Source organism: Natrix helvetica, assembly GCF_964273705.1.
Source record: "Natrix helvetica genome assembly, chromosome: 5".
In the NCBI taxonomy this organism is placed as follows: Eukaryota; Metazoa; Chordata; class Lepidosauria; order Squamata; family Natricidae; genus Natrix; species Natrix helvetica.
In genome coordinates this window covers 142,277,664-142,330,497 of record NC_138551.1, presented here as the reverse complement: position 1 = coordinate 142,330,497, position 52,834 = coordinate 142,277,664, and the positions used below count along the sequence as shown (strand labels likewise).

General features: G+C 47.6%; 3 protein-coding genes across 3 annotated transcripts in view; 1 reads left to right on the top strand and 2 right to left on the bottom strand.

Annotated features, from left to right (window-relative positions):
* HTR6 (5-hydroxytryptamine receptor 6) overlaps nucleotides 1-1,170 on the top strand; it is a 16,112-nt gene extending 14,942 nt beyond the window's left edge. The window contains exon 3 of the mRNA XM_081954678.1: nucleotides 591-1,170. Coding sequence (XP_081810804.1) covers nucleotides 591-998 — 408 coding nt within the window. The 3' untranslated portion in view covers nucleotides 999-1,170. The remainder of the gene's footprint in view (nucleotides 1-590) is intronic.
* Nucleotides 1,171-8,468: 7,298 nt separating this feature from the next.
* TMCO4 (transmembrane and coiled-coil domains 4) lies at nucleotides 8,469-48,876 on the bottom strand. Its single transcript, XM_081954644.1, has 15 exons — nucleotides 48,712-48,876; nucleotides 45,856-45,942; nucleotides 43,648-43,833; nucleotides 41,261-41,435; nucleotides 40,536-40,563; nucleotides 38,486-38,618; nucleotides 32,274-32,371; nucleotides 29,191-29,334; nucleotides 25,533-25,652; nucleotides 21,603-21,767; nucleotides 20,392-20,528; nucleotides 18,975-19,059; nucleotides 15,098-15,215; nucleotides 12,903-13,020; nucleotides 8,469-9,185 (listed from the first exon to the last, which is right to left on the bottom strand). The coding sequence occupies exons 3-15, from the start codon at nucleotides 43,818-43,820 to the stop codon at nucleotides 8,835-8,837; spliced, it is 1,845 nt and encodes a 614-aa protein (XP_081810770.1). The 5' UTR covers nucleotides 43,821-43,833; nucleotides 45,856-45,942; nucleotides 48,712-48,876; the 3' UTR covers nucleotides 8,469-8,834.
* Nucleotides 48,877-50,331: 1,455 nt separating this feature from the next.
* Nucleotides 50,332-52,495, bottom strand: RNF186 (ring finger protein 186). The gene has a single exon (XM_081954693.1). It carries the CDS (start codon nucleotides 52,381-52,383, stop codon nucleotides 51,598-51,600), a length of 786 nt encoding a protein of 261 aa, XP_081810819.1. The 5' UTR covers nucleotides 52,384-52,495; the 3' UTR covers nucleotides 50,332-51,597.
* Between the last annotated feature and the right edge of the window lie 339 nt (nucleotides 52,496-52,834).

Sequence of the window (52,834 nt, the reverse complement as noted above, 5' to 3'; positions counted from 1 at the left end):
ACATCATATACAACATATGTACATATACATATACATATACATATACATATACATATACATATACATATATATATATATATATATATATATATATATATATATATAAAATCTATATTTCTATATATCTATATCTATATATCAATCATCTATATCTATATCTAATCTATCTATCTATCTATCTATCTACCTATCTCTCTCTCTCTCTCTCTCTCTCTATCTATCTATCATCTATCTATCTATCTATCTATCTATCTATCTATCTACCTATCTCTATCTCTCTCTCTCTCTCTCTCTCTCTATCATCTATCTATCTATCTATCTATCTATCTATCTATCTATCTATCTATCTATCTATCTATCTATCTATCTCTAAGTGCTATTGCTAACAACTGAAGCAAGGAAGGTCCTAAAATGGAGCAAGCCTCACTTAACAACTGTCTCGATTAGCAGCATAAATTTTGGGCTCGGTTGTGATTGTATGTCGAGGACTACCTATATTTGCAAAAAAAAGCGAGCTTCGGCAGCTTCTCTTATTCCGTCTCTTCTTTCGCTTCTCCTTAAATGGCCGTCATCTTCTCACTTTCTTCCAGGCGGTCTGCAACTGCATTTCGGAAGATTTTTTCGACCTCCTGACCTGGCTGGGCTACTGCAACAGTACCATGAATCCCATCATCTACCCGCTCTTCATGCGGGACTTCAAGAGAGCCATGGCCAAGTACCTGCCCTGCTGCCCCCGCGGGTGGGAACGCAGGCCCAGCCGGGTCTCCCTCTCCCTCAGGAATTCCAACAGCGGCCCCCGGCCGGGGGTTTCCCTCAGGAACGCCCTGACTCTGCCAGGGGAAACGGACTCGGGCGATTCCATCGTCCATGGCAACGACCACAGCAGCCAGACGCTCAGCTTCCTCCCAGCTACCCGGGCCAACTCGCTTCACCTTTCCGACGCCGAGCGGACAGAGCCAAAGTTGAACCTCATCTATCTGAACACGCCCTCGGACTAAGCGCTGCCCCTGCTCAGCTCCAGGTTGACCGGTTGTTTCTGACCTGCGCTGGGGATGGGGGAGACAATGCCACCGGTAAAGAGTCCACCTCTAGACCCACAAATGTCCTTCCTTTCACCCGGGTTCATCTTCTCCCTCCTCAGAACTTCCTGCATTTTTTTCAGAGTATAAGATGCACTGGAGTATAAGGCGCACCAAGATTTTGAAGAGGCAAATTTAAAAACAAAACCTGTTTTGCGCTCTGCAGAACTCCCCAAAATGGCCCATTTTTCATGCAAACAGGCCCGTTTTTTTAAAAAGGGCATGCATAGCCTTTAGAGTGCTTTAAGAGTGATCTTGGGGGCGGGGGGGGGGGGCAAAATTGAGCAAAAATTGGCCATTTTTTCGCTCATTTCTGCCTTCCCCAGCCCCCAGGAGCACTCTGGAAGCCTCCTAAAGGCTATGCATGGCCATTTTGGTGAAGGGGGTTTCAGGAGGCAAACAAATGCTGCATTCAGTGTATAAGACGCACCCAGATTTTCAGCCTCTTCCTGGAGGGAAAAGGGTGCGTCTTATACGCTGAAAAATACGGTATTTTTTTTTCTCTGCCTGCCAGCCTCTCAGCTTGGTTGGCTTCTAGCGTGTTCCCCCCCCGCCCCGCCAGCAGAGTCGGACAGTGAGGAGGTTGGAGAGGATCATGGGCCACTCCTGGGAGCTGGGGAAAGCTCAGACAAGGGCTCTGCATCGGAGGTAGAGAGGGAGCTAGACAGCAGCGAGGCAGAGGAACAGCTGGAGCCTGTTCCCAGTGTGCGCATGCGCAGAGCTGCCAGAAGACAAGAACAACTAAGAAAGCAGGGTCGACTTGGGGGTAAAGCCACACCTTGGGAGGTGATTGGCCCCTCCCAGAGGAAACGAAAGGGGAACGAACGGGGAGGGGGCTTTTGCAGGAAACAATTGGTTCCTTCGGTTGTTTCAAGAGAGGAAAGTTCTGTTTGCGACTATAAGAGACACTGCGCCAAATTTTGCCTTGCCCTGCGTTTGGTAACTAGTTATCTGGCAGCTCGCCAAGCGAGATAAGGTTCGTGTGGATAAATATTCCTTTGAAAGCCTTGCGGACTGCGAATGAAAGGAATTCACAATCGTGTAAATAAAAGGGGTTTTGCCGGGACCAAGACTCCGCTTCTTGCTTGTTAAGGAAGCCTTAAGGGTCAGAACACACGGCCAAGTAAACGTGTGTGAATGTCCACGAGGGTTTAAGAGGGAAGCACAGTGGGGGCCTGCCCTGGCCGGAGTTACACCCGCTGCAATGTTCTCGTCCCCTCTCCGACCTACAGACTGGCTGCTCGTTGCCCCAGGCTTCCCCCAAATCAGAACCCCATTTTCCACCTTGCGCGCAGCACCAAACAGGAAATTTTCCCTGTTTTTTTCCCCCCAAACAGGGGTTAGCGACAAAACGAGCCAGGATAATCCGTGATTGCACCACCTGGCATTATACATCTGAAATTCTGGCATTATACATCTGAATCCCGGCATTATACATCTGAAATTCCAACAAGGTGCAATATTTCCCCTTCCCAGATTTGAATGTTTTATTACACGCCGTTTCTAACACGAAAAGACCACTGGTCCTCTACCACCCCCTCATCCTTTGCAGCTCTTGGCCAGCTTTCTGCATTTTATTACAACCGACGGCAGCCTATTGATTTATACATTTATTTATTGATTGAGTTTATATTGCCGCACGCTCGCCCTCAAGGCGGCTTACAGATTATCCCCAGCCTGCCTGCCTCTCTGAGCTGCATCTGACGGCAGCGCGGAAGGAATCGTGGTGGCATTGCTAAGACCTTGTTATTATAGGCCAGTTCATGTACAGATTAATAAGAGTCGGAAGGGACCTTGTGGGTCATCTAGTCCAACCCCCCCCCCCAAGCAGGAGACCCCATTTCTGACAGATGGCAGTCCAGTCTCTTCTTGAAAGCCTCCAGGGATGAAGCTCCCACAACTTCCGAAGGCAACTTTGGTTCCATCGATTGATTGCTCTGTCAGAAAGTTCCTCCTTATTTCCAGGTTGAATCTCTCCTTGGTCAGTTTCCATCCATTATTCCTTCTCTGGCCTTTGGGTGCTTTGGAGAATAGCTTGACCCCTTTCCTCCTTTCTGTGATAGCCTCTCAAATATTGGAAGATACTATCTTGTCTCCCCTGGTCCTTCTCTAGACTACACATACCCAATTCCTGTAACCGTTCTTCTTATGTTTTAGCCTCCAATCCCCTAATTCTTTGTTGATCTTCTCTGCACTTTTTCTGGAGTGTCAACCAGGAGTGAAATGCAGAACCGGTAGTAAAAAATACTTTTGAAAAAGTTTTTTTAAAAAAACCTTCCAACGATCGCATGTCACACAGCTGAACTTTGGAACTTTTTTCTTTTCTTTTTCTACAGGTTCTCTGGAAACGGTGTGGTGGGTTTGTCCGTTTTTTGCTCCCAGCAGGCTTCCTTTATTTATATATATATAATTTTTTTTAAAAAAAAAATTAAACGTAAGAAACAACGTATAAAATTCTCATCCATTATGTACAGGCTTCCTTGAGGCCTGCTAGGCCAAAACGAGAGCGGGGGTCGGGGTGCTGAGAGGAAGAGAAAGAGAGAGTGAGTGAGTGAGAGAGAGAGAAATGAAAGAAAAAGAAAGAAGGGAGGGAGGGAAAAAGGAGAGGAAGGGAAGGACTACAAACCTGAAGCAGCTTCAGAGGATAATCCAGGAAGGGACCTGGAGGTCATCTAGTCCAACCCTGCTCCAGCAGAAGAGTTTCTGTCTTTTGGAAACCCCCCCCCCCGTTACGTGACTGCATAGCCACACCCACCCAGTCACATGACCCTCACCAAGCCACGCCTACAGACCCAGTAGTAAATATATATATATATATTTCACCTCTGATCTCATTATTTTTTATAGCGTGGTGACCAAAACTGGATGCAGTACTTTAGGTGTGGCCTTACTAAGGCTTTAGAGAGTGGTGGGTGGAAATTTAAGTCCTGTTCACTACTGAACGCCAAGCAGGTTTGAGTTCAGCTTGTGACCTCGACACAACTCCCAAGTGTGTTTGTTCACATGGACGTAGCTGGAAAACCATTGGGGTTTATATCGGGCGAAGTGGGGTCTCCCTCAATTTCTCCCCTTTTAGCCTGGCTGCCTTTTGTACCGGAGGAAGTTAGCAACCACCCCTCTCCCTAGAAAAAAATGAAATATCCTGGGAAATGTTAAAAAGGCAGAATATGATATTTCCCTGGATCAGAAATGGAGAAACGTGTTTTTAGGCAGGTAACGACGACTCACTTTTCATAGCCCCCCCTTTTTTTCAATGGTCCGTTAGGGGCCCACGGCTGGTTTACTCTACATAGCAAAGATAGGATTAGCCTTCCACAGAAACTCACCACATGGCATCTAGGAACTCAGCCAAACTTGGGACTCAAAACACAGCCTAGAGTTGGCCCCATGGGAGTCCGACAACCAATCAGAATACATTTCTTACCCAGGAACAGGAAACAGAGGGGTGGGGCTGAACGGAGAGTATAAAAAAACCAGCAAGCCTTTTCTTTTCTCTCTTTTCTTCTTCATCTTGGAAGCATGTGATCATCTTTTTTCCCTCAGGACCTCAAGCCATGTGGTCCTGTCCACCATTAAAACCATCTTTCCAAGCAGCCTCCGTGTTTCCAGTGTCTTTTTCCCCCCACTTGGAACTGAACCCAGGAGGACATTTCTCCCACCCGTACTGATTGCAAATGTCAAAAGTAAAGAGATTTGTCTCTGTTGATGCCCGCCTGTTGTCTCTTCGGAAGTCTTTGCTCCGTCTCTCTCGGGCTCCCCGAAAATAGCCAGGGCCGCCAAATGCTGCTGAATTGCAAGAAAAATGCTCTATTTGCGTTAGGATTATTGCTCCTGTAAGGGACCCCTCTATTCTGAGCAGCACCCAAGGGACCTAATAAAATGTTTGTTTTTTACAATACAATAGTAGAGTTGGAAGGGACCTTGGAGGTCTTCTAGTCCAACCCCCTGCCTAGGCAGGAAACCCTATACCAGTGATGGCGAACCTTTTTTTGCTCACGTGCCATAAGTGGGGGGAGCGCAGGGGGGTCGAGTGCGGGTGTGCCGCATCCATAATGCAACGCGCGACCCCCCCCATTTTTACATGTTTTTTTTGCCCTTCCCAGGCTCCAGGGGCTTTATAGGAGCCTGGGGAGGGCGAAAAGAGCCTCCCCGACCCCCCCGGAGGCCCTCCGGAGGCTGACAAGCTAGGACACAAATACACACAGGCACGAAGTCTATAATATGCATAATTCAGAATCCCCGGACGTTTACATTTCCACGACAGTAGTTCTTGAACCACCCAGCTGAGCAGACACGCATACATAAAACGAGCGTGAAAGTCGCTGGGCAAAACCTGGTGAGATTCTCTCAGTTTGGGATCTCCGCTCTCATCTCTTTCCCCTCCCCACGCCGCTCTGTCGTCTGCGTTTCCCTCTCGTTTTACATCCCTTCCCAACGCCACTCGCGTTTCAATGCGCGCCCCAATTCCACCCGCGGGCGCGAATGTGAACCAGCGCACACGCACACACCGAGTCAGACACAGGCTGAGCAGGCAAACCTGCGGCCGCCAGCCGGGCTGTCGGTCCCTTTAAGAGTGGTGCCTCTGACATCACGGCCAGCTGCAGTGAGCCGGGCTGGGTGCTGCTAAACTGGGGATGATTGTGAATTCTCCTCGCGCCCCTCGTCAGTTCCCAGCCAAGCGGATCCCGTGATCCAGCGGGATCCGGTAGAGGGGGCGCCTTGTGCTTTCCATCCTGGGTGTGTGGGTCTGTGTGTGTATGTCTGTATGTAGGTCCGTGAGCAGGCGCGTGTGTGTGTGCGCCTACGTGTGCGCGAAAAAGCGGGGGAACCGAGTCACAGACAACCCAGCTGCCTCTCGGCAGCCAACTGCGGCACCAGTGTCCGATCAAAGCCCCCAGGACAAGCTCGGTAGCGGCAGCAGCTGCCATCCTGTCCCTCCCCATTGCGGCTCAGCTTCATCTCTCACCGCCACGGCAACTGGCTGAGCCGAGCCGAGCCTTCCCCTTGCCCCCTCCGCCAGTGGGATCCTTTGAAGAAACAGGGCGCTCTGGGATTCGTAGCGGCCTGGGCATTTCCACCCCTTGTCTTTTTGTCTTTCTTTGCGGTGCTTTTTCTTTCTTGTTTTCTTCTCTCTCTCTCTCTCTCTCTCCCTCTGAGCACTTAAAACCACGCTCCAAGCAACCCGGACCTCCGGGTTGCTCGGAGCGTGGTTTTAAGTGCTCCGAAGGCGTCAGGGAAGCCTCGGACGGTCCCTGAAGCCTTCGGAACGCTTAAAACGACCCGCCGAGCAACCCAGAAGTGACTTCCGTGACTTCCGGGGAGGGCGGGGGGGGGCTCTTTTCGCCCTCCCCAGGTTCCAATAAAGCCTCTGGAGCCTGGGGAAGGCGAAAAATAGCTTTTAAAAATGGTGAACTCAGCTGGCCAGTGCGCGCATGCACGCTGGCCAGCTGACAGGGCAGCGCCTTGCGTGCCCTGACAAATGGCTCCGCGTGCCACTTGTGGCACGCGTGCCATAGGTTCGCCATCACGGCCCTATACCGTTTCAGACAAATAGCTATCCAACATCTTCTTAAAGACTTCCAGTGTTGGGGCATTCACAACTTCTGGAGGCAACTTCAGTTCCACTGATTAATTGTTCTAACTGTCAGGAAATTTCTCCTTGTTTCTAAGTTGCTTCTCTCCTGGATTAGTTTCCACCCATTGCTTCTTGTTCTACCCTCGTGTGCCTTGGAGAATAGTTTGACTCCCTCTTCTTTGTGGCAACCTCTGAGATATTGGAAGACTGCTATCATGTCTCCCCTAGTCCTTCTTTCTATTAAACTAGACATACCCAGTTCCTGCAACCGTTCTTCATATGTTTTAGTCTCCAGTCCCCTAATCATCTTTGTTGCTCTTCTCTGCACTCTTTCTAGAGTCTCCACATCTTTTCTACATCGTGGCGACCAGAACTGAATGCAGTATTCCAAGTGTGGCCTTACCAAGGCATTCTAAAGTGGTATTAACACTTCATGTGATCTTGATTCTATCCCTCTGTTGATGCAGCCTAGGACTGTGTTGGCTTTTTTGGCAGCTGCTGCACACGGCTGGCTCATATTTAAATGGTTGTCCACTAGGACTCCAAGATCCCTTTCACAGTTACTACTACTGAGCAAGGTACCATCTATACTGTACCTGTGCATTCCATTTTTTTAAGGGAAAAGGATATAGAAAGTACAAAATTGAATTTAACCTGACAGCGAAGGCCAGCTGAGTCTGCCCTTTTTAACAGGCCACTTATTTTTTCCTCTCTGCTTGGATGAAGATGCTGAGCATCCAAGCACTAAGAAATGAAATCATAGGAAAGATAAAAAATTTACAAATGAATATTGTCTCCCAAGAGCAGGGTGGCTGGTGAAGGCTAGGGAGCCTGCCCTCTTGTGGTCACTAACAGCCATGGCAACTGGCAAAAGAGATCCGAGGTGCGTTATTAAATATTACTTACATATAATAGTCTTAAAACAACAGATCTTTCAAATGTGTCACATAGCCGGCCATTCAGATCCGTGGTGGGATACGACGGGAGGGCATCTAAATTTTTATGTGGGGCGGGTGGTGAATTCTGAAAGAGACTTTTTCCTGCATCTGTGTTTGTGCAATAGAGCCTCCCCTTTCAGAAGCAGGCTACCTTTCCTTTGCTCGGCTTCCCAGGGCTTAGGAGGGGATTGAAAGACTCCTAAATCCAGAGAGATCCCCCCACTTCCTTGCCACCTGGCTCAGGGGGTGATCAAAACAGCTCTTAACATGATTTTAACTTGCTAACCTTTTTTTTTTTTAAGGGAAGGAAAAAAGCACGCTCTGTGCTGTAGGAGGGAGGGAAGGGGGCATTCCGAGGTTCACTCCCCCCCCAGACACGATTGGACTACAAAGCCACCCCTGCTGCCAGTGGAGAATGGGAGCTGTAGTCAGGGACTTGCAGAGCAGCAGATTTGGACAGTGAGGAGGTTGGGGAGGAACCTGGGCTGGTCCTGGAGACTGGGGAAGGCTCTGATGAGGGCTCTGTGTCGGAGGCAGAGAGAGGGCCAGAGCCGTATGCCAGTTATCAGCTGCCTTCAGAGTCGGAGATCAGTGAGGCAGAAGAACAGCTGGAGCCTGTTCCCAGTGTGCGCATGCGCAGAGCTGCCAGACAAAGGGAACAGCTAAAGGAACAAGGGTCGACTTGGGAGTAAGGCCACAAATGGACGGTGAATGGCCCCTCCCATCGGGAATAAAGAGGAGAGAAAGGGGAGGGGAGTTTGCAGGAGACAATGAGTTCAATTCATTAGGGGGAAGATCCATCCCTGACTTCTTGCCAAGTAATTGCTGCTACAGCATGGAGTTTAGAAGATATCATTCTTGGCAGCTCTCCAAGCCTGGTAAAAGGTCTGCAGTTGTGAAATCTCATGAAAGACTGTTGGCCGGGACTTTTGCTGGAGAGGAATTCCCTTTAACCTAAATAAAAGGGGTTTTATCGGGACGAGGAGTCGGCTTCGTGCTTTTGGGACACCTAGGTTACGCACTTCCGTGTTCAGGGGCAGGATGCCAGGCGTCAGAGAAAAAGAGCGGAGAGAGAGGGGCTTACTGACTCTGTGACGTCAGCGTTTTTGAGGTTCCCCGCTTGTCTGAGACCAAGCACGGCCAAAAAAAGACACAGTCCTTCGGAACCGCTCCGTCCGTGCAAAATGCATCTCCTCCGGGTGTCCGGGCACCCCGAGGTCCGCAGAGAAGATTTTGGGGATATCAAGAGGGAGAGGAGGAGGATGGGGAGAGGATTGCAGGAGGCTGTTCCTCTTTAGAAACCCTTGCTGGAGAAACCTCACATTCCTGCCCAGGAGCGGAGACTGGATCCCAGCACCAGGAGTCTTCATCGCCGTTGAGGCCTTCCCCTTCCTCGGCTCCATCCACGTCAGGTCTGCCCAGCCCACTGGGCCCCTCGGAGGCTGCGGCGTCGGGAGGCATCCCCTGTTTCTCCTCCCCGCTGGGGAGAGGAATCCCTGCCAGGAGGCCCCCTTGTTCTTGCTGCCTCGTTTTGAGCCCCACAGCCTTCAGGATGGCGTCCATTTGCTTCATGTAGTCCAGGTGTCCATTGACCTGCAAGGGAAGCCAAAGCCGAGGGTCAGACCCACTCTCACAGGCTGAAGCAGACTGTTCTGATCCAGATCCCCAACCACGACAAACCCTCTGAAGTGAACACAAAGATTCCTTTGTGAGGAGTGCCGGCAGCCCCGCCAAAATGTTTCTCTCTCACCGCAGGCTAACAAGTCCGTCCGGCAGGGAGAGGAATAGTTGTCTTCCACATCTATTCATCTCCGCCCCCTGCCTTTTATCCCCAGAGCTAGGGTGGGGCTTCGCTAGCACCGGTGGCTGTTCCGTCCCAAGGACCGGCCCATAGATTCCCACTGCTCTCCTCTCCTCTGTCTTTTATCCCCAGAGCTAGAGTGGGGCCTGTTGTGAAACGCGTGCAAAAAATTATAAAAAGAATGTCTTGGGAAGAGTTCAGGGCCACTGGCCGTAGCTATTGTATTTTTCGGAGTATAAGACGCATCTTTTTCCTTCAAAAAAGTGGGTGAAAATCTGGGTGCGTCTGATACACTGAATACAGCATTTTTGGCCTCCTAAAACCCCGTCCCCTTTGTCAAAATGGCCGTGCATAGCCTTTAGGAGGCTTCCAGAGTGCTCCTGGGGGCTGGGGAGGGCAGAAATGAGCGAAAAATGGGCCGGTTTTTGCTCAATTTTGCTCCCCCCCCTCCAGCCCCCAGGAGCACCCTAAAAGCCTCCTAAAGGCTCTGCACGGCCATTTTTATGACAAAAAAACAGGCCGTTTTTGCAAAAAAACACTCCGGTTTTTTGCTCCTTTTTGCCCACCCCCATTCCCCAGGAGCACTCTATAAGCCTCCTAAAGGCTATTCATGGCCTTTTTTTTGACAAAAAACAGGCCCATTTTCACAAAAATCGGGATATTTGTACGACATTATCCTGAAACGGCAAAAGGTCTGCAGAGTGCAAAACCTTTTTTTTAAAAAAAATTGCTTCTTCAAAACCTTGGTGCGTCTTATACTCCGGTGCGTCTTATACTCCGGTGTGTCTTATAGTCTGAAAAATACGGTAACCCCTGCTGGATTCAGCTATGTCAGTGGACCTCATTGCAATAAGTTGTTAATGTAGGGAATGCCATGTTGGCTATTCATGTTCTAAATTGCGCATGAAACAATAAACCTCTGATCTTAAAGTAAGATTTATTGCTTGTGGTTTCCCTTTTTTAAAAAAAAACAAAATCGGGATATTTTTACGACATGACCCTGAAACGGCAAAAGGTTTTGGGCTTCCCGATTTCCTGATCCTCGTCCTCGGTTTTTGCCAGGCAATCTGCCTCTAGCGACGATTCTCCCACCCTCTGCTCTTTTAATTTTTTTTAGCAAGGCTGGAGCGTTAATTAAAAAAATAATAATCTGTCAAAAGCCCCCAAATGAGCCTCTGATCTTCCGATGCCAGCCGGGAGCTCGCAGGGCGGCAAGGAAAGCAGATGGCCAGGAAATCAATCAAGGTTTAGCAGCAGAATCACAATCCTCAGAATTAATGGAGTGGGCGGGGGGCAGAGAGAATAAAGGAGCCATTTGGCCCTAGACTCTGTTTGGGGAACAAGAGGCCAACAACTCACATAATCTGCAATGCAAGACACCCCACCACCACCACCTCCTGTCATTTCCGCTGCCGAGCCACCTGCTTGGACACTCCTCTTGTGATGCGGTAAATCAGGGGTGCCTACGGGGCCAGCCTGGAAACACCGAAGGACCAGCCTGCGGTGCCCCTGGGAGCAGAAACGGAGCTGGGGAGGGCCACGCGCCCTTCCGCCCCGCCCAGCCCCGTTTTTTGCTAGTGGATGGCTATCAAAGCAAACTAAAAACAAAACAAAAGGAAAAATGTTTCTCCTTTTTGCCTTTGAGCCTCCGAGAAGGGACAGGACAGAAAGGGAAAATGGAAAGATGGGAAGAGGGCAAGGCAGGAGAAAAGAAGGAAAGAGGGGAAGGAAGAATAATAGAGAATGAAGAGGGAAGGAAAAAGAAGGAAAAAGGAAGGAAAAAGAAGGAAGGAGAGGGAGGAAGGAAGAACAACAGAGAATGAAGAGGGAAAGAAAAAGAAAGGAAAAAGAAGGAAGGAAAAAGAGGGAAAGAGGGGAAGGAAGAAGAACAGAGAATGAAGAGGGAAGGAAGAAGAAGGAAAGGAAAAAAAGGAAGGAAGGAAAAAGAAGGAAGGGAGGAAGGAAGATTATAATGAGAGGAAGGGAGGGTCTGAGGGAAGTCCTGTCTTAGCACTTGGGCACCACAGGTCACTGACACGAGGGATGTCGAGCTGGCCATGCCCCTCTTCCCCCCCCCCCCAAGCTCAAACAGAACCCTGATGTGGCCCACAATAAAATCGAGTTTGACATCCTTGCAGTAAATGTTTAGAAAGACATTTCCAATTCTTGTCGGGTTCAGAGAGAACAGATTTTTTAAAAAATCTTAAAACAGCTTCAGGGAATCCCAAAGGTGCTCCCCCCACCCCCCCAAGAGGCAACTGGACTTTTTGGTTTTTCTCTGAAGACGTTTTGCTTCTCCTCCAAAAAGCTTCTTCCGCTCTGACTGGATGGTGGGGAATGGGAGGATTTATACTCCTTGCAGACAGGTGGTTGTTTGCATCCTTTTTAGAGAGCCGTTGAGGCCACTTGGAGGTTCCTCTGTGTCCTCAGAATCACCCGAGTGATGCAAATGCGTGTGCAGCCTTCTACAACAGCCCTTTCAACAGTTCCAAGGCTCCACTACCTATTAGCCCCACTAAGGTGACCCTGAGCACAGAGACAAACCTCCAAGGGGCCTCAACGGCCCTCGAAAAAGATGCAAACCACCAGCTGTCTGCAAGGAGTATCAATCCTTCCCTTCCCCACCCTCATCCGGTCAGAACTGAAGAAGCGTTTTGGAGGAGAAGCAAAACGTCTTCAAAAAGAAAAACCAAAAAGTCCAGTTGCCTCCCGAAGTAAAAAGGCACCTCTGGGACAACCGTAACCTGGATGACGGAGAAGCTCAAGAGGCATTTAGCTTCTGGGAACCATATTCTGGGTGAACTGACCCAGGGGAAAAGAAATGTTATCCTGCCGCGAGAAATGTTTTCTCGCTGCTGTAAAATGTGCGGACTTCAACTCCCAGATTACTGTATTTTTCGGACTATGAGAAGCGCCAGAGTATAAGACGCACCATGATTTTGAAGAGGTTTTAAAAAAAAATTTAAAGAATGTTTTTACACTCTGCAGGCCTCCTAAACCTTCTTCACTCCTCATTTTTTGCACAAATGCAAAAAAAGGAGGGGCATGCAGAGCTTTGGGAGGCTTGTAGAGTGCGCCTGGGGACCCAAAACCGAGCAAAATTGGCCCGTTTTTTCGCTCATTTCTGCCCTCCCCAGCCCCCAGGAGAACTCTGGAAGCCTCCTAAAGGCTATGCACGTCTATTTTTGCAAAGGGGGCAGTGTTTCGGGAGGCCAAAAATGCTGTATTCAGTGTATAAGATGCACCCAGATTTTCAGCCTCTTTTTAAAGGGAAAAAGGTGTGTCTTGCTGAAAAATACGGTAAGCCTTGTTGAGGAATTATGGGAGTTGAAGTCCACACGTTTTATAGCTGCTAAGGCTGAGAAACATGCCTTCGTGGCTGCATTCAGACCCTCTAAAAATATATATATATCCTCCCATTTCTTCCACGCCCCCCTCGAACCACCAATGGCCCCTTTTTCGACCACTGAACCTTGCCAGGTCTCCACAATTGCTTCCCGCCGACTTACGACGGAAGACAGATCCACGTTCACCATCCGGCGGTCATCTAGGCTGACGGGCTGAAGTCCTGCGACGCTCAGCTGAATGGAGGCAGTGCGGTAGACGAATCTCAATAGCCAGTCCCCCCTGGTGGAGGAAGAACGAGACAGAGGGAGGAATGAGGCTGGATTCACATGTTAACTGGAGCCTGGAGAACATGTGTGGGACATGGGGCTTGTTGTGGCCTGCCAGCGGATCTGGCAGCAGATTCGGACAGTGAGGAGGTTGGGGAGGAAGATGGGACAGTCCTGGAGTCTGGGGAAGGCTCTGATGAGGGCTCTGCGTTGCAGGCAGAGAGGGGGCCAGAGCCGTATGTCAATTATCAGCTGCCTTCGGAGTCAGACGTCAGTCAGGCAGACGAACAGCCGGAGCAAGGGTCAACTTGGGAGTAAGGCCACAAGTGGACAGTGAATGGCCCCTCCCATAGGAAATAAAAGAGGAGCGACCGGGGAGTGGAGTTTGCAGGAGACCATTAGTTCATTCCTGCATTCTTGCCTAGTATTGCGGCATCTGAAAGATATCGGCTTGGCCACTCTCCAAGCCTGATCAAGGTCGGTAATTGTGAACTATCTTGAAAGACAGTGGAGCGGGACTTTGCTAGAGAGGAACTCATTATAAATTAAATAAAAGGGTTTTATCAGCACGAGGACTTGGCTTCCTGCTGCTGGAGAAGGCTAAGTCAGAACAGGGCTGACGTCTTTAGCATCAGAAAGGTTGTGAGGCAGAAGCCAGAGCCCAGGACGAGTCAAGATTCAATCCGCAGAAATGGCAATAGGCCACAGTTCTCTAACAATTCACCCAAAACTGGTCACAAAGGACATTTTAAATCCCAGAGCCTTCCCGATTCTACCTTGCCAGTTGTCTGCACACAGGTTAATTGTCTTTGTGCAGGCAGCTCCTATATTTTGGGACCCGTCGGCCGTGGCCCAGAACCGGGATGAAGCCCATTCAGAACAGGACCACGCAAGCAGCTGGCCAGCGCATGAACGCACACATACAACTTGACTTGTGTTGAGTGGCAGGTGGGCAGGCACGCACAAAGCTCGAATTGCACAAACCTTGAGAGTCATCTAGTCCAACCCTCCCCTCCCAAGCAGGAGACCCTACACCAGCGATGGCGAACCTTTTTTTGGCTCGCGGGCCATAAGTGGGGGGAGCGCAGGGGGGTCGTGTGTGGGCGTGCCACACCCATAATGCAATGCCCGACCCCCAGTGCGCATGCGCGCACTACAGACGCTCCCCCTCCCATTTTTACATGCTTTTTTCGCCCTCCCCAGGCTCCAGAGGCTTAATAGGAGCCTGGGGAGGGTGAAAACAGCCTCCCCCCACCCCCCGGACGCCCTCCGGAGGCGTCAGCAAAGCCTCCGGACGGTCCCTGAAGCCTTCGGAGCGCTCAAAACGATCCTCTGAGGTTAGCTCGGAGGGTCTTTTTGAGCGCTCCGAAGGCTTCAGGGACCGTCCAGAGGCTTCGCTGACGCTTTTGGAGCGCTCAAAACGATCCTCCAAGCAAACCGGAAGTCACTTCCGGTTTGCTCGGAGGATCGTTTTGAGCGCTCCGAAGGCTTCAGGGACTGTCCGGAGGCCTCCCTGACCCCTCCGGAGGGCTTCCGGGGGGGCGGGGGAGGCTGTTTTCACCCTCCCCAGGCTCCTATAAAGCCTCTGGAGCCTAGGGAGGGCGAAAAATGGCTTTAAAAAAGGGTGAACTTGATTTTAGGTTGCCCCTCTCCTGGATTAGTTTCCATCCGTTGCTTTTTGTCTGGATTTCGGGGGCTTTGGAAAATAGCTTGACCCCTTCCTCTCTGTGGCAGCCCCTCAAATATTGGAAGACTGATATCCTGTCTCCCCTGGTGCTTCTCTTCCCTAGACTAGCCATGCCCAGCTGTAAAGATTAGGGACCACTGCTTTGGGATCTCGAATAGCGGGGGAGAGTGGGGGAGAAGCCAAATGTAACCTTCCCAAGATTAAATCCCAGCAAAGGGATCTCTTTTCAGAATCTCAGCTTAAAGCCTGCGGCTATGTCCTAGGAGAGAGTCGAAGTAGCACGGTGGAGGGTCAAAATTTGAAAAGCCAATTTTGAAGGAAATTAGGAAACATAAAAAGGAAAAAAAGAAAAGAAAAAAAGAGTGCGCTTGTGTGTACGCACCAGAGTTAGGACCAACAATACCTGCAAAAGCCATTGATGATCCTGCCTGAAACGACTTTGGTGATCAGCTTCCAGGATTTGGGATCGCCTTCGATGGGGGCCCCTAACAGCACCACATCTTCAATCATCCCTTCGCAATCTGAAAAGAGGTCAAGGTCAAGGTTCCCCTTGCACATATGTGCTAGTCGTTCCCGACTCTCGGGAGCGGCGCTCATCTCCGTTTCAAAGCCGAAGAGCCAGCGCTGTCCGAAGACGTCTCCGTGGTCATGTGGCCGGCATGACTCAACTCCCGAAGGCGCACGGAACGCTGTTCCCTTCCCACCAAAGGGGGTTCCTAATTGTCTACTTGCATTTTTTACGTGCTTTTGAATTGCTAGGTGGGCAGAAGCTGGGACAAGTCACGGGAGCTCTCTCCGTTACGCGGCGCTAGGGATTCGAACTGCCAAACTGCCGACTTTTCTGATCGACAAGCTCAGCGTCTTAGCCACCGAGCCCCTGAAAAGAGGCCCACCCCCCCAAAACCAGCCCCGTGGGATCCCTGAAAGAACCCGCTGAGCTTCAGATTCCCTGCAGGGATCCAGCCCTGCCCCTTTGGAGAAAAGCCAGAGGTCTAATCCACTAGATTCGAAAGCTGGGATCCCTTTCTCCCTCTTTCTATTCCCCAGATCGATCTCATTGAGCCAAGATCGGAATCGGCCGTGTTAAATGGGATCAGTTGCTTTCTTTTCATGCCCCTGCAAGTCGTCCTCGACTTACAGCCTAACAATTGAGCCCAACGTTTCTGTTCTTAAGCGAGACGCGGGTGGGGTGAATTTCGCCCCATTTGACGACCGTTCCTGCCGCCGGTTGTTAAGCGGTGCTTCAAAGTTAGTGCCCCAATGGTGAAATGAATCTGAGTTCACCGCTTGTCAGAAGGTCGCAGTCCCCGGGACGCGGCAACGGTCATAAATAGAAACCGGTGGACAAGTGACGGATGCTGGGACCGTCGCACGTGTGAAAAATGGCCCTCAAGTCCATTTTTTTCAATGCTGTTGAAAAAAAGGTCACTAAATGAACTGAACAGCTACACAGCAGAACAAGACTAAAAAGAGGAAACTAAAAAGGAAGTCCCCAAGGACCAAATAAAATACCATATTTTCCAGAGTATAAGATGCACTGGAATATAAGATGAACCAAGGTTTTGAAGAGGCAAATTAAAAAAAAAAGTTTTTGCACTCTGCAGACCTCCCAAACCGCCTCATTTTCACGAAAACTGACCATTTTTTGTCCAAAAAAATGGGGGGAGGGGGGGGAAATTGATCTGTTTTGTGCTCATTTTTGCTCTCCCCAGCCTCCAGGAGCACTCTGGAAGCCTCCTAAAGGCTATGCATGGCCATTTTGGTGAAGGGGCCGGGGTTTCAGGCCAAAAATGCTGTATTTCGTGTACAAGACGCACCCAGATTTTCACCCTCTTTTTCTGAGGGAAAAAGGTGCGTCTTATACGCTGAAAAATATGGTAATTTATTGCCAGATGCCATAAGAAAGAATGCTAATCTTTGCTGCGTGGAAACTTAAAAACAACTGGACTTCCCCTGTTTATTTCGGGTGGCTGTTTTGTTTTTATGTTTTCTGTTTCGTTATTATTTTTCACTCGCTGTTATGCTCTGCTTCCTTCCTGGAAGATTCTGTCTTGAAGAACCCAAGAGATTCAGCTCAGAATTGGTAGGCCACACAATGATCCCGGAATCACCACACATCATTTCCTTTGAACGACCCCATAATCCCTTGAGGGGTGGAATCTGGGCAACTGAATGGAGTTAGCAGTGTTTCCTGGCCAGATGCCTTTCCTGTCACCAGTACGGAGTTTCTCATGGTGCCCAGAGAGAGAAATATCTGCCTCTAACCTAGGATCGAACTCACAGCCTCCTGATTCTGAGGCGAGAGCTCCACCTCTAGGCCACCGCACCACTCTTTCCTGGAATCACTACCCGCTGCAAATTAATTATCCTGGAACCATGGCGGTAACTGTCAGGATAGGAAAGACACTCCCCCCCTTCTCCGACAGAGAGAAGAGAACTGGCTACCAAGGCAACAATCCAGGGTTAGAAGCCCGAGTCAAATATTGACTCTCTCTCCCTCTCTCTCTCCCTCCCTCCCTCCCCTTGTTCATCTCTCTCTCTCCCTCTCCCTCTCCCTTCTCACCTTCTCCCTCTCTCTTCCTCTCTCCCTCTCACCCTCCCCCGTTCATCTCTCTCCCTCCTCAGCCTCTCCCTCCCTCTTCCTCTCCCTCCCTCCCTCTCTCACCCTCCCCCCATTCATCTCTCTCTCCCTCCTCACCTTCTCCCTCCCTCTTCCTCTCCCTCCCTCCCTCTCTCTCTTCCCCCATTCATCTCTCTCTCCTCAGCCTCTCCCTCCCTCTTCCTCTCTCCCTCCCTCCCTCTCCCCCTCCCCCCGTTCATCTCTCTCTCTCCCTCTCTCTCCCCCTCCTCAGCCTCTCCCTCCCTCTTCCTCTCTCTCCCTCCCTCCCTCTCACCCTCCCCCCGTTCATCTCTCTCTCTCCCTCTCTTTCTCCCTCCTCACTCTCTTCCTCTCTCTCCCTCCCTCAGTCTCTCATCCTCCCTCCCTTCATCTCTCTCTCCCTCTCCCACCCCCACCCTCCCTCTCTCTGAAATCTGCTGAGGGAAAACTGCCTCCTGCAGATTTGACCTACAAACTTCCCTTCCTCGGTAGGAGAAAAATGAGGCTGGCCATTGCAACAGTGACAGATTTTTAGTTAGGCAAGGGAGATGGAGAATGTTATGTTTGCAAGAAGCCAGAAGGCTAAACCATCTCCGACATCACCATGGCACACGACATCTCTCAAGCAATTGTAAGGACTTAATTCCTTCCCTTTCTTTGCCAGCCATGGAAGTGTGTGTGTGTGCGTGTGCGTGCGTGTATGGGGGTGGGGAGGCATCGTTAATATCCGGATCCCAGTCTATAAGGATGACAGATGGTTGATCAAGAATGGGGATATTTTAAGGAAAATAGAACAGGCTGAATGTCATGCTCCCGTTGGAGCCTGAATCTGTGGGGAAAGAGAAGCTGGAACCGGAGTCGAGAGAGATTGAGGGGGCGGCTTCTTGGCCTTGGAGGAAAATGTGGACGGGCAGGGCCAGTCAGGCCAGGGCCTTTCAGGATTAGGATGGCTTGTAGACAGGGAGGAACAGGGGCAGGATGAACGTGAGAGATAGAGGTCAGGCGAGGAGCAAGGACCACCTGCTCCTGATCCAAGAGCACGGAGAGCGGAGAGAAGGCGAGAACAGCGCAGACTGAGCAGGAGAAGAGTGCCCCGCCCATCTTCACAAGGCACACCTGGGGAATGAGGCTTAAGGAGACGCTGAGGGGAGGGGCATTTGTCAGGAACAAACACCGAGTCCCTGAAGTGTTGAGTGCCGACGTTTGAACTTCCCAAGAGTCCTTGCATTCTTTCTGGCTTTCTGGACTAATTACCCGGCTCTTTTGCTTCCTGAACTCCTTGATTTGCTCTGCTGGATTTATTGCCGTGCAGCTCTGGTGTACACAGTATTGGGATGGACTATTTGCAGCCAGAGTCTGCTTGAGGTGTGTGTGTGTGTGTGTGTGTGTCATCCCTTTGTCATCCCTTTGCTCTGTGACCGACCAGAAACGTGAGAGGGTTTGGGTGAAATCTGGAGCCATAAAGGGGCGGTTTGAACTGCCATCGGTTTGTGTTATCTCTGTGCGGTGCCCCGGGTCATCACACTGGAAAGGAAATTCGTAGGATGATCAAAAGGGTTCCGGGGGGAGATCTAAGCTCAGCAAACTGAAATCGGTTTGGTCGTCCGCAACGAGAGGCTGTAGAGAGAGAGCTTCAGAGACGGAACCCCCAAAAAAGAAGAAGGGAGGGGACCTGTCCTACCTTTCTCCTTGGCCATCTCCTTCAGGCAGAAGTAGATCACTCTAGCGCCAAGACTGAACCCAACCAGGGTCACTGGCCGCTTGCCCTACAAGACGAGGGGGGACAGAACGCAAATGAGAAGAGACCTCTTGTTTTGTTTTTAGAAATAGGTATCCGACACAAATAAACAAACAAATAGGTATCACAGGGGTGTCAAACTCAAGGCACGTGGGGCGGGCCAAATCCAGCCTGCGAGGTGCTTAGATCTGGCCCGCGTGGCAGCACCGGAAACAGCAAAGGACTGGCGCGCGGTGCTTTTGCCAGTGAAAATGGAGTTTGGGAGAGCCGTGTGGCCCTCCCAATAAATAATAAGGGGAGGGGAAGACACCCCTGGTGTGTGTGTGTGTGTGTGTGTGTTCCAGCATTAACTCTGGAACGCCTGGCCCGTTAAGGAGAGTAAGCGCGGCATCGTAGAGTGGCAATTGTTTGTGATTGTAGACAGGGCGGGAAAGAGAAGCGCATGGGAGGGGGAAGGGAGAGGGCAGGGATGATGGGCATGGGAAAAGGTCCCTCTCAATGGCTCCCTGTCAGACAAACATTTCAACATCTATACATACCTGGGCAACGCCGGATTATCAGCTAGTATATGTGTATATACATATAAATATACGTGTTGCATTTGTGCTGATAAATAAATAAAGGGAGACTAGTATAGATCTATTTCAAGCTATTTAGCTCTCATCAGCTAGCCATACCCTTACTGGGAATTGAACCTGGGCTGTATTACATATTAGGCAGTTGTGTTAGCCACTAAGCCACAAGCCAGGGAAATAGGTATGTATTGTGTCACAACCTCTGGTATGCCCAAATATGGGAGGGAGCATACTGCTTCCCTTTTCTATCTATGTATGTATATGCATATATATGTGTTGTATTTGTGCTGATAAATAAATAAAGGGAGACTAGTATAGATCTATTTCAAGCTATTTAGCTCTCATCAGCTAGCCATACCCTTACTGGGATTCGAACCAGGGCTGTATTACATATTAGGCAGTTGTATTAGCCACTAAGCCACAGGCTCTCCTCCTTATCAGCTGAGCCAGGGAAATAGGGATGTATTTGTGTTACAAGCTCTCTTGTACAAGTTATGAGCTCCCTCCCATATTTGGGCATACCAGGGGTTGTAATACAAATACATACATATATATACATACATACCTACATATATATACACATGTGTGTGTGTGTATAAAGAGAAGTTAATGAATACTGCTGAATCAGTTAGCTGTGTGTGCTTTCTGGATGTGATTGCCGCTGCAAACTCTGACATTCTCAACCTCGGCTACTTTAAGATGGGTGGACTTCAACTCCTAGAATTCCCCAGCTTATAAGGTTTACGCCAGTGTTGGAGGGGTGGGGCAGATTTTCTTCGGCCTACCTGCTGCCGGCTGAGAAGTATCTGCGCCAAATGTTTCCCGATCTCAGTGGAGCGATGGAGACACACACCCCAGGGGTTGTCAATCACACCAGCCACCGCCAGCAGAGAAGCAGGCCAGGTGAGGGCTGTCACAATCCCTGGGAGGAAGCAGAGCGGGATGGGTGAAAAATCAGAAAAACGCCTGGGGGATCCGATGTAGCCTTGTGGAGCCGGGGGACTTCAGCCGCCATCATCCCAAAGGGATTAAGCCCATGTTTGAGGGGAAGGGCCAGTGTGCCCTCTTCGCAACAGAAATGTGAAGGTAGAACCAGGTTCATCCTTGGACAGGAGAAGGAAAAGATGGTCCTTCTATATCTAATTTCATGAAAGGAAGGCAAACATGAACATCCAATATCTCAGGGGCTGCCCCAAAGAAGAGGGAGTCCAGCTCTTCTCCAAAGCCCCTCAGGGCAGGACAAGAAGCAATGGGTGGAAACTAATCAAGGAGAGAAGCAACCTAGAACTAAGGAGGAATTTCCTAACAGAACAATTAAACAGTGAAACAACTTGCCTCCAGAAGTTGTGAATGCCCCAACACTGGAAGAATTTAAGAAGATGTTGGATATCCATTTGTCTGAAGTGGTGTAGGGTTTCCTGCCTAAGCAGGGGGTTGGACTAGAAGATCTCCAAGGTCCCTTCCAATTCTGTTATTCTATTCTATTCTTCATTCCATATTTTCTATTCTATTCTATTTTTCTATTTTATTCTTCTATTCTATATTCTCTTCTATTCTACTTTTCTCTTCTCTTCTATTCCTATTCTATATTCCAAGAGGCAAGAATGAGGTTTGGGGAAAAAAAGAGGAAGAAAAAAATAATCAAAAGTCTCCTTTGCTGGATTTTGCCAACCCCCCCCCCCCGCAAAAAAAAAATACTTTGCAACTTGTGGCTGGAGAGGGGAGGGGGTGCCAGCCTTATTGAGGCCTCCAAGGTCCCATCCGACTGTTTTATTCTATTCTGTTTTCGGGAGATGCCAAGAAAACTACCGGGATAGGCTGGTGAAGATATAGAACATAGGTTTAGGGTCGGAAGGAACTTTGGAGGTCTTCTAGTCCAACCCCCTGCTTGGGCAGGAGACCTTATGCCGTTTCGGACAAGCCCCCCAAGCTGACCTCAGCTAGAAAGAGCCACGTTGTTTCTCCACCCCGAAACAAGACCCCCTCACTCACTCACCCGCCAAAACTGTGTACTTCAGGGCCTCCTGAGCGACCATATTGACCAAGCCATTCCATAAGGCATCCAGGGCGCTCCCCAGCTCCAACAGATACTTGGACTCCCAGGCTAAGCAGTATTGCTCCTTGGACTGCAACAGGCTGCTCCAGGGAGCCGTAAAACTGCCTGCCGAGGGACAAAGGACGGAGACAAAGGTGTGAGGACAGGTTGCGAAGAGGGCCTCTCATCACTGAGCCTCAGGTGTGAGTCCTGGTCCTCTTAAGGGCTGTGCGGTGCCTTGAGTGGGCCATGCTGAGCCTTCAAAAGGAGTCAAAAGGAGCAATCTTAACATAAGCAGAAAGACTGTGTGTGTGAGGGGGGGGGGGGGGGAGAGAAAGAGAGAGAAAGGGAGGGAGAAAAAGAGAGAGAGAGAAAGAAAGTAAGTCTCTGAGGAAAGGAACAAATTCTTGCCACAGGATGTCAACTATCCTGTTATACTTTGGCCATTTTTCTACGCAAAAGTATAACTTTATTGAATACACTCATTTGGCACAGAGGCAGCAAAACCAGCTCTGGAGTTTCCCCGCACAAACGTCCACCTAGTTTTCCCCTCTAGCCATTCCCTCCGGATGTTCATTGCATTGTCAAATTAAATACGCTTCTTTTGTTATAGGAATGGACCGCATCATTCGAACACCTGCGCAGCAGGTCCTTGGAAGGTTGACAAAGGGTCTCACCATCTGCAGATGGGGTCATGGCAGTCCATTTCTCTCCCCCCCCAGACATTCTAGCCATCCCCCTCCCTCTGATTGTTGTAAAGCTAAGAGTGAAGAAGCAACTATGCGAACGAGCGACTCGTCCTTGACGCAGGAGTTATAAATCCAGAAGGATCCAGTTGTCGACTTGCAAGCAGAACCGAGCCCAAACTTTCTGTGGCTAAGTGAGAAATTTGTTCATTGAATCCCCCCCCCTTTTGCCACTGTCGTTAAATGAATCTCTGCAGTTGTTAAATGGGTTATTAAGGCGATCCGGCTTCCTCGTGGACGTTTGCTCACCAGAAGATCGCATCCTGCAACCGTCATAAATATGAACCGGGTGTCTGAACTTTGATCATGTGACCACGGGGATGCTGCAGCGGTCGTAAGTGTGAGAAACAATCCTTTTGGGGGGCCGTTGTAACTTCCAACGGTCACTAAATGAACTGTTGGAAGTTGAGGACTTGCCCGTGTCTCTGGAACAGCCAGATGTTCACTAAAGAGTTTAAATCTCTCTACTGGGAGAAGCCTCCCATTTGGTGGGAAGGACCATTTTTCAGAGAATGAGAACTATCCTTCTCTGCCCTGTTGTTCTACCCAGCTCCCCAAACACGACAAACCCTCCGAATTTAAATCAATGATTCCTTTATTAGGAGTCAGTTTCTGTCAAAAAGTTTCACTCTCTGTTAGGAATGTAACCTAACAGTTGGGTCAGCAATATATAAGCCACGATAGTAGTACTGTTTTTTTAAGTACTGCTGTAAATGTGATTGGCTGCTGTTACCTCAAGCGGCCATAAGATGGAGCCAGAATGACTGTTAGCTCTCTTGTTTGTTAGATGCAGATCGGTGGATACTGCTTGTAGATGTGTCGTATATTGCTTAGCGTGAATTACTGTGAGTTTTGCTTCCGTTAGCGACTTTGTGTGATGAACTGATTATATGATACTGGACTGTGTTCGGTGGATCACATCTTCACTGAAACAATTGATAACTGACTGTCTTAACCGTGTATGAAGTGGACTCCGAATACCTCTATTTTCCACAGAAGTAAAATACTATCAGTTTTACTATTCGGTGTCCCCGTATGCTGGTTTGTGCGTTTCTTCCACACCGCTCCCATTACGCTTCTCTGCGCACACTTGTTCTCCTAACGGGGAGCTTACCTAACACTCTCAACGCAGGCGAACAAGTCCGTCCGGCAGGGAGATGAATAGTTGTCTGCCACATCTATTCATCTCCGCCGACTGCCTTTTATCCCCAGAGCTAGGGTGCGGCTTCACTAGCAGTGGTGGCTCTTCTGTCCCAAGGACCAGCCCATAGATTTCCACTGCTCTCCTCTCCTCTGCCTTCTGTGCATCCGCACGTCAGGCAATGGACCCAGCTGTTTCTCCTCTTCCTCATCAGCCACCTCCAGACCTGGGGGTTGTTGACTCTCCATCTCAGGGCTGACGGATGGCCCAGGCTCTGCCTCCGTCTCTCTCTCTCTCTCTCTTTGACAGCTCCATTCCCTCTTTCCCCTCGGAGCTCTCAGGTTGCCTCTAGGCTGACCTTGACTCCCATGCCTCCTCCTCAGAGGAGGAGGAGCTGCCAGAGGAACAGACACCTGGCTGCCGGAGGGGCCAGCGGCTGACAGGCCACAACACCTGTCTTTAAAAGAATTCCCTCTACTGCCAGACACCGAGGGCATTCACACTCTCCTGTCTCACCCAAGAGAGAATTCCCTACACCTCAAGAGGCACTAACCTCGGAGCAGAAAAGCAAAGCAGTGCAAAAGTTAAACCAGAAAGCTTGTAAAACAAAACAAAGGCGAATTGTTTTATAGCCAAGTGTGTTAGAGAGCAGAGGCTGAGGTCAAGTGAGGAAAATGGATCCGCAGCAAAACAGAGGAAAATCAAATTTGCTACCAGGGTTTTTGTTGTTGTTGTTATATTTTAATGATAATATGCCTAATAGGAATATCCAATATTTAATGTTACACGTAATAACGGCTGCCAGAATAGTATAGGCTCAAAACTGGAAAAATGGAAATATACCCACAGAGGAAATGGTAATAGAGAAAATATTAGACTGCGCAGAGATGGATAGGTTGACCATGGAAATCAAAGACAAAGGAGAAACAGAATACTATTTAATTTGGGGCGTGTGGTATAATTGGCTTGATAGTAGATGCAAAGAATGGAAAACTAATAATGAAAGACGATTAATGAATTAGAAGTTAGAAATAAGTGCAAATATAATGAAAGACGAAGTATATTTATTATACATAATAGTATATAACAATAAGTTGTTACAAAAATGTAAAAATCTAGAATGCTAGAATGATAACTATATAATCTCTCTCTCTCTCTCTCTCTCTCTCTCTCTCTATATATATATATATATATATATATATATATATATACACACACACACACACATACACACACACACACGTGTTGTATTTGTGCTGATAAATAAATAAAGGGAGACTAGTATAGATCTATTTCAACCTATTTAGGTCTCATCAGCTACCCATACCCTTACTGGGAATCGAACCAGGGCTGTATTGCATATTAGGCAGTTGCATTAGCCACTAAGCCACAGGCTCTCCTCCTTTATCAGCTAAGCCAGGGAAATAGGTATGTATTGTGTCACAACCCCTGGTATGCCCAAATATGGGAGGGAGAATACTGCTTCCCTTTTCTGTCTATCGGCTTAGGAGCCATCCAGGCAAAAAGCCATTTTTTATGTTGCCTTGTTGCATTTGTGCTGATAAATAAAGGGAGACTAGTATAGATCTATTTCAACCTATTTAGGTCTCATCAGCTAGCCATACCCTTAATGGGAATCGAACCAGGGCTGTATTGCATATTAGGCCGATGTAATTGCCACTAAGCCACAGGCTCTCTTCCTTATCAGCTAGGCCAGGGAAATAGGTATGTATTTGTGTTACAACCCCTGGTACGCCCAAATATGGGCTGGTTTATATCCATAGTTTTTGTAGTATAGAGCTGTTGCAAACATGAAATTGTGATACATATAAATGAAGAAAACAGTATAATAAAAATATTTTTAAAAAAGCAGAAAACTTTTCTGGATGTAAAACAGCCCCATAGTCACCAACAGTAAAAACAGGATCACCAGATAATTTTTTTTTAAAAAATGGCCGCGTTTTGGTATCCACTGTATTTTGGGCTGCGGATGGGAGCCCTTACCGTATTTCCCCGGAGAAAGCCAGCCGGTGATGGCGATGGTGATATGGAGCTGCTTCGCTTCGGTTAAGGGAAGGAATTCAAATTCTTCGATGGCCCCCACGCGCTTTTTCATCTTGTACCCTAACGGAGCACAAATATAGAGTCAATATGGTATGTTTTTGGGACGCTTCAAAATACAGGCCGTGGTTCACCACAACTTTTTCCAAACCAGACCACATCAGAGGTGGTATTCAGCAAGTTCGGACCAGTTCTGGAGAACCGGTAGCGGAAACTTTGAGTAGTTCGAAGAACCAGTAAATACCACCTCTGGCTGGCCCTGCCCCACCCCCATCTATTCTCTGCCTCCCGAATCCCAGCTGATTGGGAGGGAATGGGGATTTTGCACTAACCTTCCCCTGCCACACCCAAGCCACACCCAAGCCACGCCCACCGAACCGTAGTAAAAAAAAATTGAATCCCACCACTGGACGACACCCTGGAGGATAAGACACACCAGAGTATAAGAGTATTAAAAAAAAAAGTTTTTGCATTCTGCAGACCTCCCCAAAACGGGCTGTTTTTCTTCCCCAAAAAGGGCATGAATAGCCTTTAGGAGGCTTGTAGAGTGCTCCTGGAGGGCGCCCCCCCCCCAAATTGAACAAAAAACGGCCTGTTTTTCGTGAAAATGGGCCCGTTTTTTGTCAAAAAAGGCCATGCATAGCCTTTAGGAGGTTTCCAGAGTGCTCCTGGGGGCGGGGAGAAAGCAAAAAACGCCCTGTTTTTCACTCATTTCTGCCCTCCCCAGCCCCCAGGAGCACTCTGGAAGCCTCCTAAAGGCTCTGCACGGCCATTTTTTTAAAAAAATAAAATTTTAATGAGTTTTACAATTGTTTTCTCCCTCCCCTCCCTCTCCCCCCAACCCTACCCTGTCTCCATCCCTCCCTCCCCCTGACCTCCCAGAGCAAATTACAGGGTAACATCATTTGACAAACATATGCTAACCTAAGCTAACTAATTTTAACATTCGACCATTCTTGGGCTTTAACTCCCGCTTTCTCCTGCTAACTTTGAATAATTTGTAGTATTTCTTATGCCTTCATTCATAAGCTAATTGAAGCTTTTTAGTCTGGTATTTCTTTTGAATATAATCCATTTTTTCCAGTCCAGCTTATATTTTTCATCTGCGCGGTCCTTCAAAATACGCTGATATTTTAGCCATCTCGGCTAGGTTTACTACTTTTAGTGTCCATTCTTGTATGGTAGGCAACTCTTCCTTCTTCCAGCATTGCGCCACCAACAATCTTGCTGCCGTCGTTAGATTCAAAATCAAGTTGGTTTCTACAACAGTAAGATCTGAAACTATACCTAACAAAAACAACTGGGGCAGGAATTTTATCCTCTTTTTCAAGATATTTTGAACGATCCACCATATTTTGATCCAGAATGCTTTAACTTTTTTACAGGTCCACCAGATGTGGTAGTACGTGGCATCAGCACTATCACATCTCCAACACTTGGATTGTAAGTTTGGGTACATACACGCTAGTTCTTTTGGATCAAGGTGCCATCTGCACGGCCATTTTGGTGAAGGGGGCAGGGTTTCGGGAGGCCAAAATGCTATATTCAGTGTATAAGACGCACCCAGATTTTCAGCCTCTTTTTTTGAAGGAAAAAGGTGTGCCTTATACTCCGAAAAATACGCAGCCTCCTGATTGTGAGGCAACAGCTCTACCTCTAGGCCACCGCGTCACCCACGCTGAGAGAAAAGACAGGCTTGGCTTTTCACCAGCCATCTATCTCCAATTGCTAGATGAAAGCGCGGCTCAATCCTGATTTAGCAAAGCAGAACCAGAGCAGTATCAGTGGGGGAAATCTTAGTTAAAAAGGAAAAGGTGCTTTTCAATCTTTCCTATACACTGGAGGGGTGGGAAGCTTTCTCCTTCCAAACTGTCAATCGTGGTTGACATCTAACCCGGATGCTGTCTGGGAGAAACGAGATCGCGGAGGTGTGTTGCCAACTTCAAACCAGCCACTGACGGGAGGGGTTTGGGGGGCAGGCAGCTTCCCCTCACTTGCAGATAGCAATAGACTTATATACCGCTTCACAGCCCTTTCTAAGCGGTTGACAGAGTCAGCCTCTCGCCCGCCAACAATCTGGGACTTCGTTTTACCCACCTTGGAAGGATGGAAGGCTGAGACAATCCTGAGCCAGCCAGGCAGGATCGAACTGTTGACAGTGGGCAGAGTTAGCTTGCAATACTGCATTCTAACTAGTGGGAGGGACGGAAGGAAGGAAGGAAGGAAGGAAGGGAGGGAGGGAGGGAGGGCAGTCAGCCAGGCAGGATCGAACTGTTGACAGTGGGCAGAGTTAGCTTGCAATACTGCATTCTAACTAGTGGGAGGGATGGAAGGAAGGAAGGGAGGGAGGGCAGTCAGCCAGGCAGGATCGAACTGTTGACAGTGGGCAGAGTTAGCTTGCAATACTGCATTCTAACTAGCGGGACAGACGGATGGACGGAAAGGAAGGAAGGAGGGAAGGAAGGGCACTTAAGACATATATACCGCTTCACGTTGCTTTTACAGCTGCTCTCTAAGTGGTTTACAGAGTCAGAATCTCTTGCCCCCCAACAATCTGAGTCCTCATTGGGTGACGCAGTGGCCCAGAGGTGGAGCTCTTGCCTCACAAGCAGGAGCCTGGTGAGATTTGAACTGCTGGCAGTGGGCAGTTAGCCTGCAATACTGCATTCTAACCACAAGGAAAGAAGGAAGGACGGAAGGAAGGAAGGAAGGAAGGAAGGAAGGAAGGAAGGAAGGAAGGAAGGAAGGAAGGAAGGAAGGTAGCAATAGTAATACTTATATACCGCTTCACAGCCCTCTCTAGGTGGTTTACCAAGCCAGCCTCTTGCCCCCCAACAATCTGGGTCCTCATTTTACCTTTGGAAGGATGGAAGGCTGAGTGAACCTGGAGCCTGGTGAGATTTGAACTGCTGGCAGTGGGCAGTTAGCTTGCAATACTGTATTCTAACCATTGGGAAAGAAGGAAGGAAGGAAGGAAGGAAGGAAGGAAGGAAGGAAGGAAGGAAGGAAGGAAGGAAGGAAGGAAGATAGCAATAGCAATACTTATATACCGCTTCACAGCCCTCTCTAGGTGGTTTACCGAGCCAGCCTCTTGCCCCCCAACAATCTGGGTCCTCATTTTACCCACCTCGGAAGGATGGAAGGCTGAGTCAACCTGGAGCCTGGTGAGATTTGAACTGCTGGCAGTGGGCAGTTAGCCTGCAATACTGCATTCTAACCACAAGGAAGGAAGGGAGGGAGGGAGGGAGGGAGGGAGGGAGGGAGGGAGGAAGGAAGGAAGGAAGGAAGGAAGATAGCAATAGCAATACTTATATACTGCTTCACAACCCTCTCTAAGTGGTTTACAGAGTCAGCCTCTTGCCCCTGACAATCTGGGTCCTCATTTTACCCACCTCGGAAGGACGGAAGGCTGAGTCCACCTTGAGCCTGGTGAGATTCACTCTGCCAAATTGCAGGCAGCCGGCAGTCAGCAGAAGGAGCCTGCAGAACTGCACTCTAACCACTGTGCCAGCACGGCTCTTATGCCGAAAATCAAAGGGGCCGGAGAGACTTCTGCACCGTAACACCGGGCTTGTTTTCCTCCTCATCCCGAGAGCCTTACCTACGAGTCCTGCTCCAGCGGCTCCGAAGAGAGAACCGATAATGGCCACGCCGGCTACCGACCCCAAGGCCGTGGCCCCAGCGGTCCCGATGATGGCCGCTGCTCCGGTAGCCACCAGGGGGGCTGCCAACCCCCCGGTCAGGCCTAAACAGAAAACAGCAGGATTTTCAGTTCCAAAAGGCGAAACAAACCAGGTTAGAGTTAGGCAGCATTCGGAACTCCTTGCCAATGGAGATTCTCCATCATTCAGGTCACCGTTGTCCCAAAGGTGCTTTTTTTTTAATTTCAAGAGGCAACTGGACTTTCTTGGTTTTTCTTTAAAGAGGTTTCGCTTCTCATTCGAGAAGCTTCTTCAGCTCTGACTGGATCATGGTGGAGAAAGGAAGGATTTATATTCCTTGCAGACAGCTGGGCATTTGCATTCTTTTAGTGCAGGCGTGTCAAACACAAGGCCCGCGGGCCAGATCCGGCCCACAATGTGTTGTAATCCGGCCTGCAGGGCTGCCTTGGAAAATGTAAGGAGCTGGCCCACGTCGCTTCAGCCCAGTCTACGCAATGCGAAGAGGAAACAGGCCAGTAGTTTGGGGAGCGGCATCAAGCTGGCCACACCCACTCAGTCAGCCACACCGAATGACTGATGTCAAGCTGGCCATGCCCACGCAGTCAGCCACACCCAGTAACTGGCATGAAGCTAGCCATGCCCACCCAATCAGCCACCCCCAGTGACTGGCGTCAAGCTGGCCACACACCCCCAGTCAGCCAGGCCCAGTGACCGGTGTGAAGCTGGCCATGCCCACCCAATCAGCCACCCCCAGTGACCAGCGTCAAGCTGGCCACACCCATCCAGTCAACCACACCCAATGACTGGCGTCAAGCTGGCCACACACACCCAGTCAGCCATGCCCAGTGACTGGCGTCAAGCTGGCCACACACACACACTCAGTCAGCCATGCCCAGTGACCGACGTCAAGCTGGCCATGCCCACCCAGTCAGCCACACCCAGTGACTGGGGTCAAGCTGGCCACGCCCACCCAGTCAGCTACACTCAGTGAGTGGTGTCAAGCTGGCCATGCCCACCCAGTCAGCCACAGTGACTGGTGTCAAGCTGACCATGCCTACCCAGTGAGTGGTGTCAAGCTGACCATGCTCACCCAGCTACACTCAGTGACTGGCGTCAAGCTGGCCACACCCATCCAGTCAGCCACACCCAGTGACCGGCATCAAGCTGGCAAACATACCCAGTCAGCCATGCCCAGTGACTGGCGTCAAGCTGGCCATGCCTGCCCGGCCCCCCGAGTCAACCACAGAGACCCTGATGCGGCCCTTGATGAAATTGAGTTTGATACCCGTTATAGTGGGTCGTTAGAAGCCTGTCCACCCCAAGGATAAAACGCCCAGACACAAACTGAACAATTGGGTATATGCGGTACAATGCAGGGAGCCATGTGCAGAACTATACAAAGAAAGAGAAACAAAACAGCCACTTCACAAACGCATGGCACAACATAGGAGAACGAACACATCGGGACTAGATTCATCAGTCCATCCGCATTTAAAAGACAAAGGCCACTCTTTTGAAGACGCAAAGTCCATATTTTGGTCACAGAGGACCGCTGGTTTGAAAGAGGGGTCAAAGAGGCCATCTATGTCCAAATTGAACAGCCCTCTCTCAACAGAGGGGGAGGGATACGACATCCTTTATCTCCAGTTTACAACACAGTCCTTTCAGCAGTTCCAAGAAGGCTCCACACCCATTTGCACCGCTCAGGTGACTCTGAGGACAGAGACAAGCCTCCAAGTGGCCTCAATAACCCTCAAAAAAGATGCAAATGACCAGCTGTCTGCAAGGAGTCTAAATTAGTGATGGCGAACCTGTGGCACGCGGAGCCATTTGTCAGGGCACGCGAGGCGCTGCCCTGTCAACTGGCCAGCGCCCATGCGTGCGCTGGCCAGCTGAGTTCACCCTTTTTCAAAGCCATTTTTCGCCCTCCCGAGGCTCCAGAGGCTTTATAGGAGCCTGGGGAGGGCAAAAAGAGCCTCCCCCACCCCCCCTGGAGGCCCTCCGGAGGCTTCATGACCTTCCCTGAAGCCTCCGGACCGCAAAAAAATGGCCCTATGGGCAAACCGGAAGTTCGGGAAGGGACTTCCGGTTTGCTCGGAGGGTCGTTTTGACTGTTCCGGAGGCTTCAGGGAAGCCTCCTGACGGTCCCTGAAGCCTTCGGAGTGCTCAAAACGACCCTCCAAGCACACCGGAAGTCGGTTTGCCCGTAGGGTCGTTTTGAGCGCTCCGAAGGCGTCAGGGAAGCCTCCTGACGGTCCCTGAAGCCTCCAGAGGGCATCCGGGGGGGGCGGGGGAGGCTGTTTTCGCCCTCCCCAGGCTCCTATAAAGCCTCTGGAGCCTGGGGAGGGCGAAAAAAGCATGTAAAAATGGGGGGTCGCACCTGTAGTGCACGCATGTGCACTGGGGGGGGTCACGCATTGCATTATGCGAACTTCGGAGGCTTCAGGGAAGGCTCCTGACGGTCCCTGAAGCCTTCGGAGCGCTCAAAACGACCCTCCAAGCAAACCGGAAGTCACTCCCTAAATCCTAAATCTTTTCCCGCCATCCAGTCAGAGCTGAAGCAGCTCCTTGGATGAGAAGCGAAACGTCCCAAAGAAAAACCAGAAAGTAAAAGTTGCCTCTTGAAAAAAAATAAAACCACCTTTGGGACATTCAGGACTCTTTGCTCGCTCTCCCCGGAGGTGGCTTTTCCTTTGACGAGGGGGCAGAGTCTGTTGCTCTCTATTTACAGGTGGTCCTTGACTTACAACGATCAACGCTAAATCAATAGGGAGTCAGTCACTTAACAAGCGCGCGACTAACTTAACAACCGCAGGGGTTCACTTAACTACTGTGGCAAGAAAGGTGGTAAAATGGGGCCAGACTCCCCACTTAATAACTGTCTCGCTTAGCGACATCAATGTTGGGCTCAATTGTGGTCGTAAGTCGAGGACTGCCTGTCCAAATCTCCTCATCCTGATTGCTGGGGAACGATGAGGCCACAAGCTGCCATTCGGGGAAGGAGACGAAAAATTTCACTTACCGATGACCGTCCCTCCGCCTACGGTTGCTAAGCCAATCAGCAGGTACCGCTTCAGCCTCTTCCTTCTCTCCTTCTTCTTCCGCTTGCCTTCATCGGTTCTTGGGGGTGAGAGGAAGAAGGAAGAAAAAAAATGGCTTTCTTTCCTAATAGCAAACAGATCACAACTGCACTGATGACGTTACCTAGTATGGCAATGAAACGTCTGCCAGAAAACAAGCTAGCTCAGAGACCACCAAGGAGCCCACAGTCGTCCTCCCTCCTCTTCCTCCTCCTCTCTGCATACTCCACTCCCTTCAACCATGTTTCCCCGAAAATAGGACAGGGTCTTATTTTCTTTTGACCCCTGAAATAAGCGCTTGTTCTTATTTTTGGGGAGGTCTCTGTGAAGGAGGGAGTTCCCCCCTTAATTAATGAGGTATGGATCGTCGGCTTTCCAAGCAGCATATTTCCGAATAAGCAGAAAATAAAACCCGAAAACATATTCTAATGAACAAGTTTAATATGAAAGAAATAAAATACAAATCTGTTGTGGCCCAGCAGTTGTTCACCACTGCTCCATGCCTCAGGCGCCTCCTGGTGGCCAACCAGCCTCTCTGCGCCCTGCTCAGAGTCGGAACCCTGTCCAGGGTCCTCCACATCCTCCTGAGCCGACTCAGAGGGACCCTCGCTGTCAGAGTCTGGTGGCAATTCCAATGGCTCGACTCTGAGCAGGGCGCAGAGAGGCTGGTTGGCCACCAGGAGGCGCCTGAGGCATGGAGCAGTGGTGAAAGCCAAAGGAAGGGGGCTCCTGATGTCATGCCTTGGAGCAGTGGGGAGGAGTCACGGGACAGTGAGTCAGACATCAGCAGTGAGCTATTAGATGCTCGTTACCGGCGTGCTACCGGGTAAGGAGCAATTGAGCAATTACAGGAGGTAATTGCTCTCAGCTGCTGATCATTAGACTCCTCTCCAGGCTATAAAGGGACTGCTTGTGGACACACCCTTTGCAGGAATCAACTGATCATTGGAGTTGGAGAAGCTCTCAGATCTGTGTCGTACTTTGGCAGGCTGGATTGCTGCCAAAGGGTTTACCAGGATTGCTGCCCAGAGTGCTATCTTGACCTTGGCAGGCTGGATTGCTGCCAAGGTTGAACCTGTATGTCAATAAACATCTGGAAGAGACTTTGTGTCGGAGTGACTTGGTATACCAGAGCGAGGGGGGGGGGTGTCAGAACACAAATCTTACTATCTAAATCTTACATTTTGGCAAGAGCTATGTTGCCCCACCTCCTTCGGCAGGCGAACGGAAGATCGGAAGGAAAAAGTAAAGTTGGAACGTGTGTGAGCTGGCGCACTAAATCACTTGCAGATAAGAACCGAAGCATGCGTAGTAAATCTTCAGCATAGCTAGCAAACCAATTAACGCAGTGACAGTCTCATTATTTTTGAGGGGCTGGAGGCGGGCGAGCATGGTGTGTTGCTGCTGCTGCTGTGTTGCAATATTTTCAGGAAGGGCTTATTTTGGGGGGAGGGCCTACTTTGGAGCATGCGCGCAAAAGATTGGGCTTATTATCTGGGGAGGTCTTATTTTCGGGGAAACAGGGTAGCCCTGATGTTTGGTAATGAAACATCTGCAAAAAATCAAGCAAGCTCAGGGAGCACCAAGGACTTAAGAGTCCTTCTCCTCTTCTTTCTCCCTGCGCACCCCAAACCTCCTAGCATGATGATGTTACCTAGTTAGGGTCATGAAATGTCCCCAAGAAAACCACTCAGCTTAAGAGACCACCAAAGATCCCTCATGTTGACCCTGAAATGCAAATATTTCTTTCCTCCCTTCAACTGTTCTTCCAATTCATTTTCCCCTCTTTCCTTCCTTCCTTCCTTCCCTTTGGTACTAGCACTGATATTACCTAGTTGGGTCATGAAACACCTGCCATCCTGAGCTGCAAATATTTCCTTCCTTCCTCTATCCTTCCTTCCTGTCTCCCTCCCTCCCTCCCTTTCTTTTCCTCCCTCCCTCCCTTGACTTTTGATACTAGCACTGATGAAGTTATCTAGTTGGGTCATGAAACACCTGCAAGAAAACAACCAAGCTCAGAGAGCACCAAGGACCGCACAGTTCTCCTCCTCTTCCTCCCTGCGCATCCCAAACCTCCTAGCACTGATGATGTTACTTAGTTGGGTCATGAAACGTCTGCAAGAAAACCACCCAGCTCAAGAGGGCACCAAGGACCCCACAGTTCTCTCCTCTTCTTCCTCCTCCTCCTCTCCATAAACCCCACTCCCTTCTAGCACTGATGACGTTCCTTCCTCCTCCTCCTCCTCCTCTCCATAATCCACTCCCTTCTAGCACTGATGACCTTCCTTAGTTGGATCACAAAACATCTGCAAGAAAACCATCCAGCTCAAGAGGGCAGCAAGGACCCCACAGTTCTCCTCCTCTTCCTCCCTGCGCATCCCAAACCTCCTAGCACTGATGATGTTACCTAGTTGGGTCATGAAACGTCTGCAAGAAAACCACCCAGCTCAAGAGGGCACCAAGGACCCCACAGTTCTCTCCTCTTCTTCTTCCTCCTCCTCCTCTCCATAAACCCCACTCCCTTCTAGGACTGATGATGTTCCTTCTTCCTCCTCCTCCTCTCCATAATCCACACCCTCCTAGCACTGGTGAAGTGATCTAGTTTGGTAACAAAAGGTCTGCAAGAAAACTACCGAGCTCAGAGAGCACCGAGGACTCCACAAAATCAACTGCCTCCCTCTACCCCACATGGCACCGAAGAGGTTTCATATTTTGTTCACCAGAGTGAAAAATGGACACGTCAGAAATGAAATCCGAGGCACAAAGCAACTTACCTGTCAGGTAGCTCCTATTTCCTAAGCAGCTTGTAGGACAAAAAGAGCAAATATGAAATATACGGAAAGCAGGCCGTTCAGGAGGGCTGAGTTTCATCACAATGTGTTAAAGTGGGTTGTTTTAATTCACACCTAGCATTTTTTAAAAGAAGTCCTACAGTTTCAATGAGACAAAATCTGTCTATAAAAGCCAAGGACAATTCCCCGCTTTTTTTTTTTTTTTTAATCCTGCCAGCAAAATTAACCTTTCTTCCTTTCTTCTAGGGACTAGGGGGTGACATGATAGCAGTGTTCCAATATCTCAGGGGTTGCCACAAAGAAGAGGGAGTCCAGCTATTCTCCAAGGCACCTGAGGGCAGGACAAGAAGCAATGGGTGGAAACTAATCAAGGAGAGAAGCAACATAGAACTTTCTTGACAGTTGGAACAATTAATCAGTGGAACAACTTGCCTCCAGAAGTTGTGAATGCCCCAACCCTGGACGTTTTAAAGAGATTGGGTAACCATTTGTCTGAAATGGTATAGGGTTTCCTGCCTAGGTAGGGGGTTGGACTAGAAGACCTCCAAAGTCCCTTCCAACTCTGCTATTCTGTTCTATTTTGGGGGGGACAGGGCTGGGGGGTAAGGGGCACCTAAGCTCTTTTTCTTTGTGGTTGATTGTTGCTTGGATTCACTAAAGCCTAGCCGTGTTTTAGAAGCCAAAGGTCCCTAAGTAAAGGTTCTATTCTATTCTATACCTTATTTCTACTCTATTCTAATTCTATTCTATTCTATTCCTTATTTTTATTCTACTCTAATTCTAATTCTATTCTATTCCTTAGTTCTATTCTATTCTAATTCTATTCTGTTCCTTAGTTCTATTCTATTCTATTCCTTACTTCTATTCTATTCTATTCTAATTCTATTCTATTCCTTAGTTCTATTCTATTCTATTCCTTATTTTTATTCTACTCTAATTCTAATTCTATTCTATTCCTTATTCCTATTCTATTCTAATTCTATTCTATTCCTTAGTTCTATTCTATTCTATTCCTTATTTTTATTCTACTCTAATTCTAATTCTATTCTATTCCTTATTTCTATTCTATTCTAATTCTATTCTATTCCTTAGTTCTATTCTATTCTATTCCTTATTTTTATTCTACTCTAATTCTAATTCTATTCTATTCCTTAGTTCTATTCTATTCTATTCCTTAGTTCTATTCTATTCTATTCCTTATTTTTATTCTATTCTAATTCTAATTCTAATTCTATTCTATTCCCTATTCCTATTCCTATTCTATTCTATTCTATTCTTTCTTTTGGCACCTTTTCCCTGCCAAAAAGGAGGGTGAAAATCTGGGTGCGTCTTATACACTGAATACAGCATTTTTGGCCTCCCAAAACCCCGCCCCCTTCACAAAAATGGATGTGCAGAGAGTTTGGGAGGCTTGCAAAATGCTCCTGGGGGCTGGGGAGGGCGAAAGCAAGCGAAAAACAGCCTGCTTTTATCTCTCGTGAAAAATGGGTCGCTTTTGCGCCCCCTCCTTCCGGGAGCACTTTGTAGGCCTCTCAAACTCCCCATGCCTTGCGTTTCACGAAAAACAAGGCGTCCAGAGGGTTTGGGAAGCCTGCAGCGTGCAAAAACTTTTTTTTTAATGCACCTCTTCAAAATCTTAAATGCGTTTTATACTCCGGTGTGCCTTATAGTCCGAAAAATATGGTATATTCTATTCCTTATTTCTATTCTATTCTAATTATATTCTACTCCTTATTTCTATTCTATTCTATTCTACTCTACTCTTTGGTTGCAGGCAGCTTTTAAATAAAACAGGTAAGGAAGGGATTAAACCATGGAGCTGTTTTAATCCTTCCCTTGTAAACGTATGGCCAGGTTGAAGATGTCTTTGACTGTGCTTGCTTATTTAGCTTACCGTATTTTTCAGAGTATAAGACGCACCTAGATTTTGGGGAGGAAAACAAGGGAAAAATATCTGCCTCTGCCTCCCAGCAATTTGCCTCCTCGTAACAAACAGTGCAGACAATATACACTGTTTGTAGTGTTATATTTCAGACTATACTTGTACAGATGCTGTTAAAATGTGCTTTCTGGAAGTATAGTTATTCTCTGCTATTTAAAAGAATAGCACTTTTTAAAACAATAGCCCGGAGCCTCTTCAGATCAAGCATTTAAAAAAATAAGTCTCATGATTTGAACATTCTATAGGCATTTATAGTTGTTGACGTACCTCCTTGCAGCAAACAACCCGATTAGCACAAGAAAACAAAAAAATCCCAGCAATTTGCCATGTGGAGCAAATAGCTAGTTTCACTTTCTATTTTTCCCTGATCATCAGCTGTTAGAGGCTGCAGGGATTGCTATAGGTTATTGAAGTCTCCGCAAGCCCCCATTTGCTGCAGAGGTAAATTGCCGGGAGCAGAAGCCAAGGGGTGGGGGCTGGTGGGTGGGTGGGGCTACATTCGGTGTATAAGACGCGCCCAAATTTTCACCCTCTTTTAAGGGGGGAAAAAGGTGCGCTATATACGCCGAAAAATATGGCAGCTCTTGGTTGGAAAAAAAAAATTTTTTTCCCAACTGGAAAAACCTATGTTGCCTCTCAATTTTCTTGGGGAAAACCAGCTCTGAAATCCGGGAGAAAGAAAAGGGATACAAGAAAAGGGACCTAGTTACCTGCGGGATCGCATTCTGCCCCATACATCCCTGCGACCAATTCGCTCGCACAGAGAGGGACTTCTCCAGGTGCCGTCTACCAAACAGAGTCGGGGGTCGACGCCTAGGAGCAGAGCCTTCTCTGTGACGGGCCCAGCCCTGTGGAATGACCTCCCCCCTGATATCAGGACTACCTCTGACCTCCGCTCCTTCCGTGCAAAGCTCAAGACCCACCTCTTCCAATTAGCTGGCCTGGCTCAACCATAGTTTTACCTTATCGCTCCTGACGGGTTTTTTAAATCTTGTAATTTAATTGAGGGTGTTTTAAATTGTTAATTTTAAATTCTATTTTATATATTTGTTACCTCCTCCATGTATATGTGTACGTACGTGTATGTGTTTATTTTTATCTGTATCTGTATTGTTCATTTGTATATTTTATGTGTTTTTATTGTACGCCGCCCCGAGTCCTTTAGGAGAGGGTGCGGCTAACAAATAAAAATTTATTATTATTATTATTATTACAAAGGAGAAGGCCACCTTTTGCCCTTGAGATCCGAGTTCCTGTGATCACTTTTTGAAAAGCAACAGCTCTTTTTATCTGCTCTGATTAAAATAAAGACCTATCAGCAGGAACCAAATATTTAAAACACATGGTATATTGTTTTTCCACCATAGCTGGACAGTATAGATTATTTTGTGGCGGCCCCAAAAGCCAACGTGAAACATACTCCGATTCCACCTCTTTTTCCTCCTTCAGACATTCAAGCAGATAGTCCTCAGCGTCTTCCAATTCTGCCAACGGGATCCCCAGCAACCCGGCCATGTGGGACAGAAGCACCCGCATACGAGCATCGTAGTAACCTAGACAAACAGGGCAGGAGGAGGGAGTGTTTAAGAAGTTTGTCCTAACCAAAAAAATAAATAAATTGTGTAAAATACGTAAGTGGCTAGAAAAGACGGTAAGGAAAACATGTAGATTTTAAACCCGAACTTTTTCCTTATTAGGCATAGCACCAGAAAAATTTGATAAACAAAACATATATTTAATGCTAGCTGATAACCCCGGGACGACCCGAGTATTTATTTATCCCAACCCTCCTTCCATTAACGTCGCCGCAATTTCTAATGTCGGATTTTCTCCTTTACCAGAGGGAGCCCCCTTGTGGAGTACTGTGAAACGGTTACCGTGGCACCTCCACTGTGCTGTACAGTAGAAGCCATTTTTAAGACAGTACAGGAGAAGCCATTTTAAGGCACAACAGGCTGTATCTTAACAGAACACACACCCTGAGGGTGTTAGGGGTGTCTCCCCCCCCCCAAAGTATTTGATTCCAGAGAGTAAGTCATCTGTGTACCAAGTTTGGTTGAAACTTTGGTTGAAACTTATATATGTACATATATACATATATATATATATGTATTGTGTCACAACCCCTGGTATGCCCAAATATGGGAGGGAGCATACTGGTTCCCTTTTCTGTCTATCGGCTCACCGTAGGAGCCATCCAGGCAAAAAGCCATTTTTTTTATGTTGCCTTGTTGCATTTGTGCTGATAAATAAATAAAGGGAGACTAGTATAGATCTATTTCAAGCTATTTAGCTCTCATCAGCTAGCCATACCCTTACTGGGAATTGAACCTGGGCTGTATTATATATTAGGCAGTTGTATTAGCCACTAAGCCACAGGCTCTCCTCCTTTATCAGCTAAGCCAGGGAAATAGGTATGTATTGTGTCACAACCCCTGGTATGCCCAAATATGGGAGGGAGCATACTGCTTCCCTTTTCTTTCGCTGATAAAGGAGGAGGGCTTGTAACAAGGCAACATAAAAAAATGGCTTTCTGCCTGGATGGCTCCTAGGGTGAGCCGATAGACAGAAAAGGGAAGCAGTATGCTCCCTCCAATATTTGGGCATATAATGTATTAACAGCAGTGAGGATTATATTTGCATGATATTGGAAAAATGAAGAAATACCACAAGACGAAGAGATCATTAGGATGATACTGGATTGTCCAGAAATGGACAGACTCACATTGAAGATTAAACAGAAAGAAGGTACAGAATATTATCAAACATGGAACTTATTTTACCAGTGGTTGGGGAAAAAAAGGGTGGAGAATAAGAACGTAATCTGCACCGCTAAGCAAATAAAATAACCCAGGCAACACAATGTTTCTTAAGCACTAACAAAACGTAAACAATAAAAAAAACAATAAAACTTTTTTTTAAAAAAAAGAATAAGCTAGTCCTCACCAACTTGTGGCAGAGAAAGGAGAAAAGTTCCTAAAATCTCCCGCAGATTGTCTGGTTACTCTCAAATTTATCCTATACTATTTGATAACCTAACATTGCCTGGGAATTTATTTATAGGGGGAAAATGTCCGGACCAAACCTAATTTCTAATGTTGGATTTTCCCCCTTATCAGAGGGAGCCCCCTTGTGGAGTACTGTGAAACTGTTACCATGGCAACCCCACTGTGCTGTACAGTAGAAGCCATTTTACGGCAGTACAGTAGAAGCCATTTTAAGGCACAACAGGCTGTATCTTAACAGAAAACACACCCCAAGGGGTGTTAGGAATGTCGTACCCCCACAGTATTTGTTTCCAGAGAGTAAATTATCTGTGTACCAAGTTTGGTTGAAATTGCTCAAGGCGTTCCAGAGTTATACTGGAACACACACACCAATCTATAAGCTCTTTTGCTTTGTCTCTGGTTAAATTCTAATAAAAACAACTGGAGGAAGAAAGGAAAAACGGGTCCTCAAAAATCACTTACCATCCTTGAGAGAAAAGGAGACCAGGTCCTAAAACGGAAACAGAAAGATGCGAGAGGAAAGGTGAGGATTTTTTAAAAAGAAACAAGGGCATTTATGTCCCCAGAAAGTCTGAATTTGGGTCAATTGGCGAAAAGGCAGCCTTTTTCCCCCCTCTTGAAAAAATAGAATAGAATAACAGAGTTGGAAGGGACCTGGGAGATCTTCTAGTCCAACCCCCTGGTTAGGCAGAAAATCCTACACCACTTCAGACAAATGGCTATCCAACATCTTCTTAAATTCTTCCAGTGTTGGGGCATTCACAACTTCTGGAGGCAAGTTGTTCCACTGATTAATTGTTCTCACTGTCAGGAAATTTCTCCTTAGTTCTAGGTTGCTTCTCTCCTTGATTAGTTTCCACCCATTGCTTCTTGTCTTGCCCTGAGGTGCTTTGGAGAATAGCTTGTCTCTCTCTCCTTTGTGGCAGCCCCTGAGATATTGGAACCCTGCTATCATGTCACCCCTAGTCCTTCTTTTCATTAAACTAGACAAAAAGAGAAAGAAGTTTTGTTTGTGGCACCTCCATTCTCAGAGGTATTTCTGGGGAGCAAAACGAAGAGAGGAGTGTACTATATTGGTCTCTCTTTATTTCTTGATTGGTAAATATAAATTGAAAACAAAATAGTTTTGTCGTGAAAGCGACCGCCTGCAATGGTTCCTGGTTTGGGGCTGAAAGGCGAAGGCTCACCAGCATAATGGCGCCGGGCTGATCCTTCAGAAGCGGCTCGCTCAGAAGAATCCGAGTGAAGGTCTCTGTCCCTTCAGCCCCCAGACCTCCAGCAAAGGCCAGCATGGATGGCATCACGGTGTCCGACAACTCCAGCCACCTGACCAGGTTCTCCACCACTCCCGTCCTGTAGGCACTATGGAACGAAGTCCAAGAGAAACGAGTCACGGCTTGGCGTTTAGTTTGGTTTATTGTCGTTGCACCTTGTACAATGAAATTAAACGCCATCTCCAGGGTACGTTACAACCATAAAAATAAAACTGAAACGCACATCCACATTCTATAGAATTGAACTGAAAACCCGTGATATTGCTTTAATATTGCACTACACGGTAGAATTCAATATAGTTCCTGCCCTGGGATAGAAGCTGTTTTTTCAGCCTATTGGTCCTTGTTTTTTATTGTCCTGTACCGGCTGCAAGATGGTAATAGTTAAACAAAAAAAGGGTGCCCAGGATGAGATGGATCTTTAAGAAGGTTTTGAGCTTTCTTAAGGCAGCGGGAGCTATAAAGCTCTTCCAAAGAGGGGAGGGGGCAACCCATGATCCTCTGGGCAATGATGTTGACCCTCTGGAGAGCTGTCCTATCTGCCACTGGGCAATTGGCAAATCAGACACCCGGCTACTTTCATGCTCACATCTATAGGCTCATCAATCTGGGAGAGGTAGCGTTGCTTGGGGGAACAAAAACGCTACAGTTTGCCCTCGCCTTACAACAGCTCCTTTAGTGACTGTTCAAAGTTGCGACGACACTGAAAAAAAGGGACACGTGGCCATTTTTTTTTACACTGACAACCACTGCAGCATTCCCTGTGGTCATGCGATTAAAATCTGGACGCTTGGCAACTGTCTCGTATTTATGACCATTGCCGTGTTCCAAGGTCACGTCGGCAGCCTTCCGACACGCAAAGTCACTGGGGGACCGAGAGTCACTTAACAACTGTGTTACTAATTTAAGAACTGCAGAGATTCACTTAACAACTGGCAAGGAAAGGCATAAAATGGGGCAAGGGAAGTCATAAAATGGGGCAAAACTCACTTAACAACTGTTTAGCCTAGCAACAGAAGTGTTGGCTTCAAATTGTGGTTGTATTGCCGATGATTACCTGTACAGGTGTATAAATTATAAGTCACCCAATCCACCTATCCTTATTCTGCTTTAACGCACATCTAAAATCTTCCCTGCAGGCATGAAGGGAGCCTGGTTTTGTAAACAATTGTCAGTGTATGAGAGTTCATGACCTGGCAGAGACATGGTAACAAGGTCAGCCAATGAATAGGCATGGCAACTAAGTCAGCCAATGAGGGCTGTTTGGAAACTGAAAGAGTATTTGTTGTGTGAGCAACAAGGCGACAGCAAGGAGCCTGGGTGTGGCTTAGCTCTGCAGCTCTGAGTCTGTGCTGAGCTCTAAACTAGTGAAGGAAAAGATACTCTTTTATAAAATGTTAAAGGGCTGCTTTTGTATTCGTTTACAATGTTAAATGTATATTATATTCTTGCCTACAATGTGTAATAAGTAACCATGTTTTTACTAACTACAAAATGTGTTAAGTAAACAGGACAAGATAAAACTTTGTTTTTCCAAGGCTACCTACAGAAAGACACCAGAAAAACCAAATAAAAGATAGGGGGGCCTCTCAAGAAAATGTCGTTGACCCTTTAAGAATATGGAATGACGAAAGAAATGTAAATGATTGAGCAGGAAGAGGGGGAGTTTCTGAGGAGTAGCGTCTATAAAATGTATTGTTTGAATGCTATTCTTTGCTCTCCTTGTACTCGATCCACTTGGGAAGAGACTTGGAGGCCACCTTTGCAAACGCTTTTTATTTGTCTGTAAATAAACCTTTTTGAATTGTGAACCAGACTTGTCTCTGTGTTGTGAGGATTTGATAATTGGGTTTTTATCTCGCACCAGTCTGCTGCTCTGAACCGAAACTCTCCTCTGCCTGTGTTTGCTTGTATTTGCTACCACGTTGGAAAAACCTGCTTTGTGTACTGTATATTTACTTCATGTGTATAAAGAGACGTTAATGAATCCTGCTGAAATCAGTTACCTGTGTGTGCTTTCTGGATGTGATTGCTGCAACAAACTCTGACAACAATGACGTTCTAACATTGTTTAGCCTTAAACGTCCGTCAATCGCCGTCCTCGTCTATAAAATGCTAACCCAGTTCTGACTTTTTCAGCTTTTGCAGAGGCCACCTAGGCATAAGTCTCTCTTTTTCTATCCAAACCAGCTCTTTTTGCCTCAATAATCCGAGCAGAGGCCAAACTAAACACCCTTGGAATTTTCTGTTGCGATGCTTTCTCAAGAGCTAGGAGGAAAACCAGTGAGGAGGCCGCTCACCTTTCTTCCTGATCAGGAAACAACGAGGCCAAGGAAATCGCACACAGAGCAGCATAGGCATATTTCCCCGGCTCACCCAACTGTGTGCCTGGACCTGTCCTTGGCCCTGTGTCTTCTTCCTCCTTCGGCCGGTTTCTCCAGGGCCTCCACCCTGGCCGGGGATCAGCAGACATGTCCGCCTTATTCCTGCCAAAGGACACAAAAACACCAACATAAGAATGCGAGAAGAATCTCGGCGTCTCTCAGTATCCTCTATTCAACAGGTGGGGTCAGCCAGTGAAAGCATCCCTCCTTCCTAGAGATAGACTGCTTCCTCCTAGGGAGGCTCCTGAGCTTTCCTGCAGCGATGTGGATTCTAACTTTCTAGGGCTGTGATGGCAAACCTCTGGCACGCGTGCTAGAGGTGGCATGCAGAGCCCTCTCTGTGGGTATGCGCACTATCAACAGCTGCTCTTCTGGTTTGCGACAGCTGGTTTTCGCGGGTGCCCGAACACCGGAAAATAGCCTGAAAAGGGCCTGGAAAAAAGGCCAAAAACAGCCAAAAAAACAGGCAGTTTTGGGGGCCATTTTCCAGATCGTTGTTTTGGGCCAAAAATAGCCCCAAAACAGCCTGGAAAAGGCTCCAAACAGCCTGAAAAACAGCTTTAAAAAGGCCCTAAACAGCCTGAAAAAGAGCCTTAAAAAGGCCCCAAACAGCCAAAAAACAGCCTGAAAAACAGTCCCAAACCAGCCTGAAAAAAGCCCAAAACAGCCTGAAAAATGGCCTAAAAATGGCACCAAAACAGCCAAAAACAGCCTGAAAAACAGCCTGAAAAACAGCCTGAAAAACAGCCTTAAAAAGGCCCAAACCAGCCAAAAAACAGCCTGAAAAAAGCCCAAAAGCCTGAAAAAGGCCCAAAACAGCCTGAAAAACAGCCTAAAAATGGCAACAAAACAGCCAAAAACAGCCTAAAAATGGCAACAAAACAGCCAAAAACAGCCTGAAAAACAGCCAAAACCAGCCTGAAAAACAGCCTAAAAAGGCCCAAAACAGCCAAAAAGCAGCCTGAAAAGCAGCCTGAAAAAGGCCCCCAAACAGCCTGAAAAACAGCCTGAAAAAGGCCCCCAAACAGCCCAAAAACAGCCTGAAAAAGGCCCCCAAACAGCCTGAAAAACAGCCTGAAAAAGGCCCCAAACAGCCCAAAAACAGCCTGAAAAAGGCCAAAACAGCCAGAAAAAGGGCCAAAAACAGCCTGAAGAACAGCCCAAGAACAGCCTGAAAAAGGCCCAAAACAGCCTGAAAAACAGCCTAAAAATGGCAACAAAACAGCCAAAACCAGCCTAAAAATGGCAACAAAACAGCCAAAACCAGCCTAAAAATGGCACCAAAACAGCCAAAAACAGCCTGAAAACCAGCCAAAACCAGCCTGAAAAACAGCCTAAAAAGGCCCAAAACAGCCAAAAAAGCAGCCTGAAAAAGGCCCCCAAACAGCCTGAAAAACGGCCAAAAACAGCCCAAAAAAACAGCCTGAAAAAGGCCCCAAACAGCTAAAAAACAGGCATGTGCGTGCCGGCCAGCTGGTCTTTGGGTTTCTAGTGTCCCACACACGCACGTGCATACAAGCATGCATGTGCATTCCAGTTCGGGCACTCATTGCCGAAAAGGTTAGCCATCGCTGATCTAGGGCAAGTCAAGGGACTTCTGGAAAAACCACACCCAAGAGGCAAAGCAAGGAACATTGCCCTCTTCGCAGATGCAGTAATCCCAGGATAGACTGCCTCTGTCCCTGAAGGCTCCATTGCCTTCCCATGGCAGCCCCCAGACATCACTTGATTTTGTTTCTGTTTGCTGAGTGAATCAACCCGTTTTCTAGCTTTTCCTCAGATGGTGGCAGACAAATGGAGGAAGCAGATTATTAAAAGCAAACAAGGACCATTAAAACGAACCTAGGGAGATTTTCATTGAGCTGGTTAAACTTTTGGGGTGAATGCAGCCAACATCACACACCCCTCTGCTTTGTTCCAGGTGAGCAGCAGGAGGATTCTCACAAACGTCTCCCCGGCACGAGTCCCCACGAAAGAGCACACCCAGCCCAGCCTACGCTACCTTCCACTCTTAGCAAGGAGAAAGGTGACAAGGGAACCAGCCAAGGGAATTCCTTCCCTTTTGCACATTGCCAATTCCATCACACAATGGAAACTTTGGTCCTCGATGTTGGAATTACTTACAGGTCATAATCCAGTTTACGGGGAAGACAGTTTCCAGAGGAGAGGCGTTGCTAACCAGCTGGTGTAGATAACTCCCCGTCGAAGCAGCTATTAAGAGACATAATAATAAAAAAGCAAAATCAGAGCATGAACTTTAGTGTCACCAATTCTTCCGAGGGACGGCTGAGTTTTCAAGACCAGGATCTGCTTCACTTCGCTTCACCCCACCTTCAATCTGCCTTCTCTTTCCTGTGACCTCAATCCAGGAAGTCAGAAACGTTTCCGACAGCATTTGGCACTCTGGAGCATTACATCTGCTTCAACAGATCCAGTGGGGACCCCAGGGGAAACGCCTGGCCATGAGAAAGGAGTTCCTCCTTTATCATCAGCAGTTTGGTTTGTTTTGAAAACAACTTTCCAATTAGGGGAAGTCCTCCTATTCCACTCCCCCCCCCCCGCCCAAAGCAAGCAGTAATCCCTTTCATTTCTCGCAAGCATGGAAATTCAAATCAACCCGTGACACGCTCACAGTTGACTTTTCCAACTTTTGCTTATGTTTTTAAAACCCGGTCGCCTGGAGGTGATTTTTTTTGTGTGTGTGCATTTTGTCCAATGCAAGACAGGTCAAACTGATAACATCCCACCTGGTTTAATTTCTCACTTCTTCCTGGTTTTGCAGGACCACACCTTTCTGTGGATGGGAATGCTGAGGCTTTTGAGTTCCTAAGCAAGATTTGCTATTCAAATTGTGTTTCTGCAAACACCTTTTGCGTTATCCACTTCCTGGTTCTGGACACAAGGACGCAGACTAATGACCTTCTTATTTAAGGGGATGCAGTGGCTCAATGGCTAAAATGCTGAGATTGTCGATCAGAAAGGTCGGCAGTTCGGCGGTTTGAATCCCTAGCGCCGCGTAACGGAGTGAGCTCCCATGATTCGTCCCAGCTTCTGCCAACCTAGCAGTTCGAAAGCAAGTAAAAAATGCAAGTAGAAAAATAGGAACCACCTTTGGTGGGAAGGGAACAACGTTCCATGCGCTTTCGGCGTTGAGTCATGGCGACCACATGACCACGGAGACATCTTCGGGCAGCGCTGGCTCTTCGGCTTTGGAATGAAGATGAGCACTGCCCCCTAGAGTCAGGAACAACTAGCGCATATGTGCGAGGGGAAGCTTTACCTTACTTAACTCACAAAAACCCAGCATTCTCCTCCCCTCCGCCCCCCCCCCCCCCATTTCAGCCTTGGAAGTCTTATACAACCTTGGGATCAGAAACAATTTCTGCCAATCATGTTTCTGAACTTTGATTGATCTTGAGGACTAGTATAACTCAATACACAGCACGGCTACCTCCTGATCTATGGCTAGGACTGGATCATTACCAGCAGTCTTTGCAAACAGCGATATCATAACTTAATATTTGCACTGGGTTGTGCCAAAAAAAAACCTTTCCCCACCCAAGGTCTTTCTGATTTGGGACTTTAAACCTTGCTGAGAATATCCACGCGATCAAATTTCCAGATGTCAGTAGGTAGTTTCCCCCCTGTTTTATCTCTCCCCCCCTCACTATTTGAACATTTGCGTTGATTGTTCATTCCGATCTGGGCGATTTTAATGATTCAATATTTATTATTTTAAGCAATGTATTGGGGAATCCATTATTTAGGGGTCCCAGGACACCCCAAACTTGCCCTGGGAGCCATAGATTTTTTGCAGACACATCACTGCCTGGGGTGCAAGTCTTTAACCCCACCCCTCTCTCCAATATCTGGGGCTGGGGGATATACCCTCTCTGGGAAGACCCCCCACCAGGCCAGGGGAGGCCCCGTGGCTTACCCTAGAAATTAAAGGGGTTTCTCCACCCTCCAGCCCCAGCCCTAGGGGTGGAGGGCCCACTAGGGTCCCCTAGAGCAGCTTCAGGGGGGTGGGGGTGGAAGATGGTCTCCCCCAGGCTAGAGACCCCTTTGGGACCCCAAAGTGGGGATTGAGACCCTCCTTCTAAAACGGGGTGGGGGCTTCCCCTGCTCCCCATGTAATAGTTATTTCACTCCCAGGTTTTTTCTACCCCTCTGGGCTATTTTAATAATCAGCCCACCCGCCTTCAAGGGCCCCAAAGCCTGCCTATGTATGTGTTTGTGTGTGTGTGTGTGTGTGTGTGTGTGTGTGTGTGTATTTGTGTTACAACCATTGGTATGCCCAAGGGTATGGCTAGCTGATGAGACCTAAATAGGATGATAATACAACACACGTGTGTGTTGTATTTGTTTTCTGGTTGGATGGTCCTCTGTAATGAGCTGAAGGACGGAAAGGGGGAGTAGTGAGTTCCCTCCCATATTTGGGCATACCAGGGGTTGCAACACAAATACATACATATATACATACATATATACATACACACACACACACACACACATGTATATATATGTATTTGTGTTACAACCCCTGGTATGCCCAAATACAGTCCAGGTTCGAATCCCAGTAAGGGTATGGCTAGCTGATGAGAGCTAAATAGCTTGAAATAGATCTATACTAGTCTCCCTTTATTTATTTATCAGCACAAATACAACACACACACACACACATGTATGCATGTATGTATGTATGTGTGTGTATATATACACATACACACATCCATCCATCCATCCATCCATCCATCCATCCATCCATGGAATGTGTGTGTGTGTGTGTGTGTTGTGTTTGTGCTGATAGATAAATAAAGGGAGACTAGTATAGATCTATTTCAAGCTACACACACACACACACATATATATGGACTAAAATTATATATATATGAACACACACACACACACACACACACACACACACACACGGAATATATTTATAAAGAAATCCACACACACCCCTCCCCCGAAACCCACCTAGCCCGTCCTGGAGCCGGAGAAAGGCCGCCTCGCTCCGCGGAGATTTCCCCAGCCTCCCGGTCGCCTCAAGCGGGCTGGCCGCTCACTCCAGTCCGAGGCTCCGAAGGGCCGCTTAGGCCCACACCTACGCCGGCGGGCTGCGCGAAAAAAGAGGGCGATTCCCGGAAGGAGTTACGCACAGGTGAGGCGTAAGGCACGCCGGAAAGGGGGAGGGCCACGCAACTTTCGCAGCCGGAAGAGGGAAGCGCCGGTTGGAAAAAAACCCACAAATAATGTGGTTTAATCAGCGGAGGGAAGCGTTTAATCAGCAGAGGGAAGCGAAAAGGAGGGGATTTTCGAATGGCAGGGCCTTCAATCCTTAAATTGCGGTCGAAGTCGTCGATCGAGAGATGCTTCGGATGCATTTGGAGCAAATGCAAACCTCTGCAGATTTTAAACTCTTTTTTTGGGGAAAAAACCCAACGGATTTGCTGTTTGGGCAACTGAAATTTTTTCATGTCCAGGAAATGAATAGCTGAGGATTAAAAGACCCAAGTCCTCGATCTTTTGTAGACTTTATCTTTATAAAAATAATTGCAATTCGCTGCAAATGACAAGTGTTTTTTTTCCTATCCCAAAGCGTGGGAAAACGTATTCGTATTCATTTCTTGTATTCATAATCGTGTTTATCCATCTACCTGTTGTCTTATACATGCTTGACCAAAACAAACAAAATTAGAAATGAAAAAAATTAAATCAAAAATTAAAACTTCACCAAGGGAACTAACTGCGCTTAAAGCTGTAAATGCAGTTTTAATGTAATGTATGTCATGTAATTTAATGTCATGCAATTTAATGTCATGTAATTTTTTCGCCTTTAGCTGAGCAGGCAGAAGAATAAAGTCAAAACCCATCAAGGCAAAATTCTCTTTATAATCTTCCCAGCATAAACATAAAACGTTTCAACAATGCTGAATGCTTCAACAGCCTCCCGCTTGCAGGGCTGCTTCTTTGGGCTTATTCCCCACTTACTAAAGTGAATCTTGGCTTCTCAAAAAAAAACATTGGAACCTCCTCCCCACAAACTATATATATAAGGAAAAAAATCCATCTATATCCCCCATCAAATGTTCCCAGAAGAAAGTTAAGTCAACTGGTGTGGAAGCCACCCCAAGGCAAATAGATTTAACTTCCCAGTTTATCAATAATGTGTATACTGATTTTTTAAAAAAATCTTTTAAAGCAGCATAATTACATGTTTAACAAGGGAATGAAAGGGAAGCTTTCTGTTTTAAATGCTTATGATTGTTCAGCCCTTTGACGGAAAGCTCCAAAATGGCTAAATGAAAACCAAGACTAAAGCAGAGAATGGAAATATACGATGGTATCAATAATCAATAATATTATCGGTGTTAGTAGTACTGTTGTTCTGTTATAAGACAAGGTAAAAGCAATAGGAAGGCGATGCAGAATGGAGAGCTATAAAGGCTAAACAGAAAAGCCGATACAGGCGGCTGTATAATTACTTTATACTGTTACGTATGTTTTGTGTTTTGTTTTTTGTGTTTTTCTTTCTGTTTTTAAAGATTAAAACGTTCAATAAAAATTATTTTTTTAAAAAAGAAAAGAAAACCAAGACTACCAAGATTCGGACTATTTCATAACAGGGCAACTGTTCTATAAATGGTTAAATGACAGATATGGAGGTTAGAGGAGTGGAATTGGGTGAAATATGATTTATAAGGTAAATTCCCCTCGCACATAATTTGCTAGTTGTTCCCAACTCTAGGGGTTTATAGGAGAAAGAAAAACAGAAGGGCAATCAATTTTTGATAATATGTGTTATAATATGATTGATGTTATCGCATATTTTATCTACATATTACCGCAGATTTGTTTGTGTGTCTATGTGTAAATAACACAATCATCATAATGATGTTTGCATGCTTGCATGTATGTTTGTATGTTAACACCTTGGACACGTAGAGAACACTGCTCAACACAGAAAGGAAATGTATGATATAAAACAATAAAAAATATTTTAAAAAAGAAAGGCAAGACTACCATTAAACCCCCCAATAAACCAAACATCAATTTTTATCTCCTTTAAAGGACCGCCTTTAAGGCAGATATGGGCACCCATGCTTGTCCCCGTTGTTCGCTAGTTCTTTGGAGGTAGACTGCATCTCAGCTGGAGTTTCCATCTTGATGTTACTCATTAATCTTGGGACTCTTAAAAAAAAAAACACCCAGAAGCCACCTTTGGTTTGTTATGGTGGAATAAAACCGGATGTAAATTTATTCAGACACCGTCCAAAATAAAAAATCCTATTGTTTTAAGGAAGCATCAGGATTGCGCTTGCCATTTTCGGACCAAGGTGACGTGAAGCCAGAGGCTACAAACAGCCGTGGATTCTCTGCCAAGATTTCATCGGGGACGCGGTGGCTAAGACGCTGCTTGTTCGATTAGAAAGGTCGGCGATTCGGCGGTTCGAATCCCTAGCGCCGCGTAAAGGAGTGAGCTCCCGTGACTTGTCCCAGCTTCTGCCAACTTAGCAGTTCGAAAGCACCGTTAAAAATGCAAGTAGAAAAATAGGGACCACCTTTGGTGGGAAGGTAACAGCGTTCTGTGCGCTTTTGCTGTTGAGTCATGCTGGCCACAATGCCATGGGGACATCTTCGGACAGCGCTGGCTCTTCGGCTTTGAAATGGAGATGAGCACCGCCCCCTAGAGCCAGAAACGACTAGCACATATGTGCAAGGGGAACCTTTACCTTATGCCACATTCCGAACCCACCCAGCCCCAACACCTGTTCAGCCACCCCTTTGGTCTTGTATGCTCGAGCACCAAAGCCTCCCAAGGGGCTGGTGACCCTTCCTAGAAGAAGCCAAGAAAGGTCATTCTCAGGCCGCTTGATTGACCTTCTTTGTCCAGAGGGGCAGGGAAAAACTCGGGCGGCTCCAACTGGGGTCCCAGCAAAGCACAGCGCAGATTATGCCACCTAAAACCACCACAAAACAAAGGAACCACGTCAGCAGCCCAGTCTTGGTGAATGGGAGGATGAAGACGATCAGGACAGAAACGAGCAGAAGCAGCAGAATCAGTCTCTTGATGGCGGCCTGGTTGATCTCGGCTGAGTCCTGAGATTGCATTTCGGGGGAAGAAGGCTGCTGGCTGTGCCACACCCCACCGGCGACCTCTGGATCCGGGGGCCCCAACCGCTCCATGACATCCTGTAAGTTGCGGAGGCTGCAGACGAGACCCCCGAATACCACCGTGGCTTTTCGGCAGAGGGGACAGCTGACGATCCAGGTTTGATCTTCTTGCCGCAACATCATCTGCAGGCACGCGGCGCAGAAGGCATGCTGGCACGCCAGGACTTTGGGCAGCCGGGCGAGGCTGAATTGGTGGAAACAGATGAGGCAGGTCATGTCAGTGGCAGAGACTATCAACGGGCACTGCTGTAGAGGCACGGAGGGCGACACTGACACGGCAACGGGACGCGAAGATGCCGAAGTCTCCTTTTCTGGATTCCTGAGTTCTAGATCCACCGCTTGATTGCAGGGACTTTCCTCTTGAATGGAGCAGCCCTCGATTCTCGGACCATCATCCGTTCCAGACGTCTCTCCAGAAATCTCAGATTGGTCCATCGGTTTTCCGGCTTCCTTCACAAGTTGCAAATCATCCATGGGAATTTTTTTTGCAGAATTCGGCCGAGGGAGAAACGCGGCGCTCTCTCAGCAATACGGACGAGCAGCCTTGCCTTTAACTGCACATCTGCGGATTTGACAGCTGCTTTTATAAAAGTGCTTTGTCCTAGCAACAGAGTAATTGCTGTGTTTAAACACTCCCAGAAAGTCCCACCCTTTAAGCTCACGTGGGAGGAGTGGATGTGTTTGTTTTCTTTAAAACCAAAGGGAGATTAAATTTAATCAGTAACTCTAATGACCACAGGATTTCTTTTACTGTGCCCGATAACGCAACAGCGCTAGGCAATTCCGAAGGAAAAAGCAAACATTTCTTTACAATTGGCAAACTCTCAAACGGCGGCTTCAGATTTGAGGCCAAGGAGATGGAGGTTAAATGCCACAATTTTGCTCAAAACAACGAGCCATTTTAGGAGCAGATGTGAATTTGCAG

Bases quoted from the DNA above. Each gene is read 5' to 3' on its own strand.
- TMCO4 (XM_081954644.1), bottom strand. From the start codon at position 43,820: ATGTCTGCTGATCCCCGGCCAGGGTGGAGGCCCTGGAGAAACCGGCCG. The intron at 15,216-18,974 runs GTAGGACAGGTC...ACCTCTTTTCAG, and splicing joins GGAGATGGCCAAGGAGAAAG to ATTGCGAAGGGATGATTGAA. The intron at 9,186-12,902 runs GTAAGTCGGCGG...CTTCCCTTGCAG, and splicing joins ACGTGGATCTGTCTTCCGTC to GTCAATGGACACCTGGACTA.
- RNF186 (XM_081954693.1), bottom strand. From the start codon at position 52,383: ATGGATGATTTGCAACTTGTGAAGGAAGCCGGAAAACCGATGGACCAA.